General features: G+C 50.9%; 1 protein-coding gene across 10 annotated transcripts; it reads left to right on the top strand.

Annotated features, from left to right (window-relative positions):
- The first annotated feature begins 32,880 nt into the window (after positions 1 to 32,880).
- HRH2 (histamine receptor H2) lies at positions 32,881 to 64,761 on the top strand. 10 transcript variants are annotated; one of them, XR_006273720.1, is made up of 4 exons: positions 34,180 to 34,326; positions 44,780 to 46,407; positions 57,707 to 57,884; positions 61,630 to 61,768. XR_006273720.1 is itself a non-coding variant. In XM_038414959.2 (3 exons), the coding sequence occupies exons 2-3, from the start codon at positions 45,349 to 45,351 to the stop codon at positions 61,814 to 61,816; spliced, it is 1,293 nt and encodes a 430-aa protein (XP_038270887.1). In that variant the 5' UTR covers positions 32,881 to 33,544; positions 44,780 to 45,348; the 3' UTR covers positions 61,817 to 64,761. The 10 variants fall into 10 exon arrangements, 7 of the variants coding, with proteins under 7 accessions (XP_038270887.1, XP_038270885.1, XP_043346655.1 ...); XR_006273721.1 differs by lacking the exon at positions 61,630 to 61,768 and adding an exon at positions 58,304 to 59,609; XR_006273722.1 differs by lacking the exon at positions 61,630 to 61,768 and adding an exon at positions 58,304 to 59,607 and having other exon boundaries at positions 44,780 to 46,454.
- Positions 64,762 to 71,089: the final 6,328 nt, after the last annotated feature.

The following is a 71,089-nucleotide window of genomic DNA, read 5'->3' as shown; positions in this document are numbered from 1 at the left end:
ACAGGAAATAGTAGTAACAAAGGGCCTGGGATGGGTGGAGGGGAGAACACCAGCTGCAGCCCAGTTACCTCCATTCCCGAGTTCTTCGTGGTGTTTACCATTGCCAGTCCTGCGCTGGCTGAGCAGGCCTGGTGTGTGTATCCTGCCTCGCAGTGCCTCGCGCTGGGGCTCGGAAAGTTCCAGCCTCACTGTAGCCCAAGGAAGGGGAATGACAGTACAGGGCAAGCTCATTAAATTAGCAATCTCATTGTTGGTTCTGCACCTCTCAGCGGATCTCTCTGCTGGGCATGGGGCATGGGGGGTCTTCTCCAGTCCTGGACTGGAAGACCTCAGTTCTGAGCTGGGCCTCTCAAAGGGCTAGTGGGACAACTAGCTTTATGCCAGCTTTGCGCTTCCAGGATTCTGGGCCTGCCAGGGTCAATCTGGCTCCTGGTATTGACTCTCCCCCACAGGTTCCTCTTACTTGTGGCTGGGTCACCATGGGCCATACAGCAGCCCAGAATTAGTTATCACCTGGCTGGGATTTGACCAGCCTGGCTGGGTTTTTTATGGATTTGCCAGTTGCCAGAAAAATAATTTAATCTGCCGTTTTGTTTTTTAACATGGGTCTAAATATTTGCGTTCTGATCCCAATACACTGGGCTAGCGATTGGTAAAAGTTTCTGTGTCTAGCTAAAGATGCAGCAATATTCCCAATTCAGCAGGTTTAGTGATAACCGATCGAACCTGTCGAAAGCACAGCAGCTGGCTGCCCGCCAACAGGTATGTGCACCGCACTGCGTGAGTCACACAAGAGTGAGGAGATGCACACAAGAACATAAGAGCGGCCAGGCTGGGTCAGGCCAAAGATCCATCCAGCCCAGTGTCCTGTCTACCGACAGTGGCCAAAGCCAGGTGCCCCAGAGGGAGTGAACAACAAGTAATAACAAGTAATGATCAAGTGATCTCTCTCCTGCCATCCATCTCCACCCTCTGACAAACAGAGGCTAGGGACACCATTCCTTACCCATCCTTGCTGATAGCCATTAATGGACTTAACCTCCATGAATTTATCCAGCTCTCTTTTAAACCCTGTTATAGTCCTAGCCTTCACAACCTCCTCAGGCAAGGAGTTCCACAGGTTGACTGTGCGCTGTGTGAAGAAGAACTTCCTTTTATTTGTTTTAAACCTGCTGCCCATTAATTTCATTTGGTGGCCCCTAGTTCTTGTGTTATGGGAACAAGTAAATAACTTTTCCTTATTCACTTTCTCCACACCACTCATGATTTTATAGACCTCTATCATATCCCCCCTTAGTCTCCTCTTTTCCAAGCTGAAAAGTCCTAGCCTCTTTAATCTCTCCTCATATGGGACCCCTAATCATTTTAGTTGCCCTTTTCTAAACCTTTTCTAATGCCAGTATATCTGTTTTGAGAGAAGGGGACCACATCTGTATGTGCAATGGTATCAGTCTGATCTATCTGTGTTCTCTCTTTAGATACTCTATGTAGCTGTTGGGGAGTTGCCTTGTGGTTGGGGTTGCAATGGGCTTTCCTTCTTGGAGTGGGGGTGCCGGTTCTTTTGCATTTCAAAGGTGGTAATAACCCTGCCCAGAACAGCGGGGGTGCAGTGCACTCTGGCCACAACCTCTGCCTCCCTGGAAATTCCCCTCCTGCCCCAGGGCACCTTCACACCATGGATGCGGCGGGGGGAGAGTGCAGGGCTGTTCTGCCAGCCCCGCCATCAAGGGAATTTGTGGGTGGGGAGATTTGGCTGGTTTTCGGTCACAGGAGCAGCCCGGAGGGTTGGAAGGCAGCCCACAATAGGGACGAGACTGTTGATAAAATATCCTAAAATGTGAAGGAACCTTCCACACATGCTCACCCACTTCCTGTGGCTGATTCTCACATCGTGCAATATTTCCCTCTGAAGGAAGGCAGACAGGACAGGAGCTGCTCTGACTCCAGGGTCAGGTCCACATCTTCTGCCTCCAGGCTGAGACTCCTTGCAGGTAGTCCGGCATGGGGTGCACTGGCACATGCCTTCCTCCACTGCCTCTGAGGCAACTGGCAGCTCTTTTACCTCCATCCCAGGGGTCTTCCACAAGACCTCTCCAAGCTGCCAGTCTTCTACCAGGACCTCGTCCAGACCTGGAATCTGGGCTCGGCGACTAGGTCTATAGTGGCCATCAAGGGGAAGGACCTCCTCACGGAGCCCCTGCTATACTACCCCCAGCTCCACGTGCAGGTGGTGGAGTCCCGCTCCGTGTGCTGGAGGTTGGTCTTGGCATGTAACACCAGGATTGGAGACCTCCTGGACTGGGTGGGTCCCCTGGTGCTCCACCAGTGCATGGGGCTCTCCACCCCTCGTGTCCCTAGTGCATACTCCAGGAGGTAAGGGCAGCCTTATTGCTCACCTCTTGGGCCCTCCTCAAGCGGGTCCTGTAGGACAGTACTCCCCGCCAGCCCCTCACCCGTGGCCTTCCGGACCTCACCCTCGGGCCCCTTCCCTGTGAGCCCCCTCCCCCTACCAGCCATCCCCTCTGCACTACCCAAGCCAGCTGTGCAGCCTGCAGCTGGTCCATCTCTGAACTGTGGCAAGGAAACAGCTGTACGCGCTCCTTCTCCATATTCATCACTTCCTCACCCTCGTGTCCCGGCCTGACACCAAGTGGCTGGTGAGGTGCACCGGTGAGCCAGTCTGTGTTAGTTGGCAGCTCCTTTCAGCACCTATACCAGGAAGAGGAAGCTAGACAGGGAGGTGCTGTGCAACTGTGGGGCCTATTTCCAATTCTCCCTTTGGTCGCCTCTCTGGGCAGAGTTCCTCTGGGCCGCATCCACTGGCTTCCTGGACACCTTCCAGGAGCAGTGAGCACTGTCCAGGGTTCTCTGCTCGGTGTCCCCCTCTGGCTCCCTGCTTATGACCCTGTGACTGTCACTCCCATCCCTGTTTTATCATTTGTTTCCCCCTAAACTCTTCTGATATCTGAGTCTAGTGGCTCCTCTCCTTAGGCTGGTGGGGGAGGGGGGCTTTAGCCATGAGCAGGCTTGTACCCATCCCTGGCAATCAATGTTCCCTCTAATTTTTGACAGGCTGTGTGCACAAAAAATGTCTTCTGCGCAAATTGTTGTACGCATGGTGTTTCGCCATGTGCACAGGGTTCAGGATCTGTGTGCGCACGCACACACGTGCACAGCTTAGAGGGAATCATGCTGGCAATCCAATGGGTGCAGAGCAATACTCCCCAGCAACCACTGGTGAGTGCTAACGTAAGGCAAGGGTTTGGGCCATACACAGTCAGCACTGTTGTAGCACCAACCTACATGACCACAGCAAGGATTGGAACGGGGGGGGGGGAGGTGTCAAAGAGATTTCCCTCTTTGGGGTATCATATGCTCTCTGTGAAGCAGTGAGCTTGGGCTGCTGTCCGAGGGATACATAAGGGGGGCTTCAGAGTAGCAGCCGTGTTAGTCTGTATTCGCAAAAAGAAAAGGAGTACTTGTGGCACCTTAGAGACTAACAAATTTATTAGAGCATAAGCTTTCGTGAGCTACAGCTCACTTCATCGGATGCATTTGGTGGAAAAAACAGAGGAGAGATTTATATACACACACACAGAGAACATGAAACACTGGGTTTATCATACACACTGTAAGGAGAGTGATCACTTAAGATAAGCCATCACCAGCAGCAGGAGGGGGAAAGGAGGAAAATCTTTCATGGTGACAAGCAAGGTAGGCTAATTCCAGCAGTTAACAAGAATATCAGAGGAACAGTGGGGGGTGGGGTGGGGGGGAGAAATAACATGGGGAAATAGTTTTACTGTTTGTAATGACTCATCCACTCCCAGTCTCTATTCAAGCCTAAGTTAATTGTATCCAGTTTGCAAATTAATTCCAATTCAGCAGTCTCTCGTTGGAGTCTGTTTTTGAAGCTTTTTTGTTGAAGGATAGCCACTCTTAGGTCTGTGATCGAGTGACCGGAGAGATTGAAGTGTTCTCGAACTGGTTTTTGAATGTTATAATTCTTGACGTCTGATTTGTGTCCATTCATTCTTTTACGTAGAGACTGTCCAGTTTGGCCAATGTACATGGCAGAGGGGCATTGCTGGCACATGATGGCATATATCACATTGGTAGATGCGCAGGTGAACGAGCCTCTGATAGTGTGGCTGATGTGATTAGGCCCTATGATGGTATCCCCTGAATAGATATGTGGACAGAGTTGGCAACGGGCTTTGTTGCAAGGATAGGTTCCTGGGTTAGTGGTTCTGTTGTGTGGTGTGTGGTTGCTGGTGAGTATTTGCTTCAGGTTGGGGGGCTGTCTGTAAGCAAGGACTGGCCTGTCTCCCAAGATCTGTGAGAGTGATGGGTCGTCCTTCAGGATAGGTTGTAGATCCTTGATGATGCATTGGAGAGGTTTTAGTTGGGTGGGTTTTAGTCTGGGTGGACTCCTCCTGAAGGTCGAAACAGCAGCCTGGATTTCTACATAGAGTGCTTCCGCCGACGTGCACGAGTTGAAATTGTGGAAAAGCAGCATCGCTTACCCCATAACCTCAGCCATGCAGAACACAATGCCATCCACAGCCTCAGAAACAACTCTGACATCATAATCAAAAAGGCTGACAAAGGAGGTGCTGTCGTCATCATAAATAGGTCGGAGTATGAACAAGAGGCTACTAGGCAGCTCTCCAACACCACTTTCTACAAGCCATTACCCTCTGATCCCATTGAGAGTTACCAAAAGAAACTACAGCATTTGCTCAAGAAACTCCCTGAAAAAGCACAAGAACAAATCCGCACATACACACCCCTGGAACCGTGACCAGGGGTATTCTATCTGCTACCCAAGATCCATAAACCTGGAAATCCTGGACGCCCCATCATCTCAGGCATTGGCACCCTGACAGCAGGATTGTCTGACTATGTAGACTCCCTCCTCAGGCCCTTCGTTACCAGCACTCCCAGCTATCTTCGAGACACCACTGACTTCCTGAGGAAACTATAGTCCATTGGTGATCTTCCTAAAAACACCATCCTAGCCACTATGGATGTAGAAGCCTCTACACCAACACTCCACACAAAGATGGACTACAAGCCGTCAGGAACAGTATCCCCGATACTGTCACGGCTAACCTGGTGGCTGAACTTTGTGACTTTGTCCTCACCCATAACTATTTCACATTTGGTGACAATGTATACCTTCAAATCAGCTGCACTGCGATGGGTACCCGCATGGCCCCACAGTATGCCAACATTTTTATGGCTGACTTAGAACAACGCTTCCTCAGCTCTCGTCCCCTAATGCCCCTACTCTATTTGCGCTACATTGATGACATCTTCATCATTTGGACCCATGGAAAAGAAGCTCTTGAGGAATTCCACCATGATTTCAACAATTTCCATCCCACCATCAACCTCAGCCTGGACCAGTCCACACAAGAGATCCACTTCCTGGACACTACGGTGCTAATAAGCGATGGTCACATAAACACCACCCTATATCGGAAACCTACTGACCGCTATTCCTACCTACATGCCTCTAGCTTTCATCCAGATCATAACACTTGATCCATTGTCTACAGTCAAGCTCTACGATATAACCGCATTTGCTCCAACCCCTCAGACAGAGACAAACACCTACAAGATCTCTATCATGCATTCCTACAACTACAATACCCACCTGCTGAAGTGAAGAAACAGATTGACAGAGCCAGAAGAGTACCCAGAAGTCACCTACTACAGGACAGGCCCAACAAAGAAAATAACAGAACGCCACTAGCCATCACCTTCAGCCCCCAACTAAAACCTCTCCAACGCATCCTCAAGGATCTACAACCTATCCTGAAGGACGACCCATCACTCTCACAGATCTTGGGAGACAGGCCAGTCCTTGCTTACAGACAGCCCCCCAACCTGAAGCAAATACTCACCAGCAACCACACACCACACAACAGAACCACTAACCCAGGAACCTATCCTTGCAACAAAGCCCGTTGCCAACTCTGTCCACATATCTATTCAGGGGATACCATCATAGGGCCTAATCACATCAGCCACACTATCAGAGGCTCGTTCACCTGCACATCTACCAATGTGATATATGCCATCATGTGCCAGCAATGCCCCTCTGCCATGTACATTGGCCAAACTGGACAGTCTCTACGTAAAAGAATGAATGGACACAAATCAGACGTCAAGAATTATAACATTCAAAAACCAGTCGGAGAACACTTCAATCTCTCTGGTCACTCGATCACAGACTTAAGAGTAAAAAGAAAAGGAGTACCCGTGGCACCTTAGAGACTAACAAATTTATTAGAGCATAAGCTTTCGTGAGCTACAGCTCACTTCATCGGAAGAGTGGCTATTCTTCAACAAAAAAAACTTCACAAACAGATTCCAATGAGAGACTGCTGATCTGGAATTAATTTGCAAACTGGATACAATTAACTTGGGCTTGAATAGAGACTGGGAATGGATGAGTCATTACAAACAGTAAAACTATTTCCCCATGGTATTTCTTACCCCCACCCCACCCCCCACTGTTCCTCTGATATTCTTGTTAACTGCTGGAATTAGCCTACCTTGCTTGTCACCATGAAAGGTTTTCCTCCTTCCCCCCCCCCCTGCTGCTGGTGATGGCTTATCTTAAGTCCGATGAAGTGAGCTGTAGCTCATGAAAGCTTATGCTCTAATAAATTTGTTAGTCTCTAAGGTGCCACAAGTACTCCTTTTCTTTTTACTCTCCTTACAGTGTGTATGATAAACCCATTGTTTCATGTTCTCTGTGTGTGTGTATATAAATCTCTCCTCTGTTTTTTCCACCAAATGCATCCGATGAAGTGAGCTGTAGCTCACGAAAGCTTATGCTCTAATAAATTTGTTAGTCTCTAAGGTGCCACAAGTACTCCTTTTCTATAAGGGGGGCTGTTGGTCTGCTCAATCATGGCATTGCTTGAGCGGAGCTTACTGCATTTGCATGGCTCCAAACCCTCCATGCCTTCACTGGCACCCGTATCCCTGGGATTGCGTTTAGCAAAGCTGATAATTATTGTCATCAAACATTTGGGCTCCTTAAAAATCTATTGAGCAAAGGGTAAGTCGCTGCGGTGGCTGGGACCAGACCCTGGTCATGTGGGGGACTGAACTGAGAAGAAACCTTTGTCGTTTAGGAGCAGAATTGAGAAGTAACCCAGTGTGTGGAAAATATATGCAGAGACCTTGTGGATTCAGGCGAGTAACTATTGTGTCCTGGGTGACAGAGGCAATCTAACTGGCCAGCCAATAGCAACAGTGGCACTAAAGCAAACGGCACTAAAGCACTTGGCAAACTCCGAACATCTTTAGCCAGCTCAGGACAATGTCTAGTATCTCTGCAGGGGAATGGTTGCAGTAATTACTAGCTGTGACATTAACTCTTCTACAACCAGCTCTAACTACCAACATCTGCTTGCAGGAGAGGCCGCGCTGAAGGCACCGACCTGCACGCTAGCGTTGCTGATTAGATATATATGAAGATCTGTTAATGTACCACAGGAAACAGATTAATCTTCTAATGAGGTGCAACCAACAGCAGCCACATCTAGCAATGAAATGCTGCAGCCCACAGAATGTATTCGTCTGATTTTTAGTAGCACTGAGCATCCCCAGCTCCCACTGGAGATAACGAGAGCTGGGCCTGCTCAGCACCCTTAATTACTGTCACTTTCCCCATGTGTGTAGCTGCAGCCCCTGTAAAAGAGAGCACGGGGGGGGCCTCAAGGAATATTTCCAACACACCTCTGAACAGCATACTAACCCACAGAGAGCTTCCTACCAAGACTACAAAAAGAAGGATTCTGGGTGGACTCCTCCTGAAGGTCGAAACAGCAGACTGGACTTCTACATAGAGTGCTTCCGCCGACATCACGGGCTGAAATTGTGAAAAAGCAGCATCACTTGCCCCATAACCTCAGCCGTGCAGAACACAATGCCATCCACAGCCTCAGAAACAACTCTGACATCATAATCAAAAAGGCTGACAAAGGAGATGCTGTCATCATCATGAATAGGTCGGAATATGAACAAGAGGCTACTAGGCAGCTCTACAACACCACTTTCTACAAGCCATTACCCTCTGATCCCACTGAGAGTTACCAAAAGAAACTACAGCATTTGCTCAAAAAACTCCCAGAAAAAGCACAAGAACTAATCCGCACAGACACACCCCTAGAACCCCGACCTGGGGTATTCTATCTGCTACCCAAGATCCATAAACCTGGAAATCCTGGACGCCCCATCATCTCAGGCATTGGCACCCTGACAGCAGATTGTCTGGCTATGTAGACTCCCTCCTCAGGCCCTACGTTACCAGCACTCCCAGCTATCTTAGAGACACCACTGACTTCCTGAGGAAACTACAATCCATCGGTGATCTTCCTCGTCCCCTAATGCCCCTACTCTACTTGCGCTACATTGATGACATCTTCATCATCTGGACCCATGGAAAAGAAGCCCTTGAGGAATTCCACCATGATTTCAACAATTTCCATCCCACCATCAACCTCAGCCTGGACCAGTCCACACAAGAGATCCACTTCCTGGACACTACGGTGCTAATAAGCGATGGTCACATAAACACCACCCTATACCAGAAACCTACTGACCGCTATTCCTACCTACATGCTCCAGCTTTCATCCAGATCACACCACACGATCCATTGTCTACAGCCAAGCTCTACGATACAACCGCATTTGCTCCAACCCCTCAGACAGAGACAAACACCTACAAGATCTCTATCATGCATTCCTACAACTACAATACCCACCTGCTGAAGTGAAGAAACAGATTGACAGAGCCAGAAGAGTACCCACACGTCACCTACTACAGGACAGGCCCAACAAAGAAAATAACAGAACGCCACTAGCCATCACCTTCAGCCCCCAACTAAAACCTCTCCAACGCATCATCAAGGATCTACAACCTATCCTGAAGGACGACCCATCACTCTCACAGATCTTGGGAGACAGGCCAGTCATTGCTTATAGACAGCCCCCCAACCTGAAACAAATACTCACCAGCAACCACACACAACAGAACCACTAACCCAGGAACCTATCCTTGCAACAAAGCCCGTTGCCAGCTGTGTCCACATATCTATTCAGGGGACACCATCATAGGGCCTAATCACATCAGCCACACTATCAGAGGCTCATTCACCTGCACATCTACCAATGTGATATATGCCATCATGTGCCAGCAATCCCCCTCTGCCATGTACATTGGTAAAACTGGATAATCTTTAAGTAAAAGAATAAATGGACACAAATCAGACGTCAAGAATTATAACATTCAAAAACCAGTTGGAGAACACTTCAATCTCTCTGGTCACTCGATTACAGACCTAAAAGTGGCTATACTTCAACAAAAAAACTTCAAAAACAGACTCCAACGAGAGACTGCTGAATTGGAATTAATTTGCAAGCTGGATACAATTAATTTAGGCTTGAATAGAGACTGGGAGTGGATGAGTCATTACACAAAGTAAAACTATTTCCCATCCCCCCCAGTTCCCCCCACACACACACACACACTGTTCCTCAGATGTTCTTGTCAACTGCTGGAAATGACCCACCTTGATTATCACTACAAAAGGTTCCCCCGGCCCCCGCTCTCCTGCTGATAATAGCTCACCTTAAGTGATCACTCTGGTTACAGTGTGTATGGTAACACCCATTGTTTCATGTTCTCTATGTATATAAATCTCCCCACTGTATTTTCCAGTTAATGCATCCGATGAAGTGAGCTGTAGCTCACGAAAGCTTATGCTCTAATAAATTTGTTAGTCTCTAAGGTGCCACAAGTACTCCTTTTCTTTTTGGTCTAGAAACAGGTATTGACAGCAAGAAGCTGATAGCATAAGCCTGCGTGGCACGCAGGAGTCGGACTGAACAAATGAACTGACCAGTCCTGGCATACGGTGTCGTACATTCTTGACAATCTTCAGAGTAGCTCTCGGGGTGAGGTCAAGAAGGGTATGAATAGTTGGGTACACTGCATCAATGTGGCATCCTTTTGAAAGCTTTTGAAGGATTGGGGTTTGGAACTTAGACTGGGGGACTGAAACCAGAACTCCTGGGTTCTAGTCTTACTTCCGTTACAGACTTGGTGTGTGTGACCTTCGGCAAGTCATGTCAGCGCTCTCTGCCTTAGTTTCCTACCTGCGCAATGGGAGATAATGATACTTGATGCAAAGGTGTTGTGAAGCTTAATTCATGTCTATCAGGAGATCCTTAGCTAGCAAGCTCTGTGCAAATGCTGCAGTATTGCCTGAGTGTTCTGCAGCCATTCACTCTTGCTGACTTCTGAGACATGTGCTTAGTTTTACAGTCTCCATTGGGTTTTTCCAGCTGCCAGCTCAGCTCAGGGCCTGAAAAATCCAGTGGTTCTCTCTGTTTCTTACCTCATCACCAACGCTCAAATCCTGGATTCAGAGCTTGACTGGTGACTCAGGTATCAGCCAATCCGTTCCGCAGCTGCTGTTCTGGCTCTGCAGGGCTAAGGTCAGTAACCACATCTCTGAGCCTAATTCTGCAGACCTTACTCCTACTGAGCAGAGCTTACTCAGGCTAAGAGCTTCACACATTGTTGGCTACTCTGTGTGTTATCTTCTGAATGACAACAAAACTTACCTTGGTAGCCATATAATTCTTCCTCCTGAAGGATCCTACAGCACTTGGCAAACTGTGTTCAATAATGACTTCACTCACCACTGAAATGCAGCCACCTCTGGGGCTGAGCATAGCAGCTGTGTTTAAAGTTAAAATGCAACAAAAAGAAGTTAATTGCATCCTGACTATTGCTTTCAGTGGTGATCTCTGGGAACTCTGGAAGCTGGGAGAGCCCTGCCCATTGAGTCCAATGGGGCCATGAGTTGGTCTCCAGATCTCTGGGTCTTTTGCAAAGCTTCTGAGACTCCCAGTCAGCTCCTTCTCTTCCATCCTAGGCTGAGGGAAGCGGACAATGATTATGTCACAGATCAGCGGAACAGGCTTTTCTGCCACTTTATGCCAGTGAATGGCCTGAAAGTCTCCAGAGCACCAGAACTGGGAAGGCTGGAAGGTAAACCAACAGCTGAGCAGCGCATCAGATTGGCCAAGTCTATAAGAATAACCACACCGAAATAGACCAGTACTCTGGGGTCTTGTTCACAGGAGCCAGTTCCATATGTTTTGAGGGAAGATATAATGGTGAAGAGCTATACTCCACCAATTCCTTCTGCCCCCAGGGGCTGGTGACCAACTTCTGCCACGAAGCAGGAGGGTTTGATAACCTATGTCATTTCCTAATGTGCATTAACTGCAGCTGTTCTTGTTCAAAGGACCAAATTCTGATCGCAGTCATGCCGGCGTGACAGACTTAAAATGTCAGATCTCCCGCAGAGCTCTAAATAACACCATGCAGACTGGTAGCAGTGGGAAGGAATGTCTTTTATAACAAACCTGTTACTTATAGTTTGGCTCCTACCACTATTTAACCTTTTAAATGTCTCTTTGCAGAAAGGAGAGACTCTTTTAGCTGCTTATAGCTGAGGGCTTGTATGGGTTAGAGCAGGGGTCGGCAACCCATGGCATGTGTGCCAAAGGTGGCATGCGAGCCGATTTTTACTGGACGCTGCTGCCAGCCAGGGTCCCGGCCGCTGGCCCCGCTCAGCCCGCTGCGGGCCTGGGTGAATGGAAACCTGGGCTGAGCGGGGCCGGCGGCCGGGACCCTGGCTGGCAGGAGAGAGTGTAGTGTATTAAATTTCTCCCCATAGGAATGTGCTACTTGCGGAGCATCAGGACTGGCAGCAGTAAGTAATGCACCATAAGTAGCACATTCCTGCGGGGAGAAATTTAATATAATACACTGGGATAGGGAAGGCTGTGCCTCCCCAAACAGCTGGCCCACTTCCCACCCCCTGACTGCCCCCCTCGTAACCCCTGACCCCATCCAACCCCCCCCCCGCTCCTTGTCCCCTGACCACCCCCTCCCGGGACCCCCTGCTCCCTGACTGCCCCCCTCAGAACCCTCCACCCATCCAACCCCCCCTGCTCTTTGTCTCCTGACTGCCCCAACCCCTATCCATACCCCTGACCCCTGACAGGCCCCCCAGGACTCCCACACCTATCCAACCCCCCCGTTCCCCATCCCCTTACCATGCCACTCAGAACATCAGGACTGGCAGACATGTAAGTAGTGCACCGTAAGTAGCACATTCCTATGGAGAGCAATTTAATACACTACACCTGACACCACTCAGCCCACTGACAGTCTGGAGTTCTCAAAATATGTTCTCTCACTCCTTATCAAAAATTACACTACAATTAGCTTAAAAACTTAAACTTTGTTTGTATATTACAGTAATCATTAAAAAAAGTATAATGTTAATAAATACATAAGTACAACTACTTTGTTTCATCAAACCTATGTGCCTGTGCTTAATTTGTGTTTTCGATGATTTATCTTCTAAAAAATCTTGCATGCCTCACACCCCCAGAAAGGACATCTTGCACCCCCAGGGGGTGCTTGCACCCCAGGTTAAGAACCACTACACTAAACTGAGAAGATCTGCATTTTAATTTAATTTTAAATGAAGCTTCTTAAACATTTTTAAAACCTTGTTTACTTTACATACGACAATAGTTTAGTTACATAATATACTTATAGAGAAAGACCTTCTAAAAACGTTAAAATGTATGACTGGCATGCAAAACCCTAAATTAGAGTGAATAAATGAAGACTCGGCACACCACTTCTGAGAGGTTGCCAACCCCTGGGTTAGAGCTATTTGGATAACACAATCTCCACCCCCCAGGAAATTCTAATATTTCAACGTTTGTTTTCATTTGGAGTTGAGACAAGAAAGTTGGACTATCAAAAACTTTCACTGAACGAAAAGTTTCAAAAAATTTCAAGCCAGAAATTTTAAACTGAAAAATTTTCACATTTTCGATTGCAAAGGAACGTGTTGACGTTTTGAGTCAGAATGTTCATTCCAAATGACTTATTTCTAGGTTGTCTGCAACCAAACATCTTTCAAAATGAATTTGTTGGTTTCCATTTTCCTGAGGGAAAATCAGAAAATTTCATCAAAAATGACATTTTCCCATGGAAACCTTTAATTTGAGCTGTTTCCAAGTACTAAATTTCAACCGGCTCTAATAAGACCCTGATTGGATATGCATTTTAATCCCACTAAGCCTGACAGCGTTTGTGGCTTGTGTGATATGATGCAGAATCTCCTATCAGCTGACTTCTGAGTTCACAATAGCCCCCTGATCAAATTAAAGCCAGAAGCTGTCTGGCCCCAGGTGTTCATTTGCTCTCGAATCACTGAAACATCTTCCAGAGCAGGCTTTTTCAGTGAAATCACTCTTGTGTTTTTAATAGCCTCATAGCCTGTGACTCAAAGCCTTGAAGTTGTAAATGGCATAAGATATGATTTATTCCAGGCTACAGGGAACCTTCACGGTATGACTTGCACATGCTGCGTCTCTAATGAGGTTCCTGTTTGCTGTCACAGCATGTGCACAACACTAACCCAAACCAGAAAGGGTGTGGTGGAATATAAAAAGAGAGTGACTAAGTGTGTGTGGGGAAGGAGTTTTGCATGCGTGTGTGGATACACGGGTGGGGGTGAGCATGCGAGACTTCAGTCACCCCTCAATGGCCGTTCCCAAACAGCCTTTTAGTCTTTCTGTTTCGTTTGCAAGATGTGTTAAAAATCGTGCAAATGTTCGACATGAAAGCTTTTGAAAGAAGTTAAAGGAGGACTAAAGTGCAGGCCCAGTTAGCCGCTTCCTGGGTCACCAGGACCTTGTGGTAGTGGTACGTTTACCCATAGTTTACACCTAAGAATAGTGGGGCTAGATGCTCAGCAGGTAGCAATCGCTGCAGAGCCGTTAGTTTCATTTACACCAGGGAGGACTTGGCCCATAGTCTGCTATTTATATCTGAAAGAGGAAGTGTGCCACACTATTGGGACCTACCCTAGAATCACATACAGCTGCCAGCAGCACTCCCCTCCCAGTTTGGCTGGTGCAATCCCAGACTTCGAACACCAGCCCTGGAGAGCCTGCTATGGACGCTGGAGAAGCCAGCATGATGCAGCTGCTGTTCTGCGTAAGCATCTCACACCACACCGGAAAACCAGCAAGACCTGACCGTTAGGGCAATGAACACATCCCTCTCTTCTGCTCCCAGGGGAGGGGAGCGGGGGCAGGCTCTGCAAAGAACTAGCTCTGTTTAAATGCAATCCCTCGAGGTGCATACTGGGTACATTTTGTGTGTGCCTGCAGAACATATACAAGCATGTGGGCTGAATGTGATGTTGAAAGACCCTAAAGGGCCTGATAACCCCACAGATACAAGGAGGGTCAGTTAAGAATGAGAAGCCTTTACATGCCACTGCTTCTCCTAGGTATTGCTGGTATCACCGAAGGCCCCTGCTGTTTTCAGAGCCCTGCAGTGTCACAGAAGGAATGAATGAGGGATTTTCAGTCCTGACACTGACTGCCTTGGCTTTGGAGACTTGTCATACTCAGGGCAGTGACAGCTGCTAGCAGTCCTGATGCACGATGGAAGGTCCTCAGATACTGCAATGATGGGTGTGGTATAAGAACCGGGATAGAATAGAACCGTGTATAGAACAGAATTGCTGCGTAAAGGCGAGGCAGGTGATGGGAGGTGCTTTGTTAAGTTCTCCTCTTATGTACAGTATTTACCCTCTGGACTGCAACAGCTCCTGTGTTTCAAATGGTGCATGCAATATTCATAGCTTAAATAAACAAAACATCTTGTAGTCACTGCCAGACCAGAGAAGACAGTTTATCTAGTCTAATATCCTGCCTCCAGCAGCAGCCAGTCCCAGGTGCCTGGGAGAAAAGACACAACCCCCCTGTAATGTACCTAACGGTGAGGCACTGTACTAGAGGGAGAATTTCTTGCTGACCCCAGATAGTGATCAGTTTATGCCTTGAAGTATGAAGATTAATTGTCCTTTTCATTGTTCAGCCGGGACAATGTGATTACAGATGTTGTTCTTCTGCATAGAACTTCCTAATCCTATCATTGGTTTTATTAAGCTGAGGAAGTTTTGGATTCATCTTTGTGTCTTCAAAGCCAGCCAGCCTCATTTTACTTCCATATTTGGGAGACAGGCAGAATGCATCCCAGCTCCCCATTGTCCATCACTCCAGTGATGTCCTGCATCAGAAAGTGTCAATTCAGTGGCCCTCTAAAAAGCCTTCTCCTTCCCTCTTTTCTTGGCAAATACTGTTTGTTGATCCAGCGTCCTCTCAGCTCTGCTATATCGAAAAGAATATTTGAATGCCCTTAAAAAGTGCCAGATTGCTCACGAGGCAGAGGCTAGCACAAGGCCTAGGGACCACTTAAAACCCATCTTCCATGAAGATGTCTCCACCAGGTCATGTGTGATCCATAGACCTTTTGCTGGCCCTCTGTGCCAGGCTAAACGTGGCCTTCCGTGCACAGAACAAGTACAGCTCGAGTGGCAGTATGAGCACCCCCATATTCTCCTGCCTATGAGTCTGAGCCCTCATCCGCACTGACTCTGCATAGTTCAGTCTCCGGGTTCCCTTCAGTGCTAAACCAGCTGACAAGCCAACCAGCTGTGCTGCCAGGATGTGGACTGCGGCCAGTAGTTATTTTCACACTGGTCACTACACAGCTGTAACCCTGGGCCAGTTCTGAACCAGCATGGTGGGAAGCGAAGGATCTTTACCCAGCTCCTGGTCCCCCGAGCCTTCTGCTTCCCCGGTGTGCATGGCAGAGCTATTCTACTGCACTGATTTCCTCCCAGTCGCCAGCCTCAACGTTAACAAGAAGATCTCACCACATGATGGTAAATGGAAATTTTGCAGCTAAGCCCCTGAGAAAACCTCACTCAGATCACGGTCTGAAGTGTGAAGCATTAAACCACCTTGACCTCTGAACGCTCCCTCTTTGTCCGAAATAACCAGCCCTTCTTCTCTGTCCTTCCCTGAGCACTCCGGACTTCTACCTAATCTCTTGTTTATATATGATAGTGGGATGGCACTACAAGCCGTGTCCTGCTCTGAACTCAATGGGCATGTGGCCAGAGACAGGAGCACAGGATCAAGCCCCCTGTCTGTGTCTGTATTCCAGTCACAGAGGCTGTGTTGACACTCGTGTATTGCTTAAAATGCCCCACGGCGGCTCTCGAGCCCATGTGGCTCCACCAGAAGCCAATGGGAGCGCTAGGATAGACAGTGCACCAGGGTGACGAGCCTCACCCTGCACACAGCTGGTCTCTGTGAGATGGTGGTTAGCATGTCTGCATGACAGCTCCTACAGTCGCTACCGTTGATGGAGCTGCACCCCCTGGAAACAATGCTTGCCACCACCACCCCTAACAATGGATGGTGCCTCGTCCCAGAGGATGCCTCCAGGGACCTGTGTCTAATGGGACTGAGAAAAGCATATTATCCAGAATCTTCTAATGGTCACTTTGGGCTGTTTTCCACATTCTGAGCAATTATAGCTCCAAGCCTGACCTGCGTAATACTCTGGGGGAAGGAAAAGGCAGACGCCACTCTGGGGTAGGGCTCAGTGTTGAGTAGCTAAGCTCTGCAGCTAACAGAGGAGGTAATAGAGCTAGCACCCGAGGGCACATAAGGCCACACCAGTCCCAGAGCAGGTCAGGAGATCTGCTTCCCACCCCAGATCCAGCCCAAAAGCAAATCCTTCTTCCCTACATGTACATTGTAATGTTGAATAATTCAGTAAGTTGAAACTTATCTGTGGTTTTCCTGTGCTCATTGCCATTTATAGCCAAGTCACCACGCCGATTTTACACTTTTTTACTTCTCAGCTCTCCCCGAGCTCCTGCACCATAAATAAGGGGTTGATGGTCTGCAACTGAATAGCGTGTTTTCTAAGATGGAGTCTCCATCTTGCTCAGTCTTTCTGTTCCCCTCTGTCTGTGTAGACCAGAGTGGGGCAAACTACGGCCTGCAGGACTGTCTTGCCCGGCCCCTGAGCTCTCCGCCAGGGAGGCTACCCCCAGCCCCTTCTCTGCTGTCCCCCCTCCCCCACAGCCATGCCACCACGAGGGCAGTGGGGCCACAAGCTCCTGCCACTCTGAGCAGCATGGTAAGGGGGCATGTGGCAGTGGGGAGGTTAGGTAGGGGGTCCCAGGGGACAGGGAGCAGGGAGCGGTTAGCGGCAGGAGGTCCCAGGGGGCAATCAGGGGAGAGGGAGCAGGGGAGGTTGGATGGGGCAGAGGTTCTGGGGTGGGGCGGTCAGGGAACAGGGGGTGTTGGATAGGGTGAGGGAGTCCTGGGATGCCTGTCAGGAGGCAGAGGGGTAGTCGGGGGGGCGGTTTGGGGCAGGGGGTCCTGGGAGGGGGTGGTCAGGGGACAAGGAGCAGGGGGGTTTGGATGGGTCAGGGGTTCTGAGGGGGGCAGGAAGTGGGTGGGGCAGATGGGGGCGGGGCCAGGCTGTTTGGGGGACACAGCCTTCCTTACCTGGCCCTCCATACAGTTTCACACCCCAATGTGGTCCTCGGGCCAAAAGGTTTGCCCACCCCTGGTTTAGACTGTAAACTTGTTCAGGCAGGGACAGTCTTTGTACAGCGCTCAGCCTGATCCGGTTCTAATCTCAGCTGGGGTTGCTTGGTGCTCTCCTAAAACTACTAGCCATAATAATTCTACAGCAGTGTTGCCCTGCAGGAGCAGAGTTCAGAGGCTGGATTTAAAAAAAAACAAACAAACCCAAACCACTTCCTGCTTTTGCCTAAGTAGGAACCCTGGAGCTGCTGCTGACTCAACTAAATTGATCATGTCTGAAGGGCTTGCTGCAAATAATCAGGTCCTCAAAGCCCCTCAGGACTATTCCTACGAACTCCACACTTCTTGAGGGCAGGCTCTCACTGCAACCAAACTGTCCACACCATTCTTGCTGGCACTCACGCTCCAGTCAGCAGACACCAATTTCCTCCCAGTTAGCAGGAATGAATCGCTTCTCACCTGGCAGGAACTTTTCCTGGACTTCTCAAACTTCTTGAGAAGTGTGTCCTTGCTAATCTCACATCTTGGGGAGAGCGGAGTTCACTTTGTTTTTCCAAGGACACTGGCTTTCTTCATCCCCCACATACTGATGAGCCTCTTGCCTGAGAAGTGAGGGGCAGAGTGCATGGAGAGGGTGCAGGGAAGAGAAGACCTCGGGGACTAGAGATGGTTCGCATCCAGCTTTGAGGTCAGTCCAGTGCATAGGAGGGGGACTGTATTGACTATTAGTGCTTGGATCAGGCTTCGTGACGGCAATGAGCTAATTCATCCTCACTCAGCACTATGGGGTCATAGGTCCCTTTTAGTGTCCCCTGGTGCCCAAGGGGCAAGAAGCCTTCCCGTGCCTCCAGCACCCTGTGCACCCTGCACAGGGGGTGGGCACAGGGAGGCCGGGAAGCCCACACACTGCACATGGGTACCAGTGCCAACATCCCTGGAAAGGAAGGGTAGGGTCAGGACAAGGCCTTCTGCACGCCCACACTGGCAAGCACAGACAGCTGGGCCGTGCGCCGCACCCTCCCTTCAGCCTGTCAGAGGTGATGGGACAGACCTTCCCCAGGGGCTCTGGCTCCAGCCCAACTCCCCACACATCCCACTCCAGCTTGGGGCTGCGGCTTTAGTTCACAGTCAAGCCCAAAACTGTGTGGCCAGAATTAGCCAGACTCCCAGCCTTACGATTCCTCTCTGAAATTGTCCTGCTTAGCATCCCAGATGACGGTTAATGGTCCAGAGCCCCAGCATACAGCACTGCCAGCTTCCAAAAAACTGGCTCTGTCTAAGGTACTTGGGTGCAGCCCAATGTGCCAGCTTCATGGTCCATGCTATTCAGACAGCCCCCCTCTCGCTGGCTGGCATGCAGTGCCCCTGGCAGCAACGGAAAGCAGTGGCAGGTGTCTAATGTGTGATACCGAGCAGAGATTAGCCTGCTCATCGCAGGGAGTTTGTGATTAGCACCCACCAGGCAGGGGAAGAACAAAAGAAAAGGAGAAGTAGAAACAGCGTCTTGGCTTGTAAGTAAAAAAAATTTATTATAAAGCAAAAGATCTTTAAGTAACAATTTCCAACCAAAAAATGAGAAGTATAAATTTAGCGGCTGGCTATTATGCACCAGCCTGGCCAGCAGCAGCAGCACCCTCTGGCTTTAGTGAAAATCCTGGCGTGAAGGTGGCTCAGTCTGCCTCGCTGTTCCCTCGCCGCACAAAGCAGCTGAAGCCAGACAGAGTTTCCTGTGCTGCCAGCTGGAATTGAAACCTGCTGTTCCCCCTCCAGGAGCCAGGCTGCAGAGCCCTGAGCTGTCCCCCAGCACAGCTCAAGACATGGTCAGACACAGAGCTGTCCAGCAAACGGGTTTCCCATCCCCTGAACGCTTTGGAGATTTTGAAAATGTTTCCATTTTGCATCAGGACGAAACTGAGACCTTTGGAGAAATCCAAGACTCACTAGTCACTCGGCACATGGTTATTCTGGGGGTTCTCTCTTCCTCTCTGGCTTTAACCAGACATTCTAATCTTGGCCAGAGAAACTGGTCCTGTCAAAAGCGATATGATCCTGCAAAACATTTCCGTCTTAATAAGTCAGCCTTTTCCAACAAAGAATCGTTTCATCCGAAAGCTCCAGGCAGGAAGCCCAAAAATCGTCCAGTGGCAAGTGAATGGAAGATTTCAACTGAGCAGCCCTTGCCCAGCCAGCATAGGGAAAGGAGACCAGCCATGGACCTGCAGCTGGGGAGAAGAGAACTGGTGGCAAAAGGCATCACACTGCTCTCCAAACCACCATCAGACTCACTTCTCAGTCTGAAAATGGCTCTTCTTTCTATTTAAAGCTTGATCACATTTCCACTGTAATTAATAGCAGCACTCTCGCTGGCTGCGGAGAGAGCAGGGTCCAAGCCAGCCATGAGCACATCACTGGGGAATCAGGCAACAGCTGCAAATTCCAGAGCTGAACTTTTCTAAAAGCTTTGAAAATTTTGGATATGGGACTGGGTTTCAGGCCTTTTTCTAATCCAGGGGTGGCCAACGTAAGCCTGAGAAGGAGCCAGAATTTACCAATGTACATGGCCAAAGAGCCCCAGTAATAGGTCAGCAGCCCCCCATCAGCAATCCGCTCTGCTCCCAGAGCCTCCCACCCCTCCCAACCCCACCGATCAGCGCCTCCCCCTCCCTCCCGAGCAGCTGTTTCGTGGCGTGCAGGAGGCTCTGGGGAGGAGTGAGGGCACGGCAGGCTCAGGGGAGGGCATGGAAAGGGGTGGAGTGGAGCAGAGCCAGGGGTTGAGCAGGAAGCACCTCCCCACCTCCGCACACTGGAAAGTTGGCACCTGTAGCTCCAGCCCCGGAGTCGGTGCCTAGACAAGGAGCCGCCTATTAACTTCTGAAGAGCCGCATGTGGCTCTGGAGCCCCAAGCTGGCCACCCCTGGTCTAATCATTGCACTGTTTGGAGGAAAGATGCCCTCAGACTGACCTCAGGTTTCCATTTCCAGCACTATCCTGGACCAGTCAGAGGGGCTCCAAGAACCACAAGTCCAGCATGCACTTCATGATCCCTTTCCGCCCTGTCCCAGCAAATTTTGGGGGTAAAAATAGACCAAATCCAGCCTTGGGAAGGGCTGGTGCTGTTTATTTCTGCTTTGTCACTACAAACTTAGGACACGACATGACTTTAAAACAAAACCTGTCTGCTACTGAGCATGGAATAGAAGCCAAGACACTGTCATTAATCTACTGGCTGAAACATGGCACTGAACAGCACTTCATACCCAGAGATTCTGCCAGAAAGGAAGTACCAGGGAACAAGATAAAAATATACATTCCAGTCCAAATCTGCACCTCGCATAGCCCGAGAGGAGTGCTGCTACCTATATAGGCTTCCGCATCCTGGCCAGGCTATTAGCGATGGGCCAGTTTCTGCCAGCTACTGTCCCCCATGGCGAAAGGGGGAGGAATCATCCCAGTCAGATTAGAACAGGTACGCCCCACTCTAATTCCTGAACACCTGCCTGGTTTTGTATTTGAAAGTCCCTCCTTTAAGGATGGGTGGCCGGCCAGGATCTTGGTTTCATCATATGCAGAAAAGAGCAACCCCATCATCTTGCCTGAGCCCATGGTCAGTATTGACTCATGGGGATCGTCAGCTACTGAATAACCAGTGGCACTGCCTGTAGGAGGTGCTTGTCCTGGAAGGTCTCCCATCCACATATGGCCCAAGCCGAACCCTGTTTAGGTTGCGAAAACTGAGAAGAAAAAGAAATGTAGACAAAAGATCATGAAACTACCTATAAAGATCACTATTAAACCCTAAGAACATAAGAACGGTCATACTGGGTCAGACCAAAGGTCCATCTAGCCCAGTATCCTGTCTGCCGACAATGGCCAGTTCCAGGTGCCCCAGAGGGAATAAACAGAACAGGGAATCATCAAGTGATCCATCCCCTGTCGCCCATTTCCAGCTTCTGGCAAACAGAGACTAGGGACATCATCCCCACCCTTCCTGGCTAATAGCCATTGATGGACCTATCCTCCCTGAATTTATCTAGTTTTTTTTTTTAACCCTGTTATAGTCTTGGCCTTCACTTTTCCTCTGGCAAAGAGTTCCACAGGTTGACTGTGTGTTATGTGAAGAAATACTTCCTTTTGTTTGTCTTAAACCTGCAGTCTCTTATTTCATTTGGTGACCCCTAGTTTTTGTGTTATGAGAAGGTGTAAATAACACTCCCTTATTTACTTTCTCCACCCCTGTCCATCATTATTGTTTAGACCTCTATCATATCCCCCCTTAGTTGTCTCTTTTCCAAGCTGAAAAGTCCCACTCTTATTAATCTCTCCTCATACGGAAGCCATTCTATACCCCTAATCATTTTTGTTGCCCTTTTCCAATTCCAATATATCCTTTTTGAGATGGGGTGACCACATCTGCACGCAGTATTCAAAATGTGAGTTGAATAGGCCTGGCAGAAACGGGGCCTCGTGGGCGGGAGAGTGAAGTGCTGGCCTATTCCACACTTTTGGGACACCTTCAAAAAGAGACTCTGGGGAGCAAAAATGTGGCCAACTGGAGGAGTCCATGGGGAAAGGCCAACAGGCCTCTTGGTCAGGAGACTTTGCCCTTCATTGGTGAGTCTCAAGGATCATCCGAGAGACCCAAAGCTCTCCACATCAGTGGTTGCCACGCTTGCCAGCCCAGTGAGGACCCCAGGTTGAAATCCATGAGACTGTCCTCTGTCTTCCCTTCCCTCCTATGTTCCTTTCTATTGTCCTCCCCCCAAACCCAATCTTCCTCCTGTATCCTTTCTTTTGCAGCTTTTGACCTGATCCTGAGACCAGCTGCATTTCCTGGCACCAGCAGAGCCAGCCCACCCCATTCTGCTGAGCCTGGGAAGGTCCGGTGAGAGACAGCGACCTGTTGAGGCCAGCCAGATGATGTCCCAGACTGGGGAAGCAAGCCAGGGTCCACAGCAACAGCTGTTGTGTCTGACCTGCCAGCCCACAGCATACGTCTCTGACTGACCAGCCACTTTGAGTCTTCGCCTTTGTCACAGTTCAAGGCAACTGCCCCTTTATTTCCCCTCAGTGGTCCAGCTCTCAGGCTGCCAGCTCCTGGGTGGAGACGTAAGTCCCTCTCTCTTCATCACAGCTTCAACTCAGAACAAGCATGCTCATAACATGGTTAGTCCACCCTCGATACAGTTCAGGACTCTTTGCTCTGGAGTTTCCAGGAGTGGGTCATTTGCATTCCCCAGGTACTTCCTAGGAAATCCACTTTACAGGTATAGATCCTGTGATGTTCCTAATACCTTCCAGAAATTGCGTTAGGCAGTCTCCTAGAGCAGGTACATACAGACAATTCCACAAGAACATCATTGCATTTTAAATACAATGGACCCCAAAGATGCTAAACTTAATGCAATAAAGTTTCATTTAATTCAATTAAGTTCTTTCAGGATATTGCACCTCCTCCCCCATCCCCAAACCCTTTTGTGTCTGTCTGTTAGGTAGATGAGGTGAGATCTTTTATTGGACCAACTTTTGTTGGTGGAAGAGAGAAGCTTCCAAGCCACACAGAGCTCTTCTGCAGGTCTGGGAAAGGTACTTGGACTGTCACAGCTAGACAGAGGTGAAACAGATAAGAAGTTATCACATGTTGCAAGAGACCAAGGTGAAGTGGCCTGTTAACATCTCTACAATCACAGGACAAAGGGGGCCTAGCGGGTTACAGATCATTGTGATGAGCCCTAAATCCAGGGTCTTTATTAAATCCATGATTTTTGTTCTAGCAGCGTTTTTAATTTAAGCTCCCAGGGTCATCTTTTGAAGGCGTTGTTCAGTTTTCCTTTGAGGACGAGGACTGAGAGGTCAGATATGAAGTGATCACTTTGTGAGAAGTATTCACCCACAGGTGATGGGGTGTTTTTGTCTTTTATCATTTTTCTGAGTGAATTCATTCAAGAGTGTAGTGATTGTCCCGTTTCACCCAAAAAGCAGGCGTGACTGTAAATCTTACAGCTGAGCTGAGTTAAAATCCAACAGCACAACTAACCCTTTCTTCCCCACCCTGAAAGACTATTTGATGAAATAAGGAACTCTAACCAACAGCCTTTCTCTGAAAAGGACTTTGATCGGTTTTGATGAAGTGTGTATTGTCTAACCATTAGGTTCTAGTTCCAAAATGCTTTATGCCTTGTTTGGGATTCTTTTCCTTTGATGTATCCTAATCAATACATTTCCAAGCTTTGGCATGAGTTTTCTCATGTGTTTGCCATGAGATGAAGCAGGCCAAGGTCTCTGTACTTGAAACCCCGAACCTCGTTTAACTGTTCAGTGGTTGTACGGTGACAGGATCAATACCTCTGGCTCTCTCAGCCCCCTCATTCCACTGAAATTAACACACCACTGCACCCTTCCTAGTCACTGTTTGAGAAGACTGGACGGATTGGGGCAGGTTGTCTGCGCAGCTGAGGGGAATAGCTGTCCTTCATGCAAGGGCCCCTCCTGCCATGCAGACAAGGCTCTTCATGCTCACAGAAAAGCACTGACGCTTCATTGCTTGAAGGAGCATTTGAAATGCATCTCCTCATCCCCCAGCCTTGTTCATCTTGGCTTCACATGTAGCTCTCGCTCTTCTCCTCGAATTCCTGGGAGATTTTCTAGCAAAAGCCCCAGCTCTGCTTCAATGCAAAGCTGGGCCCATAGCATGCGGTAATCAGCTAAGCCAATGCTTTTATGAGCAAACAGCAGGTCCCATTTCTAACTGACAACCACTGTAGGCTCCAGCTGTACTGTCATTTTGTTTACTTTGGTCATGATACCTTTGAATCACTCAGACTCCCAGCAGCGAGTAAACTATACCACCACTTGACATATTCCACGCTTGATTACACTTCTCATGCATTTCTAAGGCCAGCTTAGAGGACTGTAAGCAGCAAAGTGCTGAAGGGAAGGATAGCTTGAGTATTGCGGAGAGGAAGCTTTAGGAAGGGACAAATGGGCTTGAGAGGCCTTGGGAATTTTAGAGGCCAAATAGCTCAATTTTCCCTTTCAGCAGGTTTTACCTGTACTCTGCAGAGGGTATTTTTTAAAAGTGAACCAAGTTGGATTGTTTCCAGCTGAGCCTCCTGAGCACTTGGCTCCTCATCCTCTGGCCCCAGTCCTTAAACAGAACAAGATTTCTTTCCGGTGTGTTTGCCTCATGTGCACCAGCAGGCTAAGGCCCCGGGGAGCCTTTCCCCTTTTGGATCTCTCTGATAGACGCATTAGAGCAGGGCAGGAAATTCTTTTCCCAGCCCATGAGCATTTGAGATTTCTAACTGGTTTCCCCTCCTGAACTGGGGCAAAACCTCTCACATTTTTGCAAACAGATAATCTGGAAAAAAAAAAAAAAAGTGCAGAGTCACCTCAATCAAAAAGTGTCGTTTTGGTCGTTTCTGAACATTTTGAATTTGACTTTTTTTCCCCACTGTAACTAAACTGTAACTGACATTTCAAAACAAAGTTCTTTTGAAGCAGACAACAAAAGATTTCATTTCCAAAATGTCAAAATGAGACATTTTGACCATTTAAAAACTTCTTTTAATTTCTTTTTTTTTGAAGTAGGCGATTTGTCAAAAGTGACCAACAGTTTTGGTTTTGACAAGTCAACATTCTTCAGTGGGAAAAAGAAGGGCCGTTAGAACATTCCTGACCTGTTCTAGTATCTATGCATTTCAAATACACCCAGGACTAGTGCTTGGTGCCACGAGCTCACCCATCAGTCACTCAGGGTCTGTCTACACTGCAGTTAAATATCCGTAGCTGGCCTTAGCCAACTGACTCAGGCTCATGGAGCTCGGGTTAAGGAGCTGTCTAATGGTGGTGTAGATGTAGGATGCAGCAAAGTGGGAGGGTCTCAGAGCTCGAGCTGCAGGCATAGCCCAAACGTCTACACCGCAATCAACCAGCCTAGGAAGCCCAACTTAACTGGCACGGACCAGCCACAGTCTTCAATTGCAGTGTAGAAAGGCCCTGAATCACTCAGTGCTGGAGTGCAGCTGGACTGGAAGATGCTGCTGATTAAAGATCTCCTTCCCAAGCCATGGTGCTTGTTGCCCCTGGAATCCCTAATGACCGAACCCATTTTACTAGGTGATCATCTCTCCCATTGCGGAGATGTGGCAAGACCAATCTGTAGAAGGAGGAGCAATGGCAGGGCACCGGGAGCTGCACAGGCTACAAACTGCAGACCAGGCGCTTGTCTCCGAGGCCGCTACAGGAGAAACTTGTGCTGCTCTGAGGCAGAGCCATGTGGGGATCTCCTGGTAAAGACAGAAGCTGTTGCCTGGGGCTATCAGGAGAGGTATCTGGTCTTGAAGGGAGAATGTGCGTGATACGACACCGCCACATGGTGTCTAATTCTCTCTGATTGATACAAGTATCAGACTTTAAAGGGGATCCGATGCTGCCCTTGAGCCATATTGCTCCCCAAAACTACACACTACAATCACTTTACCCACCACTGAAGTGCAGCCACTTCTGGATGCAACCCAGCAGTTGTTTTATCAGTACACAATAACAGTACAGCATAGGAAGTGAAGATTAGCCTGTTGGTTATTCTGCCAACACTGATCTCCATTTTATTACTCCGCTCTCTTGGCAGACTGTACTCCTCTCTCAGTTAATGTAATGTTGTCCATTTATTTAAGAAAACGCTAGAAAAATCTTAGATCTGTGCACACAACTCAAAGCGTGTGGGCTTCATACAATAATTTACCTAGGGAATTTTACCTCTCTAACCCTTATCTTTCTCACAACAAGTCCCTCACTTCCAACTCTCACTCCTGTTCCTATCTCTTGTTGGCCTTGATCTGATTTATATTCAGTGGGACTTCTCGCATACTCACCATGAGCATGGGCTACAGAATCAGGCCTTACATTGCAAGCTCCTCAGGACAGGGACTTGCCTGTTTAATTGTCTGTCATGCACTGTGCACACTTGGAAATAATAACTACTTGCATGTGGGCAGAAAATAATTGCCTTGATCAAAATTTGCACATGACACTGTCAGATGATAAGTTACCATAACCTGTGAGGACACTGGTTTCATATCGTCACTGAAAGACCGCACCTCCAGTGGCACAGTGACCTGTAACATTGCACTCAGCAGGAATCGCCAAAATCATTCCCACCCACCAGCTGGGCTCTCATTAGCAGTCTCCCAGCCAAACCTTCCTTAGCTTTGGGATCGCAGGCCAACACAGTGTAGCACCAGGTCAAAAGGGTCATTCAGCCGGGCGATGGGGAAATAAATTGTTATACTGTTATCAGCATTGCCTAGATTATCTCAAGCATATTTATCAGGAATTTTCCGAGAATTTTGCAAAGCTGTCTCTCATTACTCTAATTGTTCTTGAATGGTCCCTTCTGACGCCAAGCTGTTGCGTTTTGCAGAAAGCATTCTCTCAAAAGAGAGCACACTCCTCTTTTGGTCAAACCAGCCAACATTGCCTCTAAATTAAGATCATCCGTTTCAAGTCTCCTACTTTTGATCAATTGCATTTTCTCCAGATTAAGAGCTACACAAGGAATAAGTGAGTAGCTGCTCCAAATTAAAAGCCATTTCTTGTTTAGCAAATTCTCTATCTGCAATAATTAATTGATCAGGGAGCATTCACAGCCCAAGGGTTTTGGACTGGTTCCAGATACTGGAAGATAGGGAGTAGAAAATATTTTGCAATTTATCACTTCGCCCGGTCAATCCTGAAGCCTGAGGCACCCCTTTGTACAAGGCCACTCTGAGAATTCTACCTGCTTATAGTGAATCCCAGTCCTGGGTTTTCTTTTGCAAGCACAATTGTAATTGAATGGATACAAGATACACAATGAACATAAGATGCAACATATATGTTGCACATAGGGAAGTTATCCATAGCTGCTCAAATACCCGCAGCTAGTCATATCATTAAAGGGAATTTTTTAAATCAGCAGGTGCAGATAACTTGCCTACAAGAGTTATAAAAGATCTGGCTCAGGAGCTCATTGGGCCATTAATGCTGATTTTCAATAAGACTTGGAACACTGGTGAAGTTCCAGAAAACTGGAAGAAATCTAATGTTGTGCCATATTTAAAAAGGGTAAATGGGACGACCCGGGTAATTATAGGCCTGTCACTCTGACATTGATTCTGAGCAAGATAATGGAGCAGCTGATACATGACTCAATTAATTAAAAATTAAAGGACAGTAATGTAATTTAACGCCAATCAACATAGGTTTAGGGAAAATAGATCCTCTCAAATGAACTTGATATATATATTTTTTGAGATTACAAGTTTAGCTGAAAAAGGTAATAGAGTTAATGTAATACATTTAGATTTCTGTAAAGCGTTTGACATGGTACCACACAAAATTTTGATTTAAAAATGAGAATGATATAAAGTTAATGGGAGTCTTATGTATGTTGAATACAGGGTAGTTGTAGCCATGTCGGTCCCAGGATTTTAGAGAGACAAGGTGGGTGAGATAATATCTTGTATTGGACCAATTTTTGTCAATGAGAGTGACACGCTTTTGAGCCACACAGAGCTGACCTGAAGAAGAGCTCTGTGTGGTTTGAAGGCTTGTCTCTCCCACCAACAGAAGTTGGTCCAACAAAAGATATTCCTGCACCCTCTTTTTCTGTAAAAAATTAACATGACACATATTAAATGAATTTAAAACTGGCTGATGATTCTCTGCTTATAGTTACATTTTGAGACCTATCATCATGTGGCTGTGTTTCTACTCAGGTCCCACAGGGATTGGTTCTTGGCCCTACGCTATTTAACTTGGCTGGAGGAAAACATAAAATCATCACTACTAAAGTTTTCAGATGAAACAAAAACTGGAAGAATGGTAATAATGCAGAGGAAAGGTCACTGGATCACTTGGTAAACTGGGTGCAAGCAAACAATATGTGTTTTAATATGTGGCTAAATGTATACATCAGGGAGCAAAGAATGTTGGCCTTATGTACAGGATGGCGGACGCTCTCTTGGGAAGCAACGACTCTGAAAAAGAGTTTGGGGTCATGGTGGAGAATCAGCTGAACACGAGATCCCAGTGTGACTGTGGCCAAAAGGGCAACTGCCATCCTGGGATGCATAAAAACAGGGGATCTAAATAGAAGTGGAGAGGTTATTTTACCTGTACATTTGGCACTGGTGCAACTGCTGCTGGAATCCCGGGTCCACTTCAAGTACCCACAATTTAAGAAGGATATTGGTAAACCGGAGCGGGTTCAGAGAAGAGCCAGGAGACAGATTAAAGGATTAGAAAACCTGCTTTATAGCAATTGACTCAAAGAGCTCCATCTATTTAGCTTAACAAAGAGAAGGTTAAGGAGTGAATTGATTCCAGTCTATAAGTACCTACATTGGGAACAGATTTAAGTATTGGGCTCTTCAATCTAGCAGAGAAAGACTGATCCAATGGCTAGAAATTGAAGCTAGACAAATTCAGACTGGAAATTAGGTGTAGATTTTTAACAGGGAGGGTAATTAATCATCTGAACAATTTATCAAGGGTTGTGGTGATTCTCTGTCATTGATCATTTTTAAATCAAGCTCTGCTCTAAGAATTATGTTGGGGCAGGTCTCTGGCCTGTTATGCATGAGGTCAGACAAGATGATCACAGTGGTCCCTTCTGGCCTTGGAATCCATGAATCTATGTACTGGTACAGTTAGGATCCTGATCCAAAGCCCAGTGAACTCAGTGGAAAGACTCCCATTGACTTCACTGGGGTTTATAACCAGACCTCAGTGCACTAACTAGATAGCCCCAACCTGTCAGTTTGGTGGATCCTACCCTTGTCCCTTGTGGACATTTGCCCACGTCACAGAAACTCCTCACAGTCTGACACAATTCCACAGCCAAGATCTCACAGGACCAGAAAGAGCTCAAGGGGCTGCAGATCAGGGCTGCCGGGGGATCCTAGGAGTTGGAATAGCAGGAGGATTGCAATGAATTGGCAGAGCTGCAAATGGGAACCTTGCACATGGTCCCCTCTACCAAACACCATCTGCCTCCTCCTATCATACGTACTGAGCTCTTATATACATTGAAAACAGCCTGTTGTCAGCTGGGCTTCACGAAACGTTCCCAGGAATCCCCATGTGAAATCAGCTGGCCCAAGTACCCAGCCTCCTTGTGCACCCTCCCACACACACACAAAGTCCCGTCTCATTAACAAGCCAAGGATGCGTTTTCTGCATCAGTGGTTCTCATTTATACACGCTCTTTTGTAAGGTGCCATCAGGGCAGGATAATTCATCTGTGCCCCATAAACAGCTTGGCGTTAGTTAATGAGGGCGTTGGTCTCACGACTGCGCATCCCAGGACGGGGGAGCGGAATGCGCCCTTTCCAATGGGTTATTTTCGGCAGCGTCTCTCCAGTTTCTCACACGCTTTTGAGAAGTCACCTGAAGAAATGGGCTCCCACTTTCCTCCGTGAAATCCAGCCCTCCTCAGTGCGGGTCTGCAGGTTGTGCGTGTGTGTGTGTGTGTGTGTGTGGCAGGGAGGGGGTTGTCTGTGTGTCTGTCTGCAGGTGTGTGTCCAGGTCTTTCCACCTGGGCATGCCTGTCCTCATGGCTGTCTTTTCTGGATTAACCCTGTAGCCCTCAGGGCAGCTCAGCTCTGACTGGGCTCAGCAAAGCCTTTCTTTAACTCTCCCCCCGAACTCAACTGCCCTTCCAGCCCCCTCCAAGCCACACCTGTCACACATGTGCCAAGCAGAACAGAAGCCGCATACTGCACAGCGCAGGCCCTGGCGGGGAGCAGGGGTTATTCAGTTAACCAGCCCGCATGATGCCTGCTTCTTGATTGAACAGTCTGGCCTTTCTTGCTGGCTCCCACGCCTAGCGGGGATGCACCCTGCCTGGACCTTTGTAGCTGAGCTGCTGGCCAGCACTTTGTTAATCCTTTTTAGTGCTCAGCCCAGATGCTGTGGCTGGCTGGGGCTAATGGCTAATGGCTTTAAAAGGAAGCAAACTCCATGGACCCAGTAAGGACAGATAACTTTCTGTCCAGCAGTCTTAGTGTCTGATCCTTGGTGGGGTCGGGGTGGATCTGGGACTTGGGGTGATCATAGCAGCCTCTGGTTTATGAGGAGCAATGTGGAAGATCTTCTATAACTGGGGAAAGAGGGGTTGGGGCTGATCTTTGAGCTGGCCAGAATCAGGCCTCCTCAGGTAGCAGACCTCAGCCCAGACAGCGTGAGGTTCTCCTCTAGCTGGCACTGGTCTAAAGCAGGGATGATAATATTGGAGATGAGAGAGATCAGACTCAGGACTCCACCAGGTTGTATGGCTTATTAGAAACTCGTGAGCCATGACCCTGCATCACGCCCAGCCAGCCGCTGCCCTGCCCTGCAGAGCCTGTCCCAGGAAGGGGGCTGGAGATGAGATTCCAGTGTCCGGTTCATCTGCTTGGTAGTGAAAAGCAGCACCAGAGCCCCAGCTCCAGCCACCCCTCATAGCTAGTGAGCTGGGAACCCTGCAGCCTGTTCCCGCCCAAGAGAGCGGTCAGCGGCACAAAGTTGCCCAGCAACATACCCCCCCCCCTTAGGTTTGTAATCCCCTCCCCCGGGCTCAGGCACCAAGTGCTGTAGGGTGATGCTGGGCTCAAGTGGGGCCGTGGGGCTCCTGTTTCAAGGAACAGAGCGTACTGATGAGTAAGGGAAGGAAACAGGCATCCTCAACTCACTGGTCTCATAAAGCCAGCCTGTGCCAGGCCATGAAGAGAGGCTCTCAGGAAAGTTCCCATGTCTAGCTGGATACGACGGGATTTGAATGGGCTCCAGGTGAAGATACTGGCCAGACCTTGGGTTAGCAGCAGTCGATAATATGATACAAACTCATCAGCTGCCTTGAAGGTACAGCCCAAGCACCCTGGGCACTGTTCTTGTGGCAACATTCACCTGGTTTGCTAGCCCGGCTTGGCTGGCCAGAGTGAGCTTTTTTGGAATGAAATTCTAGATCAGTTCCAGGCTAGCCAATGGCTTGCAAGCATTGATTTGCCCCATCCAGGCCAGCCCAGACTGTTAGGACCTTCTTACTCCAGATTAAACATGGCTCCTAAACACAGTAAAAACTCCAGATCAGACAGGAACTCAGAACTTGTAGAAAGGACCTCTCACCTGAAAAAGGACATTTAATTCCTCCAGGGACTGGCCAATCAGACTCAGGGAAAGCTATAACAGACAAACAAGGGGCCAGGGATTAAAAAGATTGGACTACTTAGAGTAGGGAGGAAATGAACACATACCTGAGGGACTGACAGTAATGAATGGATGCTCTTCTGAAGCCCTTCTCCTAGCACAAGAACAACCAGAAAAACAGCACACTTAAAACCGATGGAAGGAAATACTTTGCACAACACAAAAGTAGCCTGTGGAACTCCTTTCCACAAGATCATAGCCTCAACGGGGTTTTCAGCTGCCAACGCTGTGGTTTATAGCTAATCCTCCTGGGAACAAATCGGGTCAACACAGCTTAAAAGGAGGGTCCTCAGCTGAAAACCAGCCATCACTAGGTCTACTGGCATTGCAAACAGCTGTGGAGTTGAAGCAGTACTAGGGAAGATAGAGCCTTATGGGTTTCATCTCTGCAGGATATTGTCACAGCCACATTATTTCACAACTCCAAAGGCATCCAGAACTGTTACGGGACTGGGCGGGACTCATGCCAGCAGTGACTGCATGGCTCCCAAAGAAAAGGCAGCTTCTCACAACCACGTGTCAGGAGGGTTCCTGGACAGGGCATTGCTCTGCCTACAACCAGCACAATGTGTCTAGCATTTTGCACTGGCCAGGGAACACTCTTGGAAAATGCTCCATGGCATTGTTGAATTCCAAACGGTTTGCAGGAGTGGACTGATTTCATCGAAATCCGACGACAGACTTTCAAAGCGTTTTGATGGAGCGCTTTGACCTTAGCAAACAAAGTGTCTCCATCTGGCCCGTAGCTGCGGCCTGACCCCTCGGCCCAGGAGAGAGGGGCACTGTGCCCAGCATCTAGCTCAGGCCCTTTTCTCAGGGCTTCAGCTTTATTTCTTCCCCATAGAGCTAGTACAGCACATCAGTCCTCCCTTTCCCCTGCACAGGGTCTTCTGCAAGGGCCTATCGGTTTCCTACATGTTTCCACTCTACAGGCCACTTCTCTGTGAGTCACCCTGTTCCAGGGCCTCCTACAAAAGCCAGCCTGCTTCCTGTAGCTCCCGCTTTTACCCATGGCTTCCTACCGCAGCCTCTCCATTCCTGGCAGCTCTTCCCCCAACAGGGCCACATGCTGGCCTTTCCGGTCCCCTGCTCCCTAGCTGATCAGTCCCTGCTGGGACTTGGGAGGTAGCTGATCTGTCACAGGTGAGGCGGGGCCCTGCCTCCCTTAAATTTCTAAATGAAATTTTGTGGGAAATGTCAAATGTTTGATAGCCTGTTCCAATCTGGGATGAAAGGACATTTTGCATTGTCAACATCTCCCGTGGAATAGAGATTCTGCCCTTCGACTGGAATTCGCAGCTCATGCCCAGCCCAAGGTTGCTCTGTCTGCTTCACCAGCTCCCTGCAGGCAAAATCCTTCTAGTGGGTGTGACAGAGGTGGGTCCCAAGGGCCTTAAACCCAGCCTAGAACTGGCCGAATGGTGGTCTGCCCAGCCCTCTCCCCCGGCCTTCGACAGAGAGGGCATACCGGGGGTGGGCAGGAAGGGGGAGGATGTGTGGCTGGAGTGCTCTGTGCTACAGCTGTTCACTGATGGGGGTCCACTGCAGTCCAAGCATGGGTTAGAGCAGCCCGGAGGCCTCTCTAACATGCTGGGGGCCAGGCAGGCACCTGCCTACTCAGTGACGAGAAGGAGCACAAAGCTTAAAGCCACACACCCCTCTGCTTCCTAGCTGAGAAAAGGAACTGATGAGCTGAGAACTGGGTGTCCCACAGGGTCTTTCGCTTTGCAGCTCAGACTTGGTGATGCAATCTGTACAAAGGACTCTGGTCAGTATATTCGTGTTTCCTATATACCGCAGGCCAGGCAGTGACATGCCTTAACCCCCCGGGGCTGCCTACAATGTGTTAAACCCCAGCATGGGGGGCTTTGTAGGTGACACTTTTGCATGGGGGTTAATAGTCTATTTCTCCAGGAAACCCCAGTCAAGCTGCCAGGCCTGGTGAAAAGGCAGGGGAAGGATCAGGCAAAGGGGCTGCATTTGAGGATTACACACTAATCACCTTAACACTCTGCTGGCACATTGCACCTTTCTCCCCAGCACTGCCCGCTCTAATGCCCCCTTCCAGCAGGGGTTCAACCCCACAGCCCCGACCTCTCCCGCTTGCACTCTAGGAGGAATTGCTTCAGCTCTTAGCAGTAGTAGGCTGTTATCCTTCAGCTGGCCCAGAGGTGAGACCTGGCGCCGAGCCGCAGGTCAGCAGGGTACACGTGCGCCAGGAGTCTCCGGGAGCTCCGTGCTTTGGTCCTGGCAGACCCAGACCCATCTTGTACCGAGAGGGAGCCCGCTGCCTGTCCGGCGCTTGGAGATCCGCCGGCGAAGGGCGCTGCTGTCACGGGTGGGTGCTCCGCGGCTAAGGCGCTCCGGCCGGCCCCTCTCCCCCATCACGTGGGCGGCGAAGGCGCCCGGCTCCCGGCTGCCCGCGGCTCGCTGCGCTTAGTTCAAACCTGCCGCGGAACCGCGAGCCTGGCGAGCTCCGCGGTCCGCTCCCACCCGCCCCACGCCGGCTGCGGGGCCGGCCAAGAGCGCCCCGGGTCCGCGGGCAGCCAGGTAAGGTCTCCGCGGGGCGGTCCGCGCTGCAGCGGGGGCTGGGCTCGGTCCCGTTCGCCCCCCGAGCCCATCCCCGGAGCATCGGGGCCCCAGCGGGTAGGGACGTGCCAAAGCCCTGGGCTCGGCGCGGAGAGAGGACGGAGCCCGCCGCCGGGGACCCTGCACTTCCTTCTGCCCCCCCCCCCCGCCTGGAGAATCAGCCCCCCAGCTCCGCAGCCACCACCCAACGTCTGGCCCAGCAGAGCCGGGTGCTCTGCACCCCTGGGTGCTGCTGCCTGTGACACCCTAGAGTCGGGTCCCACGGTCTGGACCCCCCCGCCTTGCACCCCTGCCCTGGCACGTGCCCCAAAGGGAGTTCCCAGAGCTGCCCCGGGAGGGGAGCTTGCCATGGGGGTGTTAGGGTGGCATCAGCCCCAATTCTAGTTTACAGCTGGGCTGAGATTTGCGCATGGAGCAAGATTAACCCCACTCCCCCCTATGCCCCACCTTTGAGCTGAGTCTCCCCACTGGCCACAGCAGCGTTTTCCACGACAAAGCGATTCTGCCCTGGGCAGAGGAGCCCTTCGAACATTCAGCTCGAACGGACACTTGGCCGGGGTTTCATCCCATGTCTTTGGGGTCCTCTGGCCCCCCTGCCAGCTGGGACCCTCCTCCCCTAGAGCATTGTGCTAAGGCCAGGGTGCCCACAACAGCTCTCTGGTGAAACAAACATCGGGCCCACACATCCTGCTAATCTCCCCCGGGGCCAGGCACTGCCAGGGGTCCCTGGAGGAGGGGAGCTGCTCCAAGCCAGCAGCCACTTCTGTTTCCCATGACATATACACAGGAACGGGGCAGAGTTTTGTTTCTGTTTTCCTTTGTGCGTTCTGATTGTCTGAGCACCTCGCCCTGCTCTAGCCCTGGCTCCCTGTAGTGCCTCTGGGAGCCGTCGGGTTGGCCCTGCCTTTGGGGCCAGAGCTTGCTGAGGAGGGGCTTGAGCAGGTGGGGGAGAGAGAGAGAGAGAGTTGTGAGGGGGCATATTGCAGCCGTGCAGATGCTCGGTGAGGAGGGGGAGATTCCAGTGTGTCCCAGATCATCCCCCACCCCAGCTCCCTCCTCATCCTCACTTGCCCCACCTTCATTTTCCAACTGCACAGAGAGCACAGGTGGGGTGAGTGGCCCTGCAGAAGGGACATGGAGGGGAGCTGGGTTGTGGCGGGGCCATGAGCTGCACAGTGTCCCATGGGGGGGGGTGCAAGAAAGTTGCACTGAGCAGCGATGGGGAGACATGGGCCAGCAGTGGAAGGGAGGGGAGCTGTCCCCTGACAAAGCCCCTCTGGCGGATTTCTGCCAAAAGGCCGCTGGTTGGGGCAGTTGAGAATGTGTGCAGTAGGGCTCAGAATGGAGGTGACCCTGTGACATTGACCAGCAGCTGGAGATAGCAGTTTCCACCCCAGCTGCATGAGATTTTGTTTTTGCTGACATCCTCTTTCAGATCTCTTGGTGGTGGTAAATTCAAGACTTGTTCAGATGTGAGATGGACAAAGGGTTTGGTCGGGAAGCTGGAAATAGCGCTGTCAAAGGGTTCCTATTAGACCCACAGAAAGTCACCGCTCTGGGGTCGGTTCAATCTTTCAGGCCAGAAGGGACTGTTGTGATCACCTGGTCTGAGCTCCTGCAGAGCACGGACCAAGGGACCTCACCCCTGGATTCCTGCCACCAGCCCAATCATTTCTGGCTGAGCTAGAGCTGGTCTATTAGAAAGAGAGTTACAGATCTCCAGGGAGGGAGTATCCACCAGGCCCCTTGGTTATGCCCCCGGTTAATGACCCTTGCTTAAAAATGTGCAACTATCAAAGTGCAACACCAAAGACCACCCTGCAGGTCTCTGCCCCAGGGATATACCATCCTCCCAGGACGGGGATATACATTGTGCTTGAAGTTTGAGTCCCCTGTCCAATTCACCATTCCGGATCCGGCAACAGCTAACCATTAGCCTGGCACAACCCAGTGGGGGAGAGAACCTCTGAGTGAGCTGGAGTACTTGCCAAGGCCCTGCGGCTCTGAAAAGGTTTCCTTAAGGGAGCCTGCTGCACTTGGAAACCAAGGCTCCCTCTCTACCTCCAAACCATGCAAATGTAAGGGGCTGTTGTCCCCTTACTAACAGGCAGGGGGTGTTTTGGTTGCTAGCTCCCAGTACCAAAAGAAAGGGGAAGGGTCGATGGGAAATCAAGACCCTGAGACTGACAGTCCCTAGGAACAATGGGGAGAGGCCAATGCTCCAGGTTAGCCTGATTAGGGTGACCAGATGTCCCGATTTTATAGGGGCAGTCCCGATATTTGGGCCTTTTTTTCGTATGGGCTCCTATTACCCGCTACCCCCGTCCCGATTTTTCACACTTGCTATCTGGTCACCCTAAGCCTGATTGACAGGGAGGGCAGGCTAATGAAGGAGTCAGGAGGCTGGGAGGTCCTGTCCTCCCTGTGAGCTGGAATTGCCTGGGTCAGTCAGAGGGGGCCAAGCTAAGGAGAGAGCAGGGGGCCGAGCTGAGCTGGGGAGCAGAGCTTGGGCAGATCCAGAGGGGCCAGAAAAGCAGCCCAGGAAGCAGGTCAGGGCTGGAGCAGAGTCACAGAAGCAGCCCACAGAGCAGACCTGTGCTGGGAGCAGAGCTGTAGCAACCAGAGCCAGAGGGGCTAGAGAATCAGCCCAGGGGGCTGGAGGCAGAGCAGCAGCAGCAGTGGTGCTGGGGCTGGAGCCATCCGGAGCCCGGTGTGGTGAGCAGCTGCGGAGAGCGAGGGGGGACCCTGGGCAGCAGGCCCAGTGCAGAGAGACGCCCCAGCCAAGAGGCCCTGAAGGCCACACTTGCGGGGGGGATCGTAACCCCGACGGGGTGGGGGCGACGCTGGGAAGAAGGGTCCTGCCAGCTAGAGCCTGAGGGCATGTGGCCATCTCCAGAGCAAGTGTCCGACCTGCAGCCGACCTGCAGCACAGCCAGGGCCTGGGCAGGGGCCAGAGACGTGTGAGGAACAGACTGAACTGCCCTGACATGCCAGAGATGCTGGCTGTGATGTCCCCGGGCCACCGAGTGGGGTGACGGGTTTTCCTTTCACCTTCCCCAGTTTTCCCTTATTTTTTTTACATGGATTGCTGTTTAATAAATTGTTTGCTCAGAGCTGTAGGGTAATGATCAGCGAGTCAGGGAAGCATCCAGTGCAGAGAGAGCACCCAGAGTGGGGACACCCTATACCCTGCCCTAAGTGAACACGACAAGGTGGGGGGTCAAGCTCCCCAGGAATCCTGGGCCTGGCCTTGTTGGGGTTACAAGGACTCTGGCCCACAGGAGTGTGGGAGGGGAGCCCTCGAGGTCAGGCAGGGCTCTGGGTAAAGGAAGGGGGAGTGAGGACTCGGATCGTAATGTAGAAGCCAGGAAAGTTCCCCTCAATAGCGGGACTATCCCCTGCTTACACAAATAATACCTGACTTAGTGGCTTAAGTGCATGTGTTGTGAGCAATTCACATTTGGCAGCCTCAGCTGCATTCTTTTCTCCTTGATCCCCTTCCCCCATAAAGCCACCCTGTGAGCGCAGGGCCGGGAGTGTTCAGTGAATTGTCATGGGGATCAGCTACGGGGTGACCACACAGCAGGGAGGGAAAGAGGCTGCCTTTGCTGTGCTGGCTTTCCTCCCTGGCGTTCACAGCTCCAAGCAGCTGCATCCTGCAAACTCCCATATCCCTGGAGTACGGCTCAAGCTGCCTGCTCTTTGCTGGGCCCTTTGAATTGAGGAGGAGATGGCCCAGTGCTCCCGGGTTCAAGCCAGGAGATCCGTAGGTTCTGTAGGGATGCAGAGGAGGGTTGAAATGAAAATATCCTTGGCCCAAACTCAGGAAATTGCCCTGCGGAAGAGATTCGGGTACCCACTGCAGGCCTGTGCTCATGCCACAGGGTGGATGGAGCCTTCCCTTCCTCTAGCACCTCTGTGCCAGGGCTGGATGCAATCCAAGACTTGGCAGTGCACAAGAACCAGCGAGTGCAGTGCCTTTCCCCTGCGCTCCTGCATGTGTTGTGCCCACCGGGGACCCCCAGCAGCTGTGCCTAGGAGAGGTGCTTTCTACCCTATCCCTATAGCGAGCATCGAGAGCCCTGAGCTTTTGCATGCTTAGCTGGCACGCTGGCCCTTTGAGGCTCTCATGTAGCAGGGAGGGACATTGGCTTCCCCTAGGTTAAAGAGACCCATCTCCTTCCTGGTTGCATTGTGAAATGTGTTCTGCTCCCTCTCTGACGCAGGAATGTAATTAACAAAGCAAGGAGACTTGCCTTCTTGTCTGTAATCCTGAATTAATTAGCAAAGCACCAGAGATGAACCTGTTAAAAGATGTTAACAGCCAGGTCAGCAGCCCATACATCCATGGAGCTGCAGCTTTAGGGCGGGTGGAGCTGAAATGTTGGTCTGGGAAGGAGGAGGTTATGCCATGCCAGCCTAATCTAGCCTCCCCAAGCCTAGGCTGGATTCCCCACATTGCTTAACTAATTACAGGCCTCTTGGATATTCAGAGTCTAACTGTTCCTTGTCAATTGTCTTCATGGCACTGATGTAATGATGGCTTCTGCACAGGTCATCTGCAGGGTTTGAACTCAGTCCCTTCAGCACCACCCTCTCCTGCTTGAGCTGAAGGAGTAATTCTGTTAGCTGCTAGCAGTAGTAAGGTATTATCCTCTAGTGGATAATGGGGTGTGACACACGTACATGCTGTTTCAGTGCGGTACACTGAATTTGACTTATCCTGCCACTGCCAGTTTGTTGTTGGTAGCAGGGAAAACAAGCTTTTCCCTTGGAAAAACCTTTCGGTAGGAGCAAGCCACCCTCCTCCTCCCTCCAGTCAGCAAGTAGATTGTTATTAAGTGTTCTTTGCTTCCTGCCTTAAACTTACTGCATGCTGTTGTTATGCACTGTTAAAAAGCTGCAGTGTTCCAGCCTAGAGAAGGCTGCTTTTCAGTGGCAGGTGAAGTGGTCACCGTGTATAGTTGTGTATCAACATCCATAAAACGCTTTGGAATGGCAGGTTCTGCAAAAGCTGTGATGATGAACATTGTTCACTCACCAGTACAGCTGCCGAAAAATTATCAGAGATGTTCTTCCCCCAGCCCAAGGGCTGAGGGTGTTGCTGCCATGCCCCTGGTGTGTCTCGGGGATGAAAGGGCTAATCTTCGAACCCGGTTCGCTCGGTGCACTGAGCTCCCACTCTTGTGCCATGCAGGCCCATTCATCACCTTCTTGTACGTCTACAGAATCTTCCCTTCCACATCTTCCCCACAGCCAGATCGTTTCCCTGGGGAGAACAGGGACGTGGCCCACTCCGAGCTGGTACGCAGGTGCAGCACACTTGCCCTATGTGCGCCCTAGCCCAGAGCTCATTGCTTTGGTCTCCATTTTTCTATCATGCAGCACCAGGAAATCTGAATTATTTACTCATCTTATCTCTCAAACCCCGCCCTGTGCTTGGCTCTGGTATTTTTGACCTACTGCCAATGCTATAAAGCATCTCTTTATGAATTTTACATTTTAATCGGATCTGTTTTGTTTTTTCTTGGCAGAGAGATTGAATTGGAGCATGAAAATTTACCTCAGTCATCTCCCTGATCTGGCGCATTTAAACACCTAGCGTTACTGCTCTTGCTTCATCTCTGCAGTAACTTTCCAAGGCTTCTCCAGTAACTGGGGGTTCTGGCACCAGGTCTTTGTGCTCTCCGCACGTGCATGGATTGCAGAGAGCTTGGTAACTCTGTCCGCTTCAGTGGAGTTACCCAGGCCTGGGTCTCTCATTCTGTCCGCAGGTGGAAGTCTCTCCAGGCCCCTGATCATTTCCATGTGGAACACACACATCTGGGGAGAGAAGGAAGGAGGATGTATTGTCCTCTTCAAACCCAGTCTGTCTGAAAAGCCTTGAGGAAATAATAAGTGTTATCTTTACCCTATCTATTTCTGCTCTCCCAGTGAAGGACATTTCCTTGTTTAGAGATTGTCAAGCCAGCTAGACACAGACCCTTCTACTGCCTTCTCCCAGGGGACAGTTCAGTAAGAGAAGGTTGTTTTCCGTTTTACTGCAAGAGACAGTGCAGGGAAAACATTGCTTCCTTTTCATGGTAATGGTATTTCTGAGCTCAGACAGGACTCTTGTGGGGAGTTATTTATAAAATAGGCACATGCCAGCAGAAATGATCTTTCATCCGACTGTAACTATCTTGTTTGATTGTTAATCATAATAGAGTATCCTAGAATATCAGGGTTGGAAGGGACCTCAGGAGGTCACCTAGTCCAACCCCCTGCTCAAAGCAGGACCAACCCCAACTAAATCATCCCAGCCAGGGCTTTGTCAAGCCTGACCTTAAAAACTTCAAAGGAAGCAGATTCCACCACCTCCCTAGGTAACCCATTCCAGTGCTTCACCACCCTCCTAGTGAAAGTTTTTCCTAATATCCAACCTAAATCTCCCCCACTGCAACTTGAGACCATTACTCCTTGTTCTGTCATCTGCTACCATTGAGAACAGTCTAGATCCATCCTCTTCGGAACCTCCTTTCAGGTAGTTGAAAGCAGCTATCAAATCCCCCCTCATTCTTCTCTTCCGCAGACTAAACAATCCCAGTTCCCTCAGCCTCTCCTCATAAGTCCATGTGTTCCAGCCCCCAATCATTTTTGTTGCCCTCCGCTGGACGTTTTCTAATTTTTCCACATCCTTCTTGTAGTGTGGGGCCCAAAACTGGACACGGTACTCCAGATGAGGCCTCACCAATGTTGAATAGAGGGGAACGATCATGTCCTTCGATCTGCTGGCAATGACCCTACTTAGACATCCCAAAATGCCATTGTCCTTCTTGGCAACAAGGGCACACTGTTGACTCATATCCAGCTTCTCGTCCACTGTAACCCCTAGGTCCTTTTCTGCAGAACTGCTGCCTAGCCATTGGGTCCCTTGTCTGTACGAGTGAATGGGATTCTTCCGTTCTAAGTGCAGGACTCTGCTCTTGTCCTTGTTGAATCTCATCAGATTTCTTTTGGCCCAATCCTCTAATTTGTCTAGGTCCCTCTGTATCCTATCCCTACCCTCCAGCGTATCTACCTCTCCTCCCAGTTTAGTGTCATCTCCAAACTTGCTGAGGGTGCAATCCACACCATCCTCCAGATCATTTATGAAGATATTGAACAAAACCAGCCCGAGGACCAACCCTTGGGGCACTCCACTTGATGCTGGCTGCCAGCTAGACATGGAGCCATTGATCGCTACCTGTTGAGCCCGACAATCTAGCCAACTTTCTATCCACCTTATAGTCCATTCATCCAGCCCATATGTCTTTAACTTGCTGGCAAGAATACTGTGGGAGACTGTGTCAAAAGCTTTGCTAAAGTCAAGGAACAACACATCTACTGCTTTCCCCTCATCCACAGAGCCAGTTATCTCGTCATAGAAGGCAATTAGGTTAGTCAGGCATGACTTGCCCTTGGTGAATCCATGCTGACTGTTCCTGATCAGTTTCCTATCCTCTAAGTGCTTCAGAATTGATTCCTTGAGGACCTGCTCCATGATTTTTCCAGGGACTGAGGTGAGGCTGACTGGCCTGTAGTTTCCAGGATCCTCCTTCTTCCCTTTTTAAAGGTGGGCACTACATTAGCCTTTTTCCAGTTATCTGGGACTTCCCTCGATCGCCATGAGTTTTCAAAGATAATGGCCAATGGCTCTGCAATCACATCCGCCAACTCCTTTAGCACTCTCGGATGCAGCACATCCGGCCCCATGGACCTGTGCTCATCCAGCTTTTCTAAATAGTCCCGAACCGCTTCTTTCTCCACAGAGGGCTGGTCATCTCCTCCCCATGCTGTGCTGCCCAATGTAGTAGTCTGGGAATAGTCAGAAACTGTTTGGAAGAGACTTTACGCATTTCAGTGGCAGGACTTCACTAGACCACATCACAAAACCACACGACTCTTATTAAAAGAAGTTACAGTCATCTCTAACTATGTGCCGCTATTGTGGCATTAACATGATCGTAAGCTGGGGGGCTTGGTTCTGTTCTTGTCGTCACAGGTGATACACCGGTGTAACTTCATTGATTCCAATAGCATGATTCCTGATTCACACCTGTGTAACTCAGAGGCAGAATCCAGCCTGCCGTGTATTGTGCTGTGTCACTATACTATACGGTCATATTTGGGGGGAATTTAATGCAGATGGTTAGCCTTTGCTCAAGAGAGCTCATGATCCAGCTAGTGGGTGCTGCAAGCGAAGATTGGAGTGCACTGGCAGAGGCAATGTGGCCAACTCTTGCAATACTTGGTGTTTCTCTTAAAGCCCCAGCTGCTGAAGTCATGAGCTGATGGGAGAATTTCAACTTTCGTTTTTAACTAAGGACATTTCTTGTCCTAGTGTTCTTGGACAAAAGCTTGAAAATGTGACCCCTAAAGGCAGGAGGCAAACAACAAAAAACCCCAGATTTAGCATTTTTAAGCCAACCTCATGATTTTTGTGGCTTCATTTATGGTTGCTGAACACTAGGAGTTTTCCAAGCCTCCCTGATCTGGGGCATGGCTCTGCCCAGCTGTGTCAGCTTTTCCATGCAATACATTCACACGCACACCTGAAAATAAGCACTTGGCTACCCCCACTGCAGGTAACGAAACCCTAATGTGCAGACTATCCATCTAAGGAGCCACCTTAGCACTGCATGAGTCCATTTGCCCAGGGTGAGTCTCAGGGGAATAGTTACTTGATAGGGTTAATTAGGTTCACAGGAAATCCAATTTGTTTTTCAAGTTCACACTTATTATTCGGACTGACTGAGCCCTGCAGGGGAAGGGAAGAATCATTTCGCTTGTTACAAAGAGAAGCTGATTGTTCCTGGTTTGCATGGTGTGCTGGCAAGGCAGAAGGAAAGAATGGAAGTGCCTCCCCCAAAGGACTTTATTGTTCTGATCCGGATAGACAAGTTGAGGGGCACATGTAGGGCAGCAGGTGTGTGTGTGTGGGTACACTGGAGGAGGGTGCCCGGGCATCTGTAGGAGTCGCTGTTGAAAGGCTTTGCAGAAGTGACGTGATCGTTCCCCTCTATTCGACATTGGTGAGGCCTCATCTGGAGTACTGTGTCCAGTTTTGGGCCCCACACTACAAGAAGGATGTGGAAAAATTAGAAAACGTCCAGCGGAGGGCAACAAAAATGATCAGGGGGCTGGAACACATGACTTATGAGGAGAGGCTGAGGGAACTGGGATTGTTTAGTCTGCGGAAGAGAAGAATGAGGGGGGATTTGATAGCTGCTTTCAACTGCCTGAAAGGGGGTTCCAAAGAGGATGGATCTAGACTGTTCTCAATGGTAGCAGATGACAGAACGAGGAGTAATGGTCTCAAGTTGCAGTGGGGGAGGTTTAGGTTGGATATTAGGAAAAACTTTTTCAGTAGGAGGGTGGTGAAACACTGGAATGCGTTACCTATGGAGGTGGTGGAATCTCCTTCCTTAGAAGTTTTTAAGGTCAGGCTTGACAAAGCCCTGGCTGGGATGATTTAGTTGGGGTTGGTCCTGCTCTGAGCAGGGGGTTGGACTAGATGACCTCCTGAGGTCCCTTCCAACCCTGATATTCTATGATTCTAAGAGCCTGCTTGGAAGCAGTACTGGAGAAGGAGACCACTCCAAGCACAAGCAGTGGCATGAAGAATGTATAAATAGGCTACAGTTTCCTTCTCTGAGACATGTCCTTGGGAGTGCGGGCACTGACGTACCTGTCTCCTACCCAGAACTTCCCAGAAATATGCCATGCAGATCAAAGGGAATTGTTTTCAGTTAAAGAGAGGTGCTGGGTCGGGCGCTCCTAGATGCCAGCTCAGGGCTTGGGAAGTGCAGGGAAGTTACTGGGTGGTGGATGGTTCAAAGAACCAGCCAGGGACAACATCCTGGCTTCTTAAGGATGAACTTTCTTGCTCAGAGCAAAATGAGAGCAAAGACCAGCCTTCCCTTAACACAAAGGTCCGTTCTGCTGCCAGCCTGGAAACCTGCCATTTAGTGCTCTGTAGGGCGGAGAGCAAGATCTGGGATCTGGATTCCAGCCGCAGGGCCTGAGGCTCCCCTGCCTTATGCTGATTTGATACCAGTGCAGCTCCATTGACTTTGGATCACGGCAGCTAATAGCAGCATAAGTGAGCACTGGCTCTGGCCCCAGGTCCCCCCACTTTCCAAGCTGCCGGCGGCGGGAGATGCGGGTTTGGTTTCTGATCCGCCCATCCCTCCCTTCTCAAGGGGATTGATCCAAGTCCACGAGAGGGACAGGTGAGCAGAGCAATGCCATGGAGTTGGCTGCAGGGGCCTCGTTTGGCTCAGCCATTGATGTTCTTGGTGTGGCTGGAACCCCCAAGTAGTCATTGCTGCTTTCTGCAGCAGACCCTCTGCCATGTCCCCATTGCAGGCCTGATCTTGCCCTTTCCTTCCAGAGTCTGAGCGGTGAGTAGTGGCTGCAGCTCAGGGCCAGAGGCATGGACCAGCCGGAAGGAATGATGTAGAAGAATCTCCCTCTCTACCTTCTCCAGCCTGACCATGTGGACGGAACCAGGCATGGTTGAGACCCTACGCAACTCAGCCCCTCTTAATTTCTCAGAGAGGAGGAGGAGAAGAGCAAGGAAGAGGGAGAGATTTAGACTCAAAGGCAGCTGCCAGAGAGGCGCCTGGCAGCTAACGTACTGATCCCCAGCTGGTGCCGATACATGGGTATGATCTATGGGCTTTATTTCTGCATAGAGCCCACGTCCTCTCCTAGCTCTGGGTGCAGAGACCCTGACTGGTTCCTGGCACCTTTACAGAGACAAAGAGCAAACAAGTGAACACAAATCTCTATGCCCAGAGTGTGGGTGCCAAAGTGTGAGGCTGGTTTGAGAAGGGTTCTGGGGACATTCGTTGTAGGCTCCAGCAGCGCCCTCTATCCAAACAGCTGCAGAGCTCAGACAGAACTGGGACATCATGGTAGCCCAGATGGGAGAGGACTGATTGCCCACACCTCCTTGCCATGGATCCATGTCAGAACGGCACAGCTGCTCTGAAAGGCATGGGCTGCAAACTACAGACGGTGCTAATTGGGATCGTGCTCACTGTACTCATTGTGGTCACCGTCTGCGGCAACGTGGTCGTCTGCCTGGCTGTCTCCTTCAACCGCAAGCTCCGCAGCCTGACAAACTGCTTCATCGTCTCCTTGGCCATTACCGATCTGCTGCTGGGCCTCCTGGTGCTCCCCTTCTCCGCCATCTATGAGCTCACGTGCGAGTGGCACTTCGGCCCCACCTTGTGCAACATCTACATCAGCCTGGACGTCATGCTGTCCACAGCCTCCATCCTCAACCTCTTCATGATCAGCATAGACCGCTACTACGCCATCACAGCCCCGCTCCGCTACACCCAGCTGGTCACCCCTCTGCGGGTGGCCGTGGCCATGTTTGTCATATGGGTGGTCTCACTGATGGTCTCCTTCCTGCCTATTCACCTGGGCTGGAACACCAACGGCACTGGTGTGCAGAACACAGGCTTGAACAACAACACGGCGTGCAAGCTGGCGGTCAACACCGTGTATGGGTTGGTGGATTCCTTGCTCACCTTCTACCTTCCCTTGGTCATTATGTGCATCATATACTACCGGATATTCCGAATCGCCAGGGAGCAAGCCAAGAGGATCAACCACGCCACCTGCTGCAAGGCCGTCAGCCCTGCGCTGCTCATTGTGAAAGAGCACAAGGCCACAGTGACGCTAGCAGCCGTGTTGGGGGCATTCATCATCTGCTGGTTCCCTTATTTCACAGTGTTCACTTACCGAGGGATGGTGGGGGACAAGGTGGATGAGACATCCCAGTCCATAGTTTTATGGCTGGGCTATGCCAACTCAGCCCTGAACCCCATCTTGTACGCTGCTCTGAACAGGGACTTCCGGACAGCCTACCAGTGCCTGTTCCACTGTCGAAGGGTGGGGCCCCTCTCCAGGAGCACTCCCCTCACCCCCACACATCTGCCCCACTCCAGGGGGAGAGCCCGCAAGCAAGCACTGAGCGTGCAGGAAGATAAGCCTCTGAGGATGCAGGTGAGGAACGGGAAGGAGAACTCACTCACTCGAGAAGCCATGGAAAGGTAATGCTGCTTCCTCATGTTGGTTTGGTGGGGAGGTCCGGGATGGGGCAGGGGAGAGCAGGGACAGGAACATCACATGGCTTCAGCTTTATGTCCAAATTAGTTCTGGGCTTAGACTTGATTCTGCAATGCCCAAAGCACAGGATACACACCCAGTAGGCTTGGATGCATAATATGGCTCAGGTAATGGCAGGGAGAGAACTCACTTCCCCTTGCTCTGCTAGCACGTGAGCGACAAGAGAATAGTCCCTTTGTAGTGTGCAGTATAGGGTCATGGACACAGAGCTGGGCAGTTCTGATTCCACCCACCAGAGGGCAGTGGTAATAGCCTGTTTGTTACAAGAGCAAATGTGAAATGACCCCTTCAGTCTCTCTGCCCCTTCCCGCAAGCATGTGAAGTTGGATAATAGGCTGGAGAAGATGGGGAGGACGGGGGCTAATAGGAACTAGCCAGGATTAGCTCAAGAGCCATGTTTAGCTCCAGTGGGGGTGGACAGCTGGCTGCACGTTCCCTTGCAGCCCTTTTGTTTGTTGCCTCTGGTACATTTCAGCTTTCTTCATGCTCTGCATCTTAAAGCAGGAGTGGCAGCAGCATCTACCACTGTGGTTAGAGCATGAACACTGGTCCCTCAAGCAGCACAACGGGACAGAGGGAGAGTGTATCTTCAGGGCAGAGACATCCTGCAGTACCTCCTTCAATTCTGGGACAACGATTTGGGAGAGAATTGGGCTTTTCCACAGCACAGGGAGCCCAGAGCACGGCCATCCAAGTCCCTACCTGTAGGGCAAGGATGAAGCTGGCATGTTCACAGCAGATGTATAAAGAACTTAGATCAAACATAGAATAGTCTCGCGGGGAGGTTGCAATGTGACCCTGCGCTTGAGAACTCCAAAACAGAGAGTGAGGAAACAGGCTGCTTCCTAAAACAGAGAAGCACAACTCCCCCCACCTTGCTTTACATTGTGTCTTTCCACTCTAGCTGTCTGCTGCTGGAATCGGGCCACCTAGCTCCCATGTCTTTCTCAGAGCCCCCTGCCCGCAAGCAGGGCCAGGAGATCCCTCAGCCTTACAATGATACTACGTTCCAATGTACCCCAGCAGCTGATGCTAATAATACAAGAGGCAACCATATAGAGTGACCAGACAGCAAGTATGAAAAATCGGGACGGGGGTGGGGGGTAATAGGCACGTATATAAGACAAAGCCCCAAATATTGGGACTGTCCCTATAAAATTGGGATATCTGGTCACCCTACAACCATAGCACCTGCCAGCTAAGGTGCCCACCAGTAAAAATACCATTTGCACATTACAGTGCTGTCTGCTGGAGGGTCTCGAAGTATTTTACCAACATTCTGAATGAGCCTCGCAGGAAGAGGGGTGAGTTCCCCTCCGCATATTCAGATCTGGCTACCCTTCAAATGCTACAGCAGCTGCCATGTGTCAGTGTAGACAGGAGCTATGCCAAAAGATGGGGGTGTCACAGTCTCTTGTTTCCGATAAGCTGCTGTAACCACAAGCCCACAGTGCTCCACGTGCAGGTTTCTATTGCTGGTGAGTTCAACCAACAAGCGAGTTTTGTTCATGTTTCCGAGAAGAGTCAAGTACAAGCTAAACTTAAGGCTGGGTGCATTGGCTTTTCTTTTGGTTAATATACAAATGTTCATGCAAATTAGGCCATCCTCCGCATCTCTGACTCGGAGCCCCATCCTGTACGCTAACCACCATCACTTCCATATTGATCCGGATGAGCAGTGGAAGGGAGGGACTGAGGCAGCAGTGCCTGGAAAGTCCTAAGGTTGCTGCAGCCAGGAGAGGCTAGGGCAGATTACCTTGTGAGGCTTCACCAGTGTGCTGGGCAGAGCCACAGCTATGAGCTCTGAACCAGGCCCTGCCAGATCCGCTGTTCCCCAGAGCCCAGGGAGGAGAGTCTAAGGGATGGAGGGAGTGCCGATCTTCCCACTCCTGTGAAAGAGAAAGGAAAACAAGCTGCATTCTTTTCTTTTTCTTTCTCGCTGTGAGTGATTCCTGCTCCTTGCAGGCCTTTCATCTGACCCCTGCAAGCCCGATAAGCAGCTCAGAAATGTTCCACCCAGCAGATAGCGCGTTCTCTCCCCGCCACCTTTCCTGGGAGCACCAACAAAGGGCTGATTCTTGGCTTTATCCTGGCTAACGCTGGTGGTGGAGAAGCAGGGAGCAGTTTCCTAGCCCATGGCTGGAGAGTATCACTCCGGGGCTGTGCCCTGCCCCAGCCTCTGCCGGGAAAGGTGCTGCTCACCCCTGTCCCAGAGTGCTCCATACATGTCCTCAAGCACCCACTGAAGGTACAAAAGGCTGGACCCAGCGTGGTAGCCTCGCAAAGAGACCCTGGAGGAGTAGCTGGTCCAAGCATCAGTGCCTCATTGCTGAGAGCCCCAGGGCCCACTGTATGTGCTGTGATTGTAGGACATCCCCTTCCCACCGCCAGGCTCAGCTCAGTGAGTCTGTGCTCTCCTCTGGTCCCAACTAATACAGGCTCTTGCCGGGGCTCCAGAGAGAGGCTACAGCAAGCTCAACCTTTAGACGTTTGGAGTGGGGATCTGCACTGGGTCTCCACTGCTATGTAGTCAAAATTCTGCAGCCTGACCTGCTTTACAGGGCTGGTTCTGGTGAGTGCCGGTTTTGAAAGGCCTTCTTCCGCCAAGCAGAACTGGGAGAGGAAACTCTGCTTCCAGGCAAGGAGCACTCTGTTTATTTGTAATAGCTTTGTGATTTTAATTCGCTTGTTAATTGCAACTTTGATCGGTGCTTTTCCCTGGTATGATTTGGGCAGAGCCCTCTGCGGTGCTGAGAGCAGGAGAGGGAAGGCAGGGCAGAGTCACAGACCTCGCAGCCAGGGGGAAGGGAGGTCCTCTTCCACCTGCAGCTGGTTATTGGGATGTCACCTCCAAGGAGGAGCTGGAGGAGAAAGGTCAAGGCTCACTCATTTCCATGACCTTTTGAAAGCTGTGGGAGCAGCCAACTCCCATTTCCCCGACTCCTGCCTATCTTCTTAACAGATACCGGATCCCAGCCACCCTCTGTCTGGCCTAGTGGCCTTGCTCTGGGCCATGGAGGCAGGCAGGTCTGGGTCCCTCTGCATTCATGGCTCTCCATTGTGCACTAAAGGAACTATTGATAGCGAGTGAGAAAGGGTGCAAGGGGAGAAGCTATTCAGCATCTCTCAACCCTTCATTCCAGGAGACCAAGTAGATCTCACCACAGAGGGAAATAGGATTTGAAGCTTTTCTATTGTTCAATTCTCTTGGAGCAGGATGGGGAGGAGTTTTCACTCCTGCTCAGGTAGCTGGGAGGCCTGGATGCCAGGAAGCTGTCTGGGCTGGATGGCTACAGACAGATCTGAAAGGGGATCAGGATTGGAAAATTCTGGCTACATTTTCATTTGAAAATGAAGGTACCAGGTTTAACACACATGCTTACGGGTGTTTACACACAGAGAGAGAGAGAGAGAGCGAGGGCACTTACTTCAATTACACATACATTCCCCTAGCCAGCATTTGGCCTGACCGTGATGGGGAACTAGCCCCAGTTGTAGGCAGAAGCACAACAAAGGGATTGCTAAAAGAAAAGGAGCTGAGATGCCAGAAATCCCAATTTTCCAGCCAAAAGGGGAGGGCAGGGATAAAGAAACCCAAGTACCCTTGGGAAAGCAAAGTGAACTCTGTCTCTCCATGATGTGAGATTGGCAAGGACTGGCTTCTCAGGAAATTTTACTGGGCTAAGAAAAGCCCCTGCCAGGTGGGAGGAGATTGGTTCCTGCTAACTGGAGCCACCAGAGAGGCGGGGAATGGATAGTGCTGGTTTATTTGCACGGAGAGATGCTGCTCTTGAAATATGTGGAGGGTATAGGACTAGCCTGGCTGGCTCTGAGACCTGACCTCGAACCCTGGTAAATTTCAGTGAGGCAGCAGCAGCCCCAAGTTTCCTGCATCACGATGCAAAGGCTGGGTGTGAGCTCGGCTCCAGCTGGGTCGTGGTGCTGTAGAATTATTAATTATTATTTTGTGTCTGACCAGAGCATCGTGAGAGGCCCCAGTGAGATCACAGCTCCAAGGTGCCAGGTTCTGGGAAGACATCAAGTGAGAGACAGGCCCTGCCCTGAAGAGTTTAACAAAGTATCATTATCCCCATTGTATAGATGGGGAAGTGAGGCACAGGGAGATTCGGTGATTCACCAGGAGAGTCTTTGGCAGAGGCAGGGACTAAGCCTAGGGCCCCTGAGCCCCGGTCCAGCCCCCTGACAGACTCTCCCCTGATGTAACATATTCTGGCCTGCATCTTCTCGAGTCCCTCTCTGGGTTATCCCCACGAGAGAGAGGAAAAGTGTCACCATGAAAGCACCAGCTTGAAACTGACAGAGCAGCACTAGGGCCATCCGCTATCCCAGGGAGAGCCCAGAACCCGTTTGAAATGCACCATCGACCTCAAATAAGCTGCTGCCAAGCGAGTGAAGTGGTGCAATCAATGTGAAACGACAAGGGGAGGAGCTGAGCCCAGACTCAACATGGGAGAGCACTAGTCATGCTGGGTTTTCTCTTTTTTCCCCATCCCAGGAGGAGTTCCCTTGAGCCCCACTCACCCATCCAGGGGCCTTCTCCACCTCCCCCTTACTGACAAAGAGGCTGCCTGGCTCTCTAGCGGTGGGAGGAACGGACAGTGAGGGGCTGATTCTCCCCTCATTTCTCCCCACCCGTAGCAGGAGCAGCGAGCCCCATCCATGGCAGTACCTCCGTGTGGAAGGGGGTGAGCTCAGGAGCAGAGCTAGAGCCTCCAGAGCCCCAGCTCAGCACCCTACTGAGTGCAGCCAAGCCCTGCCAGCCTGGTCACTGCACTGCAGGCCCCCCTGTCTCTCGCCGGGGGTGCTCTAAGCTCGGGCGCAGCCCTGTGCTCCAGTCCAAATCTCCCATCCCCCACCCGCCCCAATGACACTGCAGGGCTGGCCAGTACTGAGGCACTGGTTTCGGTACATGCTAAGGCTGCAGGGCAGACAGGCTAGAGGCAGCCCCTGAGGGGCCCTGACAGGGACACCCCCCCCCCCCCGCCAGCTCCACGGGTGGCAGAAAAGCCAGGTGTCGGGGCTGGGGGAGCTGTTTGCAGAGCTAGGGCCAATGGGATGGGATTTCTTGGCACATTCTGTTGCAGTGGGGTGTGGCCCCCTCCCTGAATATGGTCCCATCTTTACCAGGCATGGGGAGCTAAGGGGGGTGAACCGAGGGTCAAAAGAAAACCCAGCAGTAGGCTGGCAAATTGCACCAAGTGCCATTAATAGTGAACAGTGAGCATGGGAGCCCCAAGGAGCTGTATTCTCCTAGGAGGATGCTGCAGAGAGGGCCAGTTATTAGCTGCGTTGGTGCCCCCTTCGAAGGGGATGTGGGTCCTTCCGTCCTAGAGCTGGGAGCCTGCTTCTTCCCAAGGGATGGAATTCCATGGTGACAGACACCCGTGCCCCACAGCGAGGGGGGAGATGCCCCAGCAGAGCTTGAATGCTGCAAATGTCTCCCCGTCTCTGGGGGCAGCACTGCAGTGCCTGGCCTGGAAGATGGGTGCAGAGCAGGGACCAGCACCCCTGCAGGCACACTCCCCATACCTTCTGTATTGCATGGATGGTCAAAAGCCAGATGGCAATGTCTTGATCTAGAAAGCACAGCCTCCACTGGAAACTGCACACTAAAGCCCCAGCAGCTGCCGCCCCAGGGTCATTCTGAACGGTCACCAATGGTCTAAACCAATAGTCCCCAAACTTCTTCTGCCATGCCCCCCGACTTATCCATAATGGAATCTGTCCGTACCCCCTGGGATCTGTGGTCAGGAGTGTGGTTGGGAGCCAGGGCTGCAGCTGGGAATGGGACCACAGTTGGAGCCAGGAGCTAAGGTCAGGGGCTGGAGCTACAGCCAGGGCTGGGGGCAGGACAGGAGCCAGACCAGAGCTGGGGACTGGCCTTGGCCCCACCACACCCCACTAGGAGGGTGCACCCCACAGTTTGGAGACCACTGGTCTAAACAGATGCAACTCTACTGACTTCAGTGGCATAGGTAAATTCAAGAACTAGATAAATTCCTGGAGGATAGGTCCATCAGTGGCTATTAGCCAGGATGGGCAGGGATGGTGTCCCTAGCCTCTGTTTGCCAGAAGCTTGGATTGGGTGACGGGGTGAATCACTTGATGATTCCTGTTCTTTTCATTCCCTCTGGGGAACCTGGCATTGGCCACGGTCGGAAGACGGGACACTGGGCTAGATGGACCTTTGGTCTGACCAGTCTGGCCATTCTTAGCTTGGCTGCAGCAGAGAGCAGAGTGCAGTGTTAGCAAAAGGACCGCTTTCCATGATCTTATAGCCGCAGCTGGTCTGTTCTAACTGGGACAGGACTGAGGAGCTAATCATCCTATTTATCTGAACACGGAAATACAGATACTAGGATTGGTCCAAAGCTGAATTCAAAACTAGATGGTTTCATTTTGCCCTGTCCATAGTGCACTCCCCTGCTGTATGCTGGATTCTTTGTCACAGCTGAGCATTAGCAGGAGAGGCCAACATCTGTGATACTCTGTTAAACTCAGAACCTCCCTAAATAAGAGAGACCCCTTTTCCCAAGAGATCAGCCCCCCACAGCTCCCAGTCTGGCACCTAAAGAAGAGGCCAGGTTTTCAAAGGAGCTCAGCTGATTGGAGCTGCTGGGGCTGAGGTATTTGTACACTCTGATGTGTTCAGTGAAATGCCTGAGTGGGATCAGCTCTCTGGAAAATCAGTCTCAATTGTGCGTGCTGTGCTGTGCACGGAAATGTGGCCCATTAGCCTACGCTAGGACAGAGATAGCGAATGGATCAGCAAATACTGCAAATGTTCTCAGACAATGATGTCATTCAATGGGATGCCACCACTTGCAACAGAGAGTTCAAATCTGGCCGCTCCATCTGATTAAAGAGAGCTTTAAACTAGGAATTAGGGGGAGATGGATGGGAGATGTCCAGAAAATCTCCACGCCGGATTTTAGCATTGAGAGGGAAGAAGATGAAGTAAGAAAGGATACAGCCGTGGGTAGGAGAATGTATATAAGGAGTGAGGGTGGTGTGGATACTAGTCTAATAGGTTATACTGGCTGTAAAATGACTGTGCCTAATAGGGTACAAAATGTGAGCAAGGCCAAACAGCAAAAATTAAGATGTTTGTACACCAATGCAAGGAGTCTAGGTAACAAAATGGAGGAACTAGAGCTACTGGTGCAGGAAGTGAAACCAGATATTATAGGGATAACAGAAACATGGTGGAATAGTCGTCATGACTGGACTTCAGGTATTGAAGGGTATGTGCTGTTTAGGAAATACAGAAACAAAGGTAAAGCTGGTGGAGTAGCATTGTATATCAATGATGAGGTAGAATGTAAAGAAATAAGAAGTAATGCAATGGATAAGACAGAGTCCGTCTGGCCAAAATTACATTGGGGAAGAAAACTAGTAAAGCCTCTCCTACGATAGTGCTTGGGGTGTGCTATAGACCTCCGGGATCTAATTTGGATATGGATAGAGCCCTTTTTAATGTCTTTAATAAAGTAAATACTAATGGCAACTGCATGATCATGGGAGACTTTAACTTCCCAGATATAGACTGGAGGACCAGTGCTAGTAATAATAATAGGGCTCATATTTTCCTAGATGCGATAGCTGATGGATTCCTTCATCAAGTAGTTGCTGAACCGACTAGAGGGGATGCCATTTTAGATTTAATTTTGGTGAGTAGCGAGGACCTCATAGAAGAAATGGTTGTAGGGGACAATCTTGGCTCAAGTGATCATAAGCTAATTCAGTTCAAACTAAATGGAAGGATTAACAAAAATAAATCTGCAACTAGGGTTTTTGATTTCAAAAGGGCTGACTTTCAAAAATTAAGGAAATTAGTTAGGGAAGTGGATTGGACTGAAGAACTTATGGATCTAAAGGTAGAGGAGGCCTGGGATTACTTTAAATCAAAACTGCAGAAGCTATCAGAAGCCTGTATCCCAAGAAAGGGGAAAAAATTCATAGGAAGGAGTTGTAGACCAAGCTGGATGAGCAAGCATCTTAGAGAGGTGATTAAGAAGAAGCAGAAAGCATACAGGGAGTGGAAGATGGGAGGGATCAGCAAGGAAAGCTACCTAATTGAGGTCAGAACATGTAGGGATCAAGTGAGACAGGCTAAAAGTCGAGTAGAGTTGGACCTTGCAAAGGGAAATAAAACCAATAGTAAAAGATTCTATAGCCATATAAATAAGAAGAAAACTAAGAAAGAAGAAGTGGGGCCGCTTAACACTGAGGATGGAGTGGAGGTTAAAGATAATCTAGGCATGGCCCAATATCTAAACAAATACTTTGCCTCAGTCTTTAATAAGGCTAAAGAGGATCTTGGGGATAATGGTAGCATGACAAATGGGAAGGAGGATATGGAGGCAGATATTACCATATCTGAGGTAGAAGCAAAACTGAAACAGCTTAATGGGACTAAATCGGGGGGCACAGATAATCTTCATCCAAGAATATTAAAGGAATTGGCACCTGAAATTGCAAGCCCATTAACAAGAATTTTTAATGAATCTGTAAACTCTGGAGTAGTACCGAATGATTGGAGAATTGCTAATATAGTTCCTATTTTTAAGAAAGGAAAAAAAAGTGATCCGGGTAACTACAGGCCAGTTAGTTTGACATCTGTAGTATGCAAGGTCCTGGAAAAAATTTTGAAGGAGAAATTAGTTAAGGACATTGAAGTCAATGGTAAATGGGACAAATTACAACATGGTTTTACAAAAGGTAGATCGTGCCAAACCAACCTAATCTCCTTTTTTGAAAAAGTAACAGATTTTTTAGATAAAGGAAATGCCGTGGATCTAATTTACCTAGATTTCAGTAAGGCGTTTGATACCGTGCCACATGGGGAATTATTAGTTAAATTGGAGAAGGGGATCAATATGAACATCAAAAGGTGGATAAGGAATTGGTTAAAGGGGAGACTGCAACGGGTCCTACTGAAAGGCGAACTGTCAGGTTGGAGGGAGGTTACCAGTGGAGTTCCTCAGGGATCGGTTTTGGGACCAATCTTATTTAATCTTTTTATTACTGACCTTGGCACAAAAAGTGGGAGTGTGCTAATAAAATTTGCAGATGATACAAAGCTGGGAGGTATTGCCAATTCGGAGAAGGCTCGGGATATTATACAGGAGGATCTGGATGACCTTGTAAACTGGAGTAATAGTAATAGGATGAAATTTAATAGTGAGAAGTGTAAGGTTATGCATTTAGGGATTAATAACAAGAATTTTAGTTATAAGTTGGGGACGCATCAATTAGAAGTAACGGAAGAGGAGAAGGACCTTGGAGTATTGGTTGATCATAGGATGACTATGAGCTTCCAATGTGATATGGCTGTGAAAAAAGCTAATGCAGTTTTGGGATGCATTAGGAGAGGCATTTCCTGTAGGAATAAGGAGGTTTTAGTACCGTTATACAAGGCACTGGTGAGACCTCACCTAGAATACTGTGTGCAGTTCTGGTCTCCCATGTTTAAAAAGGATGAATTCAAACTGGAGCAGGTACAGAGAAGGGTTACTAGGATGATCCGAGGAATGGAAAACTTGTCTTATGAAAGGAGACTTAAGGAGCTTGGCTTGTTTAGCCTAACTAAAAGAAGGTTGAGGGGAGATATGATTGCTCTCTATAAATATATCAGAGGGATAAATACAGGAGAGGGAGAGGAATTATTTCAGCTCAGCACCAATGTGGACACAAGAACAAATGGGTATAAACTGGCCACCAGGAAGTTTAGACTTGAAATTAGATGAAGGTTTTTAACCTTCAGAGGAGTGAAGTTTTGGAAGAGCCTTCCAAGGGAAGCAGTGGGGGCAAAAGATCTATCTGGTTTTAAGATTCTACTCGATAAGTTTATGGAGGAGATGGTATGATGGGATAATGGGACTTTGGTAAGTAATTGATCTTTAAATATTCAGGGTAAATAGGCCTAATCCCCTGAGATGGGATATTAGATGGATGGGATCTGAGTTACCCAGGAAAGAATTTTCTGTAGTATCTGGCTGGTGAATCTTGCCCATATGCTCACGGTTTAGCTAATCGCCATATTTGGGGTTGGGAAGGAATTTTCCTCCAGGGCAGATTGGAGAGGCCCTGGAGGTTTTTCGCCTTCCTCTGTAGCATGGGGCATGGTTGACTTGAGGGAGGCTTCTCTGCTCCTTGAAGTCTTTGAACCATGATTTAAGGACTTCAATAGCTCAGACATGGGTGAGGTTTTTCATAGGAGTGGGTGGGTGAGATTCTGTGGTCTGCGCTGTGCAGGAGGTTGGACTAGATGATCAGAATGGTCCCTTCTGACCTTAGTATCTATGAATCTATGAATCTGCCAGCAGAGAGCAAAGGGGGAAAATCACTCGAGCCCTGGAGAGATTTCCAGGAGTCGAGAGGGGAAAGATTGGGACTGGCTAGAGAGGAGCTGATTAAAAGGCGACATGACTCAGATATGGAAAATGATGAATGGGACAGAGGAGGGACCTCCTCCTCATCTCTCTCAAAACACCGGGCAAAGGAAAGGGAGCTCATTTAAAACTGGTCAGAGGAAATGCTGTTCCGGTTGCACAGCTCATCATTCACTTGGAACTCCCTGCCACTAGAATCTAGTGAGGCGAAAGCTTAGCTGCTTCGGACAAGGCCTGGACATTTCTATCACTTGCGGGACGTCCACAGTGATATTAGCGAGGTTAAAAATGTATAAAAGGTTTAAATGTCAACCAGGAATGGAGAGAGGCCAGGTAGCAAACAGTCCAGCCACACTAGCTAATGGCATCCTCCCACACCTGCCAACATGCAGTCAGACCCCTGCTCCCTCCCTGCAGCAGGCCAGGCCAGCATGCTCAGTGGCACTCGGGAAGATGTAGTGACCTGTGAGATGTGGGAAGAGAAATGCTCCTTCACTGGGGAAATAACCACATTACCGGCCACAAATGGGGCTGTTTTGAGTTGCCCAGCAGTCACTGTCATCTTGGTTCCTCTCCAGCCTCTCTCCCGGCACCAGGTGATGCAAACCCGAGCGCCAGGGACACTTCTGGCTCTGGTGCCGCAGAGACACGGGAGAGTAACAGGCAGCAGCCCGGAGCCCCAGCGGAACACCGAGTGTCACCAAGTGACTGAGTGATATTTTTTTTTTTTTATTTTTTGTCTTTAATTGAATCCTCTCCAGCGCTGGAGTTTTTCCCTGAGTCTTGGCCAGCCCGCTGCAGTAGGCTCCACTCTGGGACACGCACTCAGCCTTTGATTCCTGGCTGCCCTCCTCCAACACCCATCGAGGACAAACGTTAGAAGGTCACAGTTAGATTTGCCACAGGGGGAAGCCTAAAGGCAGAGGTGGGGGCCACTGGGTGAGTACCTCAACAGCGATGCGCAGTGGGTGAGCTTGGAAAGGGCTAACGCGCTCTCCAGTGCTTTCGGTTGCGTTTCCTCCCTTCCCCCCACCGGCCCACAGCCCCCACTGCTCTGCATGCCAGGGGCTAGTCTAGCCAGGCTAGAGAGCAGGAGGGGAGCTAAGCTGTGTTGAGTCTAGGGCTGGCGGGCTCTGCCTCTGCATATGAAACGGGAGAAGAGCACGGGCCCCCTTCCTCCCGGAACTCTATTCCTGGCTCGGCTTGGGGGACGGGTTAGTGTAGATCAGTACCCGGTGGAACTGATTGACAGGCCAGATGAATCGGTTTCACGTACTTCCATCTCCTGGCAACAGAGTCTTCAGCAGTTTCCAGCAGGCTGATTACTTTCCACTGACTATCCAATTGGCCTGCACCAGACTATTCTGCCTCATTTCCTGGGCTAACCCCGGCGGGATAATGGGAACTGACGCCGTCTACCCCAGAAGTGGTGCATTGAGAAATCACATTGTGGGAGCACTTTGCCTTTGTCCAAGCCCGTTCCAGCTGCATAAAGATACCAGAAGCTCTGGCATAATGGTTTTAGGAACCGTGCCAGCACAGTGGGCTTGCTGCTGCAGTTTGCCACCGTTAGCCCTTCTCCCGTGCTCCCCTGCTGTGGGGTGAGGGTTTTACAGCTGGCCCCTGCAGTTCTGTGCATGCCGATGGCTATAAAAGCAGGGCTGAGTCACACTTGGAAAACGAGACATTTGCAGCAGGAGACTTTATTTACCCTCCATTGGAAAAGCTGGGCAGGGCTCCAGCAGCTAAGGTCACAGTCACCTCTGCCGGCTGCCCCACACAGATCACCTGCTGATAACGCAGCCTCTGCTTTATTGACTGTGTTGCAGGGCAAACAGCGGGATCACCTGTCTGCTGAGAGCTAGACACGGTTGTTCTGCTGGCTCCACACCAGGCCGCTGTAACCTTGGACATGGTCACACTGTCCCGGGGGACCGGGCTTGGACTACCAAGGGACAGCGCAGCCAGCCTGGTGACGGGCTCCCTCCCTGCACTAGCAAGCCAAGCCGTCTGGGCAAGTGCAGTGCCTGAGGCTCTTAGGGCTTTGCCACAAGGACCACTGGTCCACAGGGCACCTGGGGAATCACGGAACCACTGCTGGATGTGCAGGGGCGCCTAGCAGAGTGTAGCTTTAGTGTGTCAAGGCCACGCGCGCCCAGAGGCCCTCACACAGCGGGGACACAGGCTAGCACTGCAAATTGCTGCAAATCGCCAACCCCACACTCTGGCTAGGAGACCAGCTGGGCAGTTCCTGAGGCCTCTGCTCAGCCCCTCCAGCCGATTCCCATCTCCGCCAGGAGTGGGGCACTCTGCTGACTGTTCGAAAGCTAGCGCCTGATCCCTAGAGAGGGAGGACAGCATTGAGTGCTCTGGGAACAACAGGATCAAGGGAGTCACCTGAGTGCACCCGGAGCCCAGCAATCAGCTCGCAGCTCCATAATTGCAGGAGACATCTCTGGCAGGAAGCCGATTCCAGCTCTGCAGCTTCTGCCCTTGGGCTTTGCTGGATCTTACCCAAAATAAATTTCCAGCAATTTTCTGTCCATCTTTTGCTGCTGGCTTCCTCCTTCCCAGCCTTCTGTTGTCTCTCTCCCTTCCCAGTGGAGCCTTTCACCCAGAGCCTGGCAGACGCATGGTAGAGGACATGGGCACTAGCTGCAGGAGACATTCCCCCAGCCTGGGAGAAGGAGACTATTGATTATGGCCTGAGTGGGTAGAACAAATCCACTCCATCTCTTCCCCCCAGACTATGTTATAGTGCAAAGCACAGGCTGAAAAGGGGGAGGATGGTATTTGGCATCTCTCTAAGGCCTTTCGTGGTAGGATAGCGCTGAAAGTGTCATTAATTATCACCATTTTACAGAGGGGAAACTGAGGCATGGAGCAGTTCAGTGATTTTTCTCAAGGCCACACACTGAATCAGTGGCAGAGCTAGGATGAGGTTACAGATGTCTCGAGTTCCCATCCCTGGTTCTTACCACTAGGAGACACTCCCCCTGTTGAGTTGCTCAGTGCAATGTAACAGAATGGGACATGGCACACAGCTGGGAAACACCAAGGCAAAGCAGGGCAATGGTACCACCGTTTCAGGGAGAGGAGTGTGGACTCCTCTCCCTGAAAAAGCCCCAGGCCAAATGCTGCCGGGGAGGTGTCAAGCCCATTTGCACAATCCTGGGCCGCAGGGCATAATATGCTCAGCCCTGACACATGAGGCTGGGTCTCCCTGAGCAGTCCCTTCCCACCCCATTAGTGCACATGCCAGTGTCATTCAGATTTGCTCTTTGAAACGTTCTAGACTTAATTCCTAATAGGTCTCTCCCTGCAGTACATGAAAAGCAGTGGAGCCACTGAAAGTTGGCTGTTTTGTACTTTCCCCCTCCGTGTAGCAAGTGCCTGCTGTACCAGGTCTGACTTCTGGGGGTGATGCCAAGCTACCAACCCTCCTTCCGTAGACCTGGAACAAACATGAACTCATCACGCTGAAAGGAAGGAGATCTTAGACCTGAGTGTGAGCAGATCTGAGCTCCTCACTTGGCCAAGGATTTCCTCTCCGAGCGGAGTGGGTGACGAAGGGAAGTGCCACATGCACTTACACCAATCTGAAACCTGCCTTGGGCATAGCCCAGTCTGGAGCTCGACTAGCAGGAATCCCTGTGAGACACAACTGGCACCTTGCATATTTGGCTCCAGATTGCATATTTGATTTCAGCCAGCTATTCACAGGGGGTTTTTGGAAACCTCAGTCACCCAGTCAGGGAACAGAAACAGCACCCTGTGACGTTCCATTGCTAGCCAGCCCAGGGCAAACGTTGGCGTTCAAATCCAGAATCCGCACCAGGATCCATAGAGCTGGAAAGTCCCGGCTCATTTAGAATGACAGAGGCCCAGGGGACAGAAAAAGAAGCAAAGTTCAGTGAATCCGTAATTCCTGGTACAGTGGCCAGGTGATGGTACCGGGTCACTCCCACACCTTCCCGGGGGGTCAAAATGCAACGGTAACACTCAGCACACGCGTCGCTCTTCCCTCCCTGAACTGTGCTCCTGATGGTGTTCCCAGCATGGGCCCCCATCTGCTGCTGCAAGGCAGGACCGTGGGAACAGCCAGGAAGGTCAGCTAGTCTCATAAGGGGGTACAGTCATTCCTCTGGCCCCAGCACCCAAATCACTGACTCCGAAAGCTGGGATTTCCCTACACGCACACCCCAAACTCCCCCATTTCCCCCCATCGTGGTCAACTAGTTACAGTGTTGCCAATTGAATCCTTTTCCAACCCCCGACCCCATAAATTTGAAAACCCCCTAGAGGCAGCCGGAGTGAGGCACCCCAGTGGGACCATTTTCAGGTGCCGGGGACAGTAACTTGCTGCTGTTCGTGTGTGATGCTGAGGGTCCTGCCTTGTTCTTTATATCCATGCGTCCCTGGTCCCCACTGCTGTCCCATGGCTTCGGATGGGTGGGTGAAGCTGCCACTAGCTATAACACATGCTGTGCTCAGAACTTGCCCTTGGCTTTTCCTGCGCTCGCTGCCCTTTCCCCCAGGTTTCCTGCAACCTCCCCTTCAATTTGAACCTAGGAAAGGGGCTCTGGGAATGGAAGAAGTCAGGGGAGCTAGGAGGTAAAACTAAACACCGGCCGTAGCACATGTCAGGCAGATCTAGTGAGATCCACCCTTGTTCCCTCCCCAGGAGTCCTGCCCCATCCTGTGGCTCGTCCTCCTCCACCATCCTGTCCTGCTGGAGAGGCCTCTGGCTGGCCAAGTTTCTTCCCAAGAGGGACATGTGGATCCCGGTGTGTGAGGAGCCGGCGACAGAGCTGCAGAAGAGGGTGAAGCCCCCAGCGTCCCCAAGGGTCATTTACTGTCTTTTCTCCTGAGCCAGGATGGATGGACCAGCGGAGTGCTGAATGCCATCAATACCGGACAAGCCTTGCTCAGGACCCAGAGACTCAGCCGAGCACCACGTCCAGCATCTCACTCTTCACAGGCGGCTCACTGGGAGCTGTTTGAAAACCCAGGGACATGGATCTGTAACATAATCCACCATTCTGTGGGTGTGCTCCTGTGTGGGCATGGGTATGTCTGTACGCACCCCGTGTGGGCACAGCTGTGGATGTGTATTCACATGTGCACGGCTCTGTGTTCATGCACAAACCTGCCTGTGCACTAGGGTGCAGGCAGAAGGAAGGGCTCACACCTGCCTCCTCCCCACGCAGGCTGGATCCATCTGATCCCTGGTTCTTGATCCCACCCCAGATGTGGGGCAGAGTGGCAAGAGAGGAGGGGAAGAGAGACCCTACCCCCATTGCATGTGCCCCAGCAAAGCAGGCTCTGGGGGCTGGCACAGGCTCTCCCTGCCCGCACCAGCGCATTGTCCTTGTCTCCCGATGTCTCTGTTAATTCCCCTTGTCTAATTCGAATGTCCCTTTTTCCCAAGCACCCTAAACAGCTGCACGTGTCCCAGGTCTCCCCACGGCCTAACCCCCTGGTGTCCTGGCTTCACACACCCAGCCAAGGGGCTGGGTCAGGTCAGCCTCCAGCGAAGAGTGTGGGTCAGAGGAGAACACAGAGGCAGGACAAGAGCCTCAGGAAGTGGGTCCCACAGCAGAAGGCCTGGAGCTGGGGGGCAGAGAGATGAAAGGGTCAGCGTGGGGCGGGGGCAAGGGGCGTAACTCCATTGTACTGTACTGGGACATCAGCTCTGCTCATGGGTTTTGCTGTGTCTACAGCAGCCCAGCCAGGTATCTCTGAAGTGCTGGCCCAGACGGGGCTGAGACCTGTCCCAGGGGGATTGGGCCGGGGCCGGGGGGTTTCAAGAGGCAGCCGGCAAAGGCCAATCTGGACAGTGCCTGAGATGACAGATCTGGGGAAGGGAGCTCGTGGTGGCAAAATGTGATTGTGTCTGTGCCTCTGGGTATCTTTTATCAGCTCTGTCCTCGCCCAGCCTGCCCAGCGCTCAGGTCCTCCCAGGGCCCTTCCAGGGGGACCAAGAACTGGGCCTCCCACTCCAAGGCCTTCTGCTCAGTCCTCGCTCCGGCAAGGGCCCCAGTGCGATGAAGGGGACATGCATGCTGCTGCATGCCCAGCTCCCTGTGTCTGCTTTTGGACGGAGTAAGCAGGGCTGGCGGTAACTGTGACCTGGGGAGACCCGGCTTCTCCCCCTCCCCTTCCGCACCCCGGCCTAAGTCTAGAACTTGTAGGGGCCACTTGTCTCCCGGGCTGCGTGAACCAGGAGGGGTCAGTGCCCACGCTGGGGGAGAAGTGGGGGGATGTTACACGTGACATCAGGGCCACACTAACAAATGCAGCTAGAGGCCCCAGGCGAGGTGTCGGCTTTGCTTGGCTTTGTTCACTCGGCCAGGACCATCCAGCGTTTAGACCCTGGGCTGTCCGTGGGTACACGCTGTGCTGGAGAAGGCTGCTGTTTGTTGTTTATGGCTCTAATCCCCCCAGATGGCCAGTGCACAGGGAGACGCTTCCCCTGCCAGCCGACCTGGATTGCAGAACCAGGGCAGCTGTGCGGTAATCGAATTCCCCAGGCCAGGCATCTGTGGAGCCGCCCTGGCTGTCAGCAGGATACTGTTAAAGGGTATTCCTCCCCACCCCGCCACCCCGAAAAACCAAACCCATCTTATGCTGGGCCAGGCACCTGGTCTCCCAGCCAGGCCCAGCAACGACAACCTTGCATTTGACTCCCAGATGAGCCACTCTGTGGGGCTGGACGAGTGAAGGCCTGGGGCAGGGCACTGCTGGCCATGCTGGGCATGGAGGGGAAGGGGAACGTCTACACCTGCTTAGAAAGAGGGGAAGGGCTGGGCTCAGGGGGCTGGGGGAGTGATTGACAGCTGTCACTCTGATGTGCCTGATCAGGAAAGGTCAATATATATTTTTTTATTGAATTAAAAAATTGGGGGGGGGCATTAAATTATTTACATCTGGGGAAACAACCCTCTCCCCAGAACGGCACGTCCTGCCCCTTGCTCTCTGCCTCTCCTTCTCCCCACCCGACCCCCCTCACCCGGCTGGACGCAGCTAGGTCAGCCTGTGAGCTCGCGGGGGCAGGGACCGTGTTGGATCAATTCAATGAGATGTTGTGAGCTGGACGCACGGTGCGGAAGAGTAAAGAGGAGCCAGATGCTTAGGGCTGTGCCAGGGTGGGTATAACCCCCTGGGATGGGGTGTTTGGGGCTGGACCCCCTGTGCCCCCCCCCGTCCAGCCCGGTGCATGTGGCGCTATGTCACGATGCCGTCTCTGGTTCCCAGGCTCGGGCACCGTTTCCCCTTGTCTCTGTTTGGTGAGATGCTGTTCATAGCTCCTGATAACCCAAGGCCTGGTATCCAGGCAGCACCATGTGAACCTCAGCAGCAAGGCATCTACATGGCGCCCTAGGGCCATGCCAACCCTCCTCCCCGGCTGCGGGGATTTTCCAGCTCAATCCCACGGTGAGGTGCATCCTGAAGGGCTCCTGGCGCAAAACCCGGCCCTGCTGAGCCGATGGGTGTTGACTGAGCAGGGACCGAGCAAAGAGCCAGGCCCGCAAGGGTAGAATGCCTCCCCCTTTGCTCTCTACCTGTGCGAGCCCCAGGGGGCTGAAAACTCTTGCTTCCCCTGTGTGCTCCTGTGTGCTGGTGTGTATGTGTGGAAGGCATTTTCCATGGGCCAGAGTTAGTCCCTGCATCTGTCCCAAGGCCGGGCCTGCATGGCAACAGCCACAGGCTGGAGAGCCAGTGTGAGGGGGAACCCCTGGGGACTACCTCTCCGCTCCATGTTAGGAAGAGAGCCCCCTTTCCAATAAATAAAGCTGATCGTTCCTGTCCTGCAGCAAGTGCTGATGTCGGATCCTTCCCCTGTGGGGCTGAGGGGGGCTCCCGCCTCTCAGGTGAGCCTCAGGCGGGTGGCGGTTGTTAGAAGAGGGGATGGTGCAGCCAAGACTAAAGCAGAGTTCCCCAACTGGCTGTAGCATCAGCCATTCCCACCCTGGGCCTTTTCCACCTGCTTTGTTGAAATGATCCCTGTGGGTGCCCAGGAAATGGGCTCTTGCGAGGACCCCGATGGCTGGGAGGAAGCTGTATGTCAGACCAGGGCTCCCAGGGCATTTGTCAGTAATTGGGCTGCTCTCCCCTGCGGAGACGTGTGGGCCCCTGACCCATCCTGTGGCAGAACAGGGATGTCACCACCCAAGCCAGGGCATGGCGCCCGGACTCTGGACAGGGTGCAGTGCAGTGTGTGGCAGTGAGCGTGCAACTGCCTTGTGGGTCTGGGCATCTCACTGCACTAGCACACACATGCTTCCTTTGCCCAGCTGCTGGGCAGGGTGAGCAGGAATCTCCCTGCCTTGCACCCCGGCAGCAACTCCCCATTTCACTGCCAGGGCTCCTGGGGCATTCGAGGATCAGACCCAGCTTACCTGCTGCAAGCCAGCGACTTGCTGTCTGCTCCGGCCCCAGCACGCACCAGGCAGGGCTCATTAGCAACCGCTCGCTGCCGGAAGGAGAGAAGTCTGAAAAACAGAAAGGGAGAACGTCTACTAACACACTGCTACTCTGAAACCTGTCTCTGACCTGTGAGCTCACAATTAGCACCTTGGGCTTTAGAACAGCTTAGGCCAAAAGGGCCAGAAGCAGCTACTAAGTTTAGGCATCTCAGTTTGGGGGATTCCCAGCTGGAGACCCCTTGAGGCTGATTTTCAGGGAGATGGAGCAGCCACAGGTCCAGCTGGCGACACAGGGCTACCTCCTTGGTGCCACTCCAGTGGCTCAAAGGGGCTAGAAAGCAACCCCAGAAGGGCATCTGAGGATTCCCAGGCAGAGGGGAATCACTGGGTAGCATGAAGCCAGCCCTGAGGCCATCAGCCCCTGGCAGCGCTGGTGAGGGGGGAGTACTAAACTGGCATATGCTTCCCACCCCCGATGCCATGCCCAGCCCAGCTCAGCCAGATCTGGGGCTTGTGGGCAGCTGGAGTCAATGGCACAGCTCCCTCACCTAGACTCATCTCCCGCAGTGAGCGACCAAAATCTGCTCCCTTCCCACACGGCCCCGACATGCCGTCGAAAGGCACAAGGTTATTTTCCTCCTGGAGGCCTGTGACCAGCCCTGATGGCCATTTCCAAGCGGAACTGGAGGGAATAACAATGGTGGTGACTCTCAGCTGGGTCAGACTTGGTTGCTTTCGTGTCCTTCCCCCACTGGCTCCCTGCCAACCGTGCGCTGGCGCCGGCCGCCGATGATGCCTGGCAAAGCTGCTGGATGGGACATCTGGGCTTTTGCCTCCTCCTCATACAGAGCCGTCGCTTCTCCCAGTTCAGCGCAGACCTCGAAACATCTTGCAGGGGGCAGAGGGCTGCAAGAGCTGGGAAGGGGGCCGGGGTTTAAAGGGCCGGCTCAGCGTGACTCTAACGGGTAATGCCACATCACACACCTCAGGAGTCCCGTAGAGAGAAAGAAACTCACTGCAAAACTTCTTCCCAGCCCTGCGGACAAGCTCGGTGTCGCTCGACAGCGTCTGGCTCTCCCCGGCCAGTAAAAGCTAGACCCTCACCCACCTTGTCCCTGCAAAAATTGGGGAGTTGGGGAGCACAGTGGGAAGCAAGAGCATGGTGCGAGAGCGCCACCTGCCTGCTGCCCCGGCACAGTCGCTTCAGGCCTCAGGCGGCCTCTCTCCTCCCGCCCCGGGCTCCGGGCCTGGGTTCTGAAAGTTGCCCAAGGCTGCCCAGCTCCCCCGTGAGGATCAAGTGACCCTGAAAACTCCTTCCCCGAGCCACCAGCCTAGCACAGAGCTCTAGCCAGGCAGATTTCAAAGGGCTCCCACTTCGAGTGAGGAATGGTTTACACGTCCTGGGGGGAAAATTGAGATTGCCAACAAAATTCCAGTCCTAAATCAGGACAAAAGAATCCCAACCTCAGAAATTTCTGTGAACCAATAAGCTGGAAAAAAAATCCGTTCAGGTCAAACTAAAGATTTTGTCTCGCCATTTTTGAAATATTATGTTCCAATTTTTTTTTTCCGTTTTATGGTCAGTTGCTTCAATTTCTAAACCCAAAGTTATCGTGAAACAAAGATACCCCCAAATTTTTCATGTTAGCCATTTCAAAGCTTCTTTCCCTCCCCCCATTTTTCAGAACGACCCTTTCTCACAGACAGTTTTAGTTTCAACAAATTAGCGTTTTCTGACCAAAAAAAGTTTTATCAACAAATCCCCAAGTAGCTGTCCTGCACGGCTGCTCTGCACAGAGCGTGTCACTTGCACCTGCGCAAAGCCTGGCTAGGACACACCTGTGCTGCTCTGGGAGCATTTTGCACACTGCACGGGGGTAAATGACACACGAGATGCAGTGTTGGGTACATGCAGTCCAAAGACATAAATCAGCCCTGCTCAGCCCAGACTCAGCCTGCCGCGATGCTGAGCCAGCCCCAGCGCTGCACGGTTACTACAGCAGCAAAGCCAACGTTTGCTATGAAGATTTTTGTTGCGTCAAACACCAATTTTCCATGGGGAAAAAAGGTTGGGAAGGAAAAGGCCAGCCCAGCCCTAATTGTCATTAGCATTTGTTTTGTTTCTGGAATGGTTTCCTTCCTAGCATTCATCTGTCCCCAAGCCCAGAGCTGGCCCTGACACTTTGCAGACAAATGCCCCAAGGAGCTCACAGTGCAAACTAAATCAAAACCAGCATGAAGCTGACAGCCAACGAACGGGGTGGGGAGTGGGGAGATGGAAGGGCCAGGATTACCTTTGCAACACATGGGAGCCATGGGGAGGGAGCTGGTATAACCTCTTGCTAGGTCCTTTTACCCACCTGTCACAGTATGACTGGCCCCACCTGGGGCTGGGGGTCAGGTGCTGGCTGAAGAACAGCTGGTCCAGCAAGAACTCAATGGGGCGAGGAAGTTACCAGGAGTGGGTAGGCGCCTAGAGCAGGGGAAAGAATCCAGCTCCTAGGTGACTTCCAGGCAGACAGCCTGGAGAGAAGTGTGGGGTGTAAGAAGGCTCCTGCTGGGGTCCCTAGGTCAGAGCTCGAGCTTGGCAGGCGCCAGCGGAAACGGCTGATGGAAAAGCTCTGGGAGCCGGGGCCCACGCCGGGGCTTTATTTTAGTGTTCTCTGCCGCGGGGCAGCTCGGGGCTGGCTGAGAGATGGGCTGTATGAGGAGATAGGGCCAGGCCAGGAAGCCCAGTGGGAGCTGTCTGCAGTGAAAGCCCCGCTCCAGCCCTCAACACCCTGTGGGCTGGAGCCACATGTGGCTGCCACTCTCCCACACACACGCCAGTTGTACGCTCCACCTTACTTGGTGGGAGCTGAGGGCACTAGTGCCTTGCAGGGGCATTTGGCACAGCAGGACTGAACTGGGGAGAGAAGAGCTGAAACTCCCCTAGACTCTTCCTCTGGGATCCCTCACATCCCCGGGCACAGCACCAGCTTGCAACCAAGGACCTGCAGGGATCCCCTAGGACAGTACTGCACCCCCAAGGGCCTTGCACAGAGGTGCCCCAACCCAGTGCAATGGGCCCCCGAATGTTTGCGAGGATCTCCATTCTCTGGGCAAAGCAGCAAGGGCTGGAACTGGAAGCGCCCATGTAACACCGACAGACTCCGGTCGTTGGTGGGCGGGATCGAACCTGGGACTCTGGACCTTAGTGCGTGAGCCTCAACTGGCTGTTAGCTAAGGCTGTAGAACAGACTCAGTGGTCTCGGTGCCACTAGATGGGACAACACCACACCCAGGAGGTGTATGGGTTACACCTGCAGCAGCCATGCTGATCCCAGCCCTTGGAGAATAGCTCACTGGCACAAGCACAAAAAAAACCCAACTCTGCCACCTATGATAACAATTAGAGACTTATCTAATTGCAAAAATAATTGCAACTGAAGTGTTTAATTACCAGCCTAAGCATGCAGAGCTGCTCCCAATCCCTCAGATAAGGGATTGGTTTTGGTTTTTTGATTATTACATTACAGCCTGGGGGGAGGAGATTCACTAATTAAGGTCTTGGAGAACAGCTACCAATTTTGAAATGCTGCTTTTAATTTTAATACTAACCAGGCTGGAAGAGGGGAGGGGGGAAGAGCTCCTTAATGCGGAACATCTGCGCCAGCCACTGTCTGCCCATCTGCCCACCTGGCTTCCTCACAAGAGCCAAATATGCGGCTGCATTAATGCCACCTGCTCAGTGCTCAGTGCGTAGCCATCGACCCACCTTCCGGCCACTCTCCTCGTCGCCAGCCGGAGGGCGCTGTGGCTGGGCTAGCACAGTGCCGGCGGGGACGGAGCAAAGTCACCGCTCTCCCAGCCACTGGATTCCACCCAGAATAACCCTGATCGCGCTGTTCCCATGCGGGGAGCTCAGAGCAAGCCGGCCCTGGAATCTGGCCTTGGAGGTCAAGAAAAGTACCAACCGCCGCTGCTCAGAGCAGAGCGCAAGCACCTGGCCTTCAGCAGCCTGCGCTCCATAACGCCAGCACTGCTCACAAGAGTGGCCCAACACCAGAGGCCAGTCAGGCTCCCGGGTGGGAAGAGAGAGAGAAATCGAGCCGCAAGCGAACCAGTCCCATGCCATGCTGATGGACATGGGGTAGGCGGACAGATGGGGAGAAGTGACGGGAGCACGTTTGACCAGCACTGTTAGGTGCCTCCGAAAGGATTTAAGAGCCTGACTTTTGTTTCAAAACGTTGGCCTCTTTGAAGGAGAGCTCCACACAGCTCCTTTCCTGCAGCCGGACCTGCCATGGGGCCGGTCCCAGGGCTCTTTACTGAACATGATCCTGGCACTGCTGGGGGGGGTCGGAGATGAGTCTGGGGGCACATGACACAACTGAGCGGCATGGGAGCTCTGAAATCTCTGCCAAGAAATGAGTATGGTATGTATGGCTGGCATGGGCAGTATGGCATGTATGAGCAATATGGCACACATGGCATTATGGTCAGCACTGGCTGTATGGCATTCATAGGCTATATGGCATGTAGGGTGTAATGAGGATGGCTTTGGTGGGACCCAACTGAGAGGACCAATTCAGGGTGAATTGCTTCAAGCAGGTCAGTTACAGCCCAAGGCTGGGGTTCCTTTGCACACCAAGGCAAACCAAACCAGACAGACAGAGAGGACTTCGGTCTCACCCCACTGGCTAACCATAAGTCACACAAGCAATTCCCTTAGACACTCCAGTTTCCCAGAATCACCACCAGTGCCACTCGTTATGGGGATGAATGGTTATGAAAACCAATACCCCAGTAAAAGAAAAAAGGTTCTCTCGATCCCAAAGAATCAAGCTCCAGACCCAGGTTAATATACAAGTTAGATCTTACCCACAAATCACACTGTTGCCAATCCTTTAGAATCTAAAATCTAAAGGTTTATTTATAAAAGGAAAAAGATATAGATGAGAGCTAGAATTGGTTAAATGGAATTAATTACATACAGTAATGGCAAAGTTCTTGGTTCAGGCTTGTGTCAGAGATGGAATAAATTTCAGGTTCAAATCAAGTCTCTGGAGTACATCCACAGCTGGGATGGGTCATTCAGTCCTTTGTTCAGAGCTTCAGTTTGTAGCAGGTTTCAGAGTAGCAGCCGTGTTAGTCTTTATTCGCAAAAAGAAAAGGAGTACTTGTGGCACCTTAGAGACTAACAAATTTATTAGAGCATAAGCTTTCGTGAGAGTTTGTAGCAGAGTCCCTCCAGAGGTATGAAGCAGGATTGAAGACAAGATGGAGGAGTTTCCGGGGCCTTTAATATCCTCTACCATGTGGCTTGTGCTTCCTTTGTCTCACATACAAGCTGCCCAGCCATGGTTTCAAAGCCTCAGAGTTCTGTCCATAGGCAGGTCCCTGCATGCCTGGCTGAGTCACAAGGCTGTCTGCCTTCTCTCAATGGGTCAGTTGTATAGCTGATGGTCCTTAATGGGCCATCAAGCAGGCTAGGCAATGCTGATGCCAAATTGTCTGGTGTATCACCCAGAAGCATAGCACAAGTTTGAAATACAGACAGCATAGAGCAAATACTTATAACTCTAAACACAAAAATGATACATACATACAGACAGCATAATCACAACCAGCAAACCATAACCTTGTTGTAGACACCTCATTTCACACCCTTTATACAAGATTTGGTGCCACTACAGGACTTTGGTTGCAACAATGATCTATATGGTCACAGGT

Source organism: Dermochelys coriacea, chromosome 8, assembly GCF_009764565.3.
Source record: "Dermochelys coriacea isolate rDerCor1 chromosome 8, rDerCor1.pri.v4, whole genome shotgun sequence".
In the NCBI taxonomy this organism is placed as follows: domain Eukaryota; kingdom Metazoa; phylum Chordata; order Testudines; family Dermochelyidae; genus Dermochelys; species Dermochelys coriacea.
This window is presented reverse-complemented; position numbering and strand designations above follow the sequence as displayed.

What these genes read in the sequence shown, in the direction of transcription:
- HRH2 (XM_038414959.2), top strand. Translation starts at nt 45,349, where the DNA reads ATGGATCCATGTCAGAACGGCACAGCTGCTCTGAAAGGCATGGGCTGC. An exon ending in ACTCGAGAAGCCATGGAAAG is followed by an intron (nt 46,455 to 61,629) that starts GTAATGCTGCTT and finishes TTCCCTCCCCAG; the next exon opens with GAGTCCTGCCCCATCCTGTG.